The sequence below is a fragment of the Octopus bimaculoides genome, chromosome 10 (assembly GCF_046866305.1).
Source record: "Octopus bimaculoides isolate indiv1 chromosome 10, ASM4686630v1, whole genome shotgun sequence".
NCBI classification, from domain to species: domain Eukaryota; kingdom Metazoa; phylum Mollusca; class Cephalopoda; order Octopoda; family Octopodidae; genus Octopus; species Octopus bimaculoides.
The window spans coordinates 80832814-80904902 of record NC_142937.1 but is presented as its reverse complement, the minus strand read 5'-3'; the positions used below and the strand labels follow the sequence as shown (position 1 = coordinate 80904902).

General features: G+C 36.1%; 4 protein-coding genes and 3 pseudogenes across 5 annotated transcripts; 3 read left to right on the top strand and 4 right to left on the bottom strand.

Annotated features, from left to right (window-relative positions):
• The first annotated feature begins 30330 nt into the window (after positions 1 to 30330).
• On the top strand, positions 30331 to 36022 carry LOC106876610 (uncharacterized). The gene is made up of 2 exons (XM_014925221.3): positions 30331 to 30466; positions 33650 to 36022. The coding sequence occupies exon 2, from the start codon at positions 33976 to 33978 to the stop codon at positions 35470 to 35472; it is 1497 nt and encodes a 498-aa protein (XP_014780707.2). The 5' UTR covers positions 30331 to 30466; positions 33650 to 33975; the 3' UTR covers positions 35473 to 36022.
• Positions 36023 to 38985: 2963 nt separating this feature from the next.
• LOC149133792 (histone H2A-like) lies at positions 38986 to 41043 on the bottom strand (annotated as a pseudogene).
• Positions 41044 to 41168: 125 nt separating this feature from the next.
• LOC149133791 (histone H2B, gonadal pseudogene) lies at positions 41169 to 42753 on the top strand (annotated as a pseudogene).
• A 368-nt stretch (positions 42754 to 43121) lies between these two features.
• Positions 43122 to 49791, bottom strand: LOC149133790 (histone H2B, gonadal pseudogene; annotated as a pseudogene). The gene has a single exon (XR_016243467.1). The product of XR_016243467.1 is annotated as a histone H2B, gonadal pseudogene (transcript).
• Positions 49792 to 50168: 377 nt separating this feature from the next.
• LOC106876613 (histone H2A) lies at positions 50169 to 50803 on the bottom strand. Its single transcript, XM_052971327.2, has one exon. It carries the CDS (start codon positions 50753 to 50755, stop codon positions 50378 to 50380), a length of 378 nt encoding a protein of 125 aa, XP_052827287.1. The 5' UTR covers positions 50756 to 50803; the 3' UTR covers positions 50169 to 50377.
• A 7477-nt stretch (positions 50804 to 58280) lies between these two features.
• LOC106876612 (histone H3) lies at positions 58281 to 59160 on the bottom strand. Its single transcript, XM_014925223.3, has one exon. It carries the CDS (start codon positions 58934 to 58936, stop codon positions 58526 to 58528), a length of 411 nt encoding a protein of 136 aa, XP_014780709.1. The 5' UTR covers positions 58937 to 59160; the 3' UTR covers positions 58281 to 58525.
• Positions 59161 to 63643: 4483 nt separating this feature from the next.
• On the top strand, positions 63644 to 67071 carry LOC149133789 (uncharacterized). Its single transcript, XM_089358856.1, has one exon. It carries the CDS (start codon positions 64240 to 64242, stop codon positions 65617 to 65619), a length of 1380 nt encoding a protein of 459 aa, XP_089214982.1. The 5' UTR covers positions 63644 to 64239; the 3' UTR covers positions 65620 to 67071.
• Positions 67072 to 72089: the final 5018 nt, after the last annotated feature.

Genomic DNA, 72089 nt, shown 5'->3' with positions numbered 1-72089 from the left:
GACGAAAACACCTCGGCATTCTGAAGGTTGAGAAATTGAGTGTAGAACAACAATCACGTGTTGGTCCAAATGAAGAGCAAAGTATGCAGAGTAAAAGTATTACCCATTTTATTGTGCGAATCGAAAACACAGACGATATACTGTATTACCCGAACAGGTAATGATAATAATGATACAATATTGCTCATATAGATGGAATGGTACTGCTGCTACACCCACAAAAATTCTAGCTACAACAATTAGTTCACAGATACACTGTTTCCTCTCATTCACTTATATCATTTCTGCAGCGAGCTTGGCTCCTCTGAACCAGCTGTCAACACACAAATACACCGAAATACACTTGGCCAGCACCTTTTTCAGCTTCCTTTTACTCCTACTAAGACTCGCCTCTTAGATTCTCCCAATCCTTCTTTACCTTACATCGAACCTACAGATACTGAAACTGAACATCAACTCGTCGATCTAGTAATGCCATCAAACGCCGTGTGTATTGACTTTACCTTCTCTGTTTTCTGACTTATTAAAAAAGAAAATACGTACCATTCATTATTTCTAACACAAAACTGGACAAGTATAAAACACTAGTAAGTTTGCTCAAACTATTTACAAACTATTAAATAACAACCAGCTCTAAAGGAAAATAAATTGTTTTTTAAAAGCATAAAATTTTACATTCTATTATATTCAAAAAGACAAAAGCAATAAATAATCTAATTTCAATAAAATAAAAGTGTAATTTAACATTTTTATACAATGTCTGATAAGTTAGAGTAAAATAAAAGGTATAATTAAATTTCTTCGTAATTTCTTCATTATTGTGTTAACAATGAAATAATTTACAGCTAAAATGTGCCAGAGTATTAAAGGTATACATTTGTATGTAGTTCAGGAGTTTAAAGACGGTTAAACTTGTTCACAACAGAGCACTTATATAGACACCTATATATATATATATATATATATATATATATATATATATATATATATATATATATATATATATATATATATATGTATGTATATATATATATGTATATATATATATATATGTATATATATATGTATATATATATATATATATATATATATATATATATATATATATATATATATATATATATATATATATATATATATATATATGTATGTATGTACGTATATATAAATTGCATAGGCATATACATGTGTGTGTACCTTTTGTTTTACTTGCCTCAGTCATTGGACAGCAACCAAGGAAGTTTACTGCAGGGTTCTGGATTGTGTTGCTGAACCACCAGAAAAACGTGTTCAACTTCAAGAAGATGAAGCTGTTTTAAGAACTTTGTTTAACAACATTCTGCATGAGGTTATTGTTTACGTTGAACAAAAATTTAAAACAAACGGTGAGTTCAGATTTATTGAATTCGTGAATCCTAATCCTTTTCACGTTTCCGAAAATAATTTTCGATAGTAGTGTTTTCATCTTTGGATGACTATAAAAACATTGGATTTAGATGGATTGAAATGCGAACTGAAATCAGTTTATTCCGCTGATTTTGCAAATCAAGCGTCAAATATACAAGAAGTTGCAGATATAAAACGGAAAATTGAACTAAACCAAGCTCTGGCAGAAGTAACAAAATTACTACGCATGATTCTGACCATATCTGCCAAATTTGCTTCTTGTGAAAAATGTTTTCTTCATTAAAACGAGTAATTGTATGAGATGCTTTCAAAGAGAAGAGAGATTGAGTAAAGAACACTGGAATTTGAAATTTTTAATAAAATAAAAATTTTTATTTTTATTATAAACAGAAATGTTGTCGTGACTACCAACGACAAACACCGAGTTAGTTCGAAGGTTATTGTTCTTGGACTACTGGCAATAGTCGCGGTCGTGAGTTTCTTGGTGTTAGTTGCTCGTGGTGTATTGCTACCGCCGTTGTCCAATGTTTTTCCTGTTGTAACAGCAATCTTGCCTGCTGCTGGTTCTGCTACTGTCCGCTAACTGCCGTGTATAATGTCCGTCTGCTTTCAGCTGTCTGCCTGTGATGGCTAAAATGCGCTGAATATACATTGATGGTCTTGATCAGAAAAAGCGCACAAAATATGAAATCGTTATTAGATCCGGTTTCATATGAAGTCTTCAATGGTCAGAGTTTTAGATGATGTTCGTAATACTTTATCTAATCACGATCGTGTTCTTTAGTTGTTCTTCTTTGCATCGAATATAGTGATCTGCGTTCGGTTTCTTACTTTTGCAATTACTAAATATTCCTTCCACAAATCCCGAAATACAATATATATATATATATATATATATATATATATATATATATATATATATATATATATATATATATACATACACATACAAAAATATACAGCCATCCATACATGCATACATACATACAAGTGCCCACATGCTTACATGCATACTTTGGAACATATAGGGATAAACTCACCGGCATACACATCACATTCACAAACGCATACACGTGAAAGCATACTTACTTGCACACACGCATGCGCTCTTAAAGACTTGAATGAACTGGCTGGTTCAAAGGTGGCTGATAAATACACCTGTGGATGTACATCCGTCTACTACAATTCTGAGTTTCAGTTGGAACAAAAATAAAATTAACTCTGTAAATTAGTTCCCAAATAACGAATGTGTGTGTGTGTGTGTGTGTGTGTGTGTGTGTGTGTGTGTGTGTGTGTGTGTGTGTGCGTGCGTGCGTGTTTGTGTGTGTAATGTCTGTGTGCAATGTGTGTTGTGAAAATTCATGTTGACACGAAATTTACAATAAATTTGACTCTTTTCTCAGTATTGAGTCAATCCCCTCTTCCCATCAGTAAATGTTCAGTTGTTTTTAAATTAGCTTCAAAATAATAATTTCAATTTAACACACATGCACACACATACACAAACACATACATATTTATGCATATGTATGTATGTATGTATGTATGTATGTATGTATGTATGTGTCAGCGTCATCATCACCATCATCATTATCATGGTTACTCTATTTTTGAACAAAGTTACTCATTCCAAAGAAAACGTAAATATGACAATGATACGACGATGGCGACAATGCGGCGGCAGCAGCAACCACAACAACAACTAGAGTGTTTTATCAATAAACAACTTAATACCGTCAAAATAATATCCAAAGTAGAAATAGTTTTAATGTTAAGTCTACCGATTTCTGCCAACAAGAAAAGCCACTTATGGTATATTTGTTATTAATTTCAGATTATTTTAATTTCCAATATCATTTCTAAATTATTTTGTAAGAATATTTTAATATTTTGCTGTTCAGATTTTTTTAAATAGTCGGAATTAAAATTTTATTCATGAAAACTGACAAGATATGATAATTAATGAAAATAAACAACGACATCTGAGTAAACGTCATGCAATATGTATCAATCTGTGTAGTTTACCTGTATGTTAGTATGTATCTTTGATTCTCTACTGCATATTTTGTTTATATGCTAATGTGGGACTGATTTTTTTGCGTGCGCGTATGTGTATATGAGTATACAAGCGCTGCTCATTGTTGATAAATTGCAGACACATCGAGTATGTGTCTGAGGTTCTATTTCCGGCAGAGCCATTTCATTGCAGGTCCTTCATTAACCGTACAGTAGCCAAATGGCTTATGAGTTTTGAACACAGAATTCATAACCAAACTAACTTCATTAACCAATGACAAACAATGCTTACAAGTTTAAAATATAATAATATAACTTTTGTCGGTAATTCGAATAAATTATAGCCATTTGCCATTTAACCTAATACTCATCAAATTTTCTCAGTATCACACGAGACAGGAAATGACGAAACTCCATATTGTCATGTGATATTCTATCATTGGACACTCGGAGGACTAACAACCAAGTTCGAGAAATATATCGGAAAAATCGGAATTGACATGATAGTAGAGCATGCTCAAAAACACTGCTCTATTAGGAACAGCCAGGATTTTGAAATTGGTACTTGGGTGTTAGGTATCTTCCATGATACTAAACACCTGGGAACCAAGTCTTATAATCCGTGGGAAGAAACTCTGTGTGTGCGTGCGTGTGTCTGTGTGTGCGTGCGTGTGTCTGTGTGTGTGAGAGATGGAGAGATAAATGTAGCAAATAATTTTTCAAAAATCTTATCAACTGCTCTGTCCTAGTGCATTCGGTAAATAAGAACATACCCGGGCATAAACAACTTCTCAGGTGGGGGTGTATGTATATAAGCGGTTTGTGGGTATCCCGTATTTGTTTCATTATGTACGATCTTTCATAGATCTCCAAACCATCTTTTGAAGTATAATCCGACAACAAACTGTGCAGGAGAGAGATTATCTATCAAGCCCCTACCCTACATGACCTCAATCGGTTACAGCTTTCGAGCGTTACGCCTCACTACTGTTTCTACTAATAGACCGCTATTCGCCTCTGTTCAAACATCGCATATGGTACATGATGAGGTAAGCTTCCCTATTAAGACATCGTACCTTTCCGGAAGTTCTGTATCAGGTGTATAAGATTGTCAGTGATGTTTAGTACACGCCTTAGAGACTTCTGGTAAAACCTTTCAAGTATTTTGAGGTACCATCGATACATGAAAAGGGACTTAATGACGCAAGCAACAATTGATGTAAAGTTTAGCAGAACGTTTCAACTCCCCGTCGACCAGACACGATTCTATATTGTACCGAACGCACTTGTGGCCTCCTCACTCCTCAAACTGATCTCATAATCTAAGCAGCCATTCCTGGAGAAAGAGCTGCAAGAGTACACAAAAGAATCTCCTACATCAAGTTCAGTCCCTTAAACAAGTATATTTGGTTCCACATACGGTCCTCCTGGAACTGGTGTAAACATCACCTTAGTTTTCTGGAAGGTTGTTTAAGTCTCTGGAGAAGAGATTCATTATCTTTTGAATATTTTTTTCTAAATGAGCCACTAGGTCATAATCATCAACAAACCAGAGTTATAAACCTCTTTAATTTAGCTTTTTAAAACGATTCAGATTAAAGAGTTACCTTGTGTGATAGCAGACAAAAATGCTTAGATAACGGTCTTTAACTGCCCGAAAATTCACAACTGCAAAGTGTATGAAAAATAAAGATGACACTATTTTCCACGTGATTCCTACAGAGCACTATTTGATTTGAAGAGCCCTTCAAGCCAGTGTGTAGTAGGATAAACGAATTAACAAACTTAAGTCAATATCCCAAATTTTACATGATTCTCCACGGCTCATTTCTACTCACCATATCAAAAGCTTTCGTTAGATAAGTCTCTTCTCTATACATTCCTTTTGCAAATGTCTGACACAATAGATCATATCTATAGTCCCTCTGCCAGATTTGAATCCGCATTAGGAGTTTGTGATAAGATTTGACATATATGTGTCTGCATACGATTCAATAAAAACCTTATCAACTGTTACAAGGAAAGCTAATACGGCTTGTCTTGTTCGGGGAAATCAATATTGCTTCTCCAATCTTGTGAAGATGGTGAAACATTCTACATGTTGACAGTGTGATCACAAAGTAATCACTATATCTGTGAGATGCTCTATCCATTTTTTTAGAATACCTTCAACATCACTCATGATTCACTCATTATAATGAATCCAACTTTGAAACAGAAAAAAATAATATTTGATTACCTAGAACCAATCAATATTTGATTGGCTAGTTTTAACAAACTGTTTTAATAAATTGCTTTGGAATCTTTTTTGTCAAAGGTCAGTTTATGTGGATAATATCAATGCAACTTGAGACGACGCATCTGACACTGCATGCATAGTGTCTAGGAAAGGTTATGTATTGGGCCTTCCGAGATAATGATAACAGAACCATGTTGTCTAGTAGTGAATTTTTAACCATCTGGTCATGCCTGTCTTAGATGAATAAAAGTTAACGATTTTTAACTGAAGTGTCTAACTTCTAAAAGACTGCGTTTAACTCAATAAGAAAGAAAAGTTTTTTTAACGAATTACTAGAAAATTATAGCAAAATTGAAATGATTTTATTGTAGTTTTACTCTTGGAGTGACTGACATTCATTCTTTCGAGTTTATTTTATTTAATTTCATTTAATTTTATTTGCTCTTTAAATCCATCACATTTGAAATGTTCTTTAAAATATCAAAATCAAATGAATGGAAAACAAATGATAAACGAAAAGCGAAATCAACGAATAAAGAAAAAGTAAATTGAATATTAGAATGTTGAATTTTTTAACATTTTCACGTTTACTTTGTTTTGTTTTATGTATGCGTTATTTTTTATTTTTTGTGGGTTTTTTCTGAAATATGACTTTATCATACATGAAATAAAGTTTGTTTGTTTTTTAATAACGAGAGCTGTGGCTGGCACAATTGATAAAACTATATCTAAAGACTTCATATCTATTTAATTGTAAGGATTTTTTAATAAGTATGAAACCTTAAGTCTGAAAACATGGATAATTCGATGTTGTGATGTTTATGGCCTTCTTCGGTGCATTGCAAACAGTTCTGAGTCGGATTTACAAATTATCTGTTGTATAAAAAATTTTGATAGTATATGTTAAGATACTACACTAAACGTCAGTGATATACTTCAGTACTACATTATAGTACTTGTAATATAATATACTATCATAGTTATGCTCACACATAAACTACATCTCTGAATCATCCTCAAATCTGATAGTCACGTATAAGACTATACTTAGCTAGGGACTTCTAAATAAGACCGAAACATATCGCGAAGTTGTCTGCGTTCCAATCAAAGATCAAATTCACACCCCAAGAAATATCTCTATTTACTTTCTCAATTTAAATTTCAAAAGTCTCTCCACCAGCTAGAAATGTAGGTCGAATGTGGCACCGACTTGAAATTTTGATATGTGCGGGAGCGACGTGCCGAAATTACAATATATGAAACTCGTCTTTTCTGTCACATAATCACTCGTGTGTTAATACATGCTCTTACACACTAACAGAGGCACACAGCAACACATTTTGCAGAAGGATATATAGTCTTCTAAATCAACTCCAATACCTGACTGATATTTTATCGACTACGGAATGATGACAATGCTGACCCTGCGGATTTGAATTTAAAACGAGATGTAATTAATTAAATACCGTAAGACATTTTTTCTGACTCTATCATCCATTGCCCAATTGTCTCTATAATAATTGTTACTAATTTAGATACAAGATCACAAATTTTGAAGGAGTTAGTTGATTACGTAACATTGATCCCAATACTTTGCTGGTGCTTAATTTTATCGACTCTGGAGAGGTGAAATGTGAAGGTGACCTCAGCATGATTTGAACTGAGAGCATAAAAAAAACATAAATGAAAACTGCAAGGAATGAATTTTGTTCGACTCTCTAAAACTTCTACCGACCCACCGACTTTCTGTTGGTTATTAAAATTGTTTCTAAAATAGATACAAAGCCAGAAGTTTGATGAAATAGAAACAGTTGATTATTTCAATCTCAAACGGTACATAACTGAATTGTATTATCGACCACAAAGGGACAAAATATGCGGCATAATATGAACTCAGAACGTAAATAGCCAATAACTTGAAACTGCCCTTCTGTTGTCTATTAGAAGAAGAGTAAACAACAAGGATAATGAAAAATAATAATGATGTTATTAATTTTTATTTTAAAGTGAGAATTTTTTTTTAACATATCAACAAGGAACTGTGACCCTGATCTCCTCAGGTCTTCCAAAACTAAAGAAATTCATGCATTCAGAGTTCAATTTGAACGCCTGTACGTTGGTGCCTGCTAGTATGAAAAAAGTGGATGAAGAGAGAATGTCAGAGGATTGCATTTCTGGAGAAGGAGTGGAATTAAATTGTTTAGTACGGTATAAGGAAGGTGCAACTTAGTAGAGATGCCGAAAGAATGAGAGATTGATGAGTCAGGTCGATCGACCTGATTGGCAAAGAGGTATATATTTTGTTAGTTCAGAAGTACTGACGTCAATATAGTATAAATTAGAGAAACAGGAAGTAGAAAAAACGCCTCTGAAACTTGTTAATTGTAGCACATTGGCGAGTACAGCTTTAAATATCTGCTTATGTCGTCATTGTGTGTGATCGAACAATTAAATTTTTTGTTAACCAAGAGATGGAGAACCAAAAATAGACTGCGAGATTAAATTCAGTTTAATTTGAATAAAACAAGACGAAGACTTCAAATATCTCAGTGCATGGTCATCCTCAGCAGAGAGAGAACACGAGACAAGAAAGGTCCAAGCCTGAAATACCATCAGGCAAACTAGATAAGATTTGGCAGTCGTTGCTCGCAAGAAGATAAAAAATCATGTTCTTCAAAGCCACGGTTGAAAGTGTGCTACTTTATGAGTCTGAAACTTGGACCCTGACAAAATCTTTGCAGGAACGACTCGACGGATGCTACACCAGCATACTCCGACACGCACTGAATATCGAATGGCAAAAAAGGGTGACCAATACTGGGACCTCTACAGAGACCTTCTGTGTGATTACAACTGACTCTCAAGCTTATTTCTACTCTTACAGTCGTAAACCCCTAAGACCATTGTTGATAGTATCAACCAAATGTCCTTCAAACTACATCCTACAGTCTTAAAAAGCATAATTAGATAATGTAGTATCATAGCATACCCAATTCTTGAAAAAGAAAACGAAAGGTTATGACTGAAATGCTCTACCTCCAAGTTTTGATTTATCAGGGCTGACCCGACCTAAACCACAACAACTAGCCTTTTTTTGTCGGAGTTTAGAAGTAAAACGTTTTGTATAAATTTTCATAACTGAAAACATTTAGATAATTCTTAAGCGACTCATGTTTGGAAACAGATCGTTTTTGTTAGAATTAAATATTCGGTCGGTTATCAGTAATTTTAAAATAAAATGCAGTGCAATTTGCACCGAATTTAAATGTCAAAGACAATACTTGAAGTGGGAAAATGTGTGTATGGGTTAATTTTAGAGAGTCAATAGACGCTGTTATAAAGCTGAAATGTGATATAAAAAGCGAAAGCAACGAGATGCCCCCATCCGCAAAAGACTATGGGAGCCGCGTAATTAACCGAATCAAATACACGAATATGCATCGTAGAATTCGCATATTATAAAAAGTAATTATTTTGATGTCAGAAGAAATGCTATAAATCTTTCATTTTTCAATGCCACAGAACAAAGCCATTGCCGAAATGAAAAAAGAAAATTAAATAACACAAACGAGACAAACAAGCAAGAGTTGTTACGCATAATTCCAATAATTAATAAAGACTATTCAATGTATTGATATTTTTTCTCCATTTTTGCCTCTCCTTTTCTTCGGTTTCAAAGAAAATCAATTCTATATCAATAATCGATAATGTTAGTGAGACGTTTAGAAAGAAAAAAAACTGTTGACGTAATACTTTATTTTCGATAGACGGGAGCGAGATGGATAGTAAGAGAGATGGTATGATGGGTTGGTGTGTTTTTAGCCACGTGACAGATTTTGAACCAATGGTTGGTCCTGGTTATAATTACTACAAAAAGCAAGACTTCAGTGGAGGAGATTGTTAATCTCAATAGAAAGAAAAGAGGAGACTAAGGAGCTAATTTAATGTTGGAAATTGCTCTGATGAATTGTCTGTAATTCTACAACATTAGTCTTGAATGTGAACAATGAAATATTCAGTTAATAGAGATGTAAAGGTATATAATTAGGCTGGGAGTTTGAGAGATTACAAACGAGTTTCTTGAATGAATCCTTGCGATATAAAGAATTCATAATTACCCTAAACAAAAGTAAAGCGATGACTATATACTGGGTTATTAATATACCAACTTTAACAGCTAATGCCAGAAATTTCCGGTTGCCCATACGTACACACGTACACTCAGAGAGATACATTAACATACACACAACACATAGCCGGATTTATAAGGGGGAGTAAAAGGTGTAGTTGTTTCGGGTGCCCCTGACCGCGCCCTCCTACCACGGCGGGTGGGCCTCGATATCAGGGCGGGCCCCTTCGAGACACTCTTGCATGAAGAAGCCTCAACTCCAATATACAACTATATATCCATATTTAGAGGCATCAGAGGAACGGTTCATTATTTAAAAAATGTATTGGATGTTTCTTTTAGGATAAACTACCGCTATTTTTTCAACGTTAGCTTGTAAAACTCTGACTAGTGAAGAAGAGCAGACTTCTTAAAAAAAAAAAACGAAAACTAAACCAACAGAAAAATGCCAAAATGGGTTGCAACGCTGTGATGGACAGGGACCTGTCAGTTACCGAGTTGAAGTCGTCAAGGGAGGACAGGGACTACTGGAGGAATGTCTGTGCAGATCGAGGAAACTTATATATGAATTACAATGCTTATATATTACAATGAAAGATGGCAGATACGAGAGTCTTTATTGATCACTGCATTTGTTTCGACCCACCTAGCATTGATCCCTTGCGAGTGGGATACTGAACATCTGGTTTAGGTGTATCCCTCGGTGTAGATATTTGTTATGGATTTTCTATAAGAATGAAGTTGATCTTATCCGTACATAGATGTAGCTTGTTAACATGGATAGGTCACTTAATCGTGTTGAATTATCTTAAAATTACCTGATATAGTTTGAAAAGTGTATTGTTATATATATTTTGTATTCTTATATACATTTATTTATTTTATACGTTATTTTAGATAATGTATGCCTGATAGTAGCCGTCGAACACAAAATCCTAATCAAATTTATGAAATGTAAAATTTTCAAAATAATGTTAATATCAAAAACAGCTTGTGAAACTCGATCTCCTAAGTTTGTATTGGTAGAGATTCCAAGTAAGAGAGAACTTAGCGCAGGTTGTTATTAAGTGACTGTCAAAAACCTATCCGATCCTATAGTTAGTTGTTGGAATATAAGAACTTTGAATGATAATGAAATACCTTCCGAAACAAAAACTGCTTTACAGGGTGGATATTGTCGCCTTATCTGAAAACTGTTTTGCTGGTGAGGGTCGATATACCGAACTATGCTCTAGTTACTCGTTTTTTTTTTTTTATGTGAAGTGGCATTGAAAAGATATTTGATGATGGACTCTGGTGTTAGTTTGACAGTTAAAACGTTAATGCCATACCTTACTGAACTACCATCTAGTTTAAATAATAGATTTATGTCTGTGTTTCCATCCTGTATCACTCAGTGATGTTCATCAGTGTTTATACACGAACAATTAATGGTTCTCCTGAAGACAAAAGAATCTGTTTATTGTTGGACTAAAAGTTTTTATCCAGAAAATTTTAGTTGGAGACAACGTAGCAATTCTTGGGGATTTCAATATGAAAGTTGGTAAAAATTGTGAAATATGGAACTGTTTAGGACATCATGAGGAAATAAAATCAAATATGAATAGTGTATTTTTACAACGAACGTGTACAGAATTATAATACTTTCTTTGCCTGCTTATAATACTTTAGTTTCACAAACCAACTTGGATGCATTCAGGATCCAAAACATGACATAAAACTTATGTTCTAATTGGAAGTAATTATGTTAGGTGCTTTAATTTTGAGAAGCACGTTGACACAGACATATTGTATGAACTAAACTGAACTTCAAAATAAGATCCAAAATTATAAAACAAAATTTTCAACGCTTGAAATACGCTTGATGTTAAAAACTTTATGGAAAATTCTGTTAATCAAGAGTTAAAAGGACAAGGCAAAATATGATGTCTTCAAAAAGCGGTTTACCAAATTTCAAAAGAAATATTGTGGGTTACATAGTCCAAAATAAATTGCTGCTTTGACTATAATTATAAACACATACAAAATTTATCGTTGCAAAGAGACCTACATAAATAACTATCATAATGAAAATTTATTGAACCAGTATAAAACTACAGCTAATTCAAAAATTCAAAAGAAAATCAGAAGCGTGAGATATAAGTGGTAGATTGGTAGTGCCTCTGATCTTTAGAAAGTATAACGAAGAAAAGAGTATTAAGAAAACTTACTCTCTTATAAGTCAAGTTTATGGTTCTCTCTCAATCTGTTGTGTTGCCATTAGGACTAAGGATGGCGAAATACTTATTAAAGCTTAAATAATACATATCTTTCAGCTATGCTGAGAATGTTTTAGAGATTTATTAAATTACTTTTCAAGCGTTCATTCGTCTATTTTAGATTTCGTTCTCATGCGACAACCCTCCAATCCATGGGTTTGTTTGGGTAGTTGTTGCTGGTGAGGGTATTAGGCGGTCGAGAGCGCAAATCTTACCTCAATCTCTTCTAGTTGCCTTTTATGACATGCAAAGAAAGCGTTGAGTCTATTATTTGATATGCCGGTCCCCATACAGTACTAGAGCAACGTGAAATTAGATATTTTCATCAAGAAAACACCTGGCCGCACGGTCCGGGAATCCAATCCACGAACTGGCGATTATGAGTGCAACACCCTAACCAGTAGGCCACGCATGTTTTAATTAACGGAGAATGCTCAGACCCGTTTATAATTAGGGATGGTATAAAACAGGGTCATATAACTACTCCTTCTCTATTCGCCGTAATTACAAGACATTTTTCTCAACACCGCATGTATTAGGTAGCAAAGATAAATTGAAAGTAAACTACTACAGTATATAACTCATATGTGCCCATAAAAAAATGAAGTCTTAAAATTTCACTGTATTTAGATTAAACGTTATGGTAAGCTTTCACAATCTGGAGGAGAAGGACAATATGCAGCTATTAGCTACGGGTGTCGACTACCTACTGAACATTTTGTATGCTCAGTCAGACGCTTCTCGGCGAGTTCATGTCCAAACAAGTAGGAACAGATTTTGTGTTGCTTGTGTTGCGAAAACGCAACCAGGGATATATATGGGTTAAAACCATCACTGTGAAACTCTATACAGATGTAAATATACTTAGCTATTCTTTTCGTATCGAGGAAAATAAAGGAAATTGTCCTGAGTTTCACGGTTTGTGAGCCAGTCAACAAAAGACTAACATGAAAAGATCTGTCATTAATCTGGGTTTGCGGTGGGGTTGTTATTATTTTTTCTTTTTTTTTTTTTAGATATTAAGGAGTTTTGTTAACTAGGGAGAATCTAAGTTAATCCAATTCTTTCAACTCACTATGTGAGTTGAAAAACTCGGATTAGCTAAGATTATCGAAGCAATTAATAATGATTAGCAAGTAACAATGCAGGACAGAAAACTACTACGAAAGTTGCTTACACTCTACTAGTGTCCTATAATTTCAACAACTGAAATTGTTTCTTTACTACTTCTTAACTCATGAATCCAGAGATAAACACTAACTTTCCAAAAAACATACCACTAGACCTAACCAATAATCTAACCATTAACTTTCTCAGTTGAAATAAATTAATTACCAAACTCTCTGAACTCATTTCTTTTGATACTGCAACATGCGCAGGTCTGGAGACTCTCATATCTATAGAAGAGATGATCACAGTGTACATCTCCAAAAACATTGATTTCCATATTCATAGAGAACTTTAGTACAAGTGTAAGACCAGTATAGTTACATACCAGCCTGGAAAATGTTCTACGTTGAATACAGTTTCTAATATGTATATCAAGTGAATTAGTTGCACGTGTCTCGAGCCATTGTCGTATGATAAATTCTATTAAGCCTCATCAACAAGTGAGTGTTAGAACATTGTATTTTAATTAAACGATTATTTTAGTAATGCCAAACTTCATCTGACAGATCGGTTCATGGATAGTTGCATCCAATGTTAGATAATTCGTGTAAAATTCAAGGAAATTTGCTGAAAATCTCTCGCGGTATTAGCGTAATTACAATCTCTTCAGGAATGACACGACAGGTCTGTCACTGTTCAGTGAATCCACGGACATTCCTCCTAATTTGGACGACATCGTAAATAAAATTTTCTCTCTGAGACGATTTAGTTAACTTTTTGCTTGATTGTTAGTTGGAATTGAGAACGACCGTCTATGAGGTGTTTATCAAGAAGTGATTACTTGCTTTGGGGTAAATATCGTGACATTGAGTAAATGGCTGTTTCACAACATTATATCCATTAAGGTAAATATTGATTTTTGACACAAGGCCTTAAATTTAAATAAATAGTATAGTTGATTTGGTCGGTATTTAGTCGAGTTCAAAATCTCCACTGAAATATGAATTCAACTAAATACCACAATGCATTTTGTTTGTCATTGTACCTGTTCTCCTAATCTACTGTCCTTAAGGTAAATATTGCAAGAACAGAGCTTATCAGTTTTTTTATTGTTGCTATTGTATATCCTCACATCGGCCCTAATAGAGCAGGCATATGATCAAAGATTCTCTAATAGTGACTGCCTCGTCTTTTAGAGATATCAGGAGCTACATTGTCCAATGTGTCGTAATAAAACTATCATACAACTCAAAGACAATTGTAAATTAATCGCACACCAAATTAACAATGTACAATAACCACATTATATAGAAATAACTACAGAGCAAACGCACTGTACGGGGATCACTCATCACACTTTCCAGTAAGTTTCCACAGCAGATATATATAAGGGTATCTATAAAGAAAATATATAAATAGCTCTTAGATACTCGAAACTGGAATTCCCCAGGAATATATGAAATTTCAAACTGTTGCTTATCTAATCTTTTAGCTAAATCTTTTTTCATTTAATGAAAAATCCTTCCGAAGCACCCTGTTGATTAACGGAATGCATAACTTTTCTTCTTTACAAATCCGACTAGATACGTAGCCCAAGGAACAATAGGCACTGGCAAATAGGACAATACATCCAATGGAAAATCTGCAAGCACTATGGGAATGTCTAAAAATTGGTATAAACACCTTTCCAACAAATCACTAAAACTGGCCATATCATCATTTTCTGTGATTTTACAATTTATACCGATAGAACCGACAATGCAAATCGACTAGATATAACAGTAAGAAAAACCATATGGATAAATTTGTCTCCTAGAATATTATATCAGTTTATCTACCTCCGTTGTCTGGATGGTTTGAAGTGAATAATGTGTAAACATAACAGATATCAAGAAAACCTTTTCTTCAGAATTGTGTTAAATCAGTTTCGTGTTTATTTCAATGTAGTAATGATAATAAAATTCTAATTACATTATACTTACTTCGATCTTAATTGATCTCAGTGTTATATTGAATTTTAATTATTTATGAAAATCTGATTAGTTTTTATTTCGTTTCTTTTTTTCTTTTTTTTTCTCAACAGAAAGTCTTTTTCGTTCCAAGTTAAAAAGGTAGAGAAAGAGAGAGACAGACAGAGACAGACATACAGACGGAGACAGACAAACAGAGGAGGACAGAGTACAATAAATGCAAATGCAAATATTGTTTGCTGTTTCAAACCAGAAAGACAGAGAGAAGTGGTAAAAAAAAAATATAGGCAAGAAAGTGAGTGAAAGAGTCAAATGTTGAATGGATTCAATTTTAGGTTTATTTCTATAGCTTTTAGAGCTATTATTCTTTCTCGATATTCTTTTCTCAAATTCAGTTGTTCAAATTCAGTCTTTTCCATTTTTATTGGGCTTTTGTCTTTTTTTCCAGCCATATTTCACTTGTGTATACATGTTAGGCGAGTGAGATATCCACTTGGCTTTTTGCGTTCTTCTGGTTATTGCTTTCGCATTCCACCCCCTTGTGACACACATTTATGAACCCATTTTTAAATGTTATTCAGTAATGATTGAGAATCCTTTACTTTTACAAGTATCTTTTTGGATAGCCTATTTGTTTATATTTTCTTGTTTTGTTTTTTTGTTTTTTTGTCTTTTTTGCTGGGAGGGCTCTTTTATAAAGACAAAAATATATTTAAAGTTAACTTATTTCGTAGTATTAATTATAACAGTCTGTGATAAAAGCACAAAGCCTGCCACTTGCAGGCAGCAGTTAGTCGATTAATTCGACTTCGGTACTTGGCTGGTACTTTATTTCATCGATTCTGAAAGAATGGAAGGCAAATTTTACATCAAACTATTTTAACACAGAACGTAAATAACCAGAGAAAATACAGTACACTACAAATGAGAGATCTATTTCATGTTATTTTTTAATTATAACGATAATAAACTTCCAATTACATATACGTATTTCGATCTTAATTGATCTCATCATTATAAATTAAATTTTAATTATTTATGGAAATCAGATACGTTTTTTTTTTTGTTTATATATTTTTTTTTTTCAGAACAAATTACTTTTCACAAATCACAAAGAGAGAGGTGTAAGGAGAAATACAGAGTAGAGAGAAAGACGGAGAATTATGAGTGTAGGCAAGGGTATTTTTCTTTTTCAAATTAGTAAAATGGAAAAGAATTATGAATGAATTCAACTGTTTTAATATCTACAGGTGTAAGAGAGAGAGTGGGGAAGAGACAGAGATGAACTATGGACTATCCCCTCGAGATCGACATATGAATAACCATCTGTTCGAGCAATTCTAGAATTAGAGCGCGAAGTGCCAGAGTATTCTACAGAAGTGTATCTTTAACATGATTCTAAAATGGAATCAGCGCGACACACTGGTACAAAACTGAACTTAAATTATAGGTGCAGGCCATCCGATGGGCTTCTGCGATTTTCCGTATACCAAATTTCACTCACAAGGCTTCGGTCGAACTAACACTTTAGTAAAAAGCATTTACCAAAGAAGCTTTGGTAAAAGACATTTTCTTTTAAGTGATTAGTTGAGGTTTCGGGATTGAAACCGCAATTCATCCCCAAAAAGAAAACCAATCGTTAATCTTTTTTAAAATTCACAATCAACCATATTTATTTACTTTACCGTGTGTGTGTGTGTGTGTGTGTGTGTGTGTGTGTGTGTGTGTGTGTGTGTGTGTGTGTGTGTGTGTGTGTGTGTGTGTGTGTGTGTGTGTGTGTGTGTGTGTGTGTGTGTGTCATGGCTAATATGGCTCTTCCGCGATGTAATCGCTTATTCATCCATTTATCTGAAAAGGAGAAAGAATAATACTGAAATTAAAGTGTTTCCCGATGGTAGCTGGGAAAGGTGGCTTGCTGAGAGCAAGAGAAATGTATTTCGGTGATTAAACTGTGAGTTTTAAGTTAATTACGGCGATAATAGTAGTGGTAGTGGTACGTTATGATGTGCAGGTGCAACGTGATTTAGATGAGGTTTAAAAGAGCAGAAATCATAGTAGTGGTAGTAAAAGAAACAAAAGAAATATACAACCAATATACAACCTGACGCTGCCACTCCAACATGGTTTCTGATTAAGAAAAAATCTTCCTTTTATTTTTATGTGAGATACTCCGGGTTCTGAGAAAACTGGTGATGACCAACATCGCCAAAAATCAGAGTAAGAATAAGACCTACAGCGTTAGTCTTTACATTCCTCGTAGCAAAAGAACGTTGCCTGTTTTGAACCGTGTGCAGACAATTCATCGACAGACAATTCGCCGACAGACAATTCTCAGATTGGACAATTGGCTGATTGGACATTAAGTCGACATGCGGGAGTATCGATCATTGAGATCATCAAAACGAAACGAGTTCTGTATTCTGCCTGCATTTTGTTCAGTTTTGCGTGTCGGTAGAGCAGGGCTTGGAATTTTCCAGCATTAAATTGCATTCTGTCGGCCAACTGTTTGTCGACGAATTGTCCGTCTAACGTTTTGAACTCTTTTATAGCGATATGTACGCTTTAACATAGTAAATAATGAGAGTTTATGACTGAGAGAATGTGTGGAACGTGTGCTTACACCAGATTTAGAGACTGGAAGCCTCTCTATAGAGCTTATTTGTGGTTGTTCGACCTGCTAGAATGAACAGTTAATTTCCTTCAAATTTCCCACCATCTTAAACAAGGAAATAAGCATTAGATAAATATAGCCCCAGATTTTCTAGTAGGAAGTTCCTTTGAACAAAGGTCTGTTGGATCATGGTTGATCTGGAGCTAAGCAACAAGGGTAACAACTGTCATGGTTAATAACCCAAGTTTTGAGTGGTAATTGTGCAATCGGTTTTTCTTCCCTTTTATTATTTTTTTTTCTTGGAAATAATTATTGAATAAACATAATAATACTTAAATGGTTCATGCTTGAGTGAACTCTTTGGAATGCTATAGCATAAGCATAAACTGATAGCTGGATCAATCTATTGGGTAACCAATTGCCAGTTAAGTCACTGGTGTGAGTGACAGTAGATTGTTGATAAGTGTAATGATGAGATGGAGGGAAAGGATTGAGGGAGGACTGATTCTCTGACAGGTGCATAATCAAATATTAAGTAACATATTAGAGTACCTCCTAGTTATGTTTTTATAATTAAGCCATTTAATAGCTGAGTGAGTTAACAAGAGAGCTGAAAGAGTGTCTTAATAGTTTTGTGGACAAATAAACAAATAGTTTTAGAGGACATTAAAACTGAACAGTTTTATTGATGATTGATCAAATAGAGAATTCTGCTTAACTGTTGTTTTGAAACGGTTTAGTGATTTTATTGTTTTATTGATGAGCAACTTTACTACCGATCGATATTATTGCTAATCCATCACGTAGAAGAGATGATTACATATATATGGGGTGATCGCGTTTTGATACGACCGATTATTGTAAGGAACACCAACGATTGTGACAAGATAGAAGATGGTCATAATACAATATTTCTAAGAATTATAATGAAATACTAATATAAGGTTCTTTTATAATATACCACGAAATATTTATGTTGTTGTAGAGGTTTCCAGTTGATCCGATCAACAGAACAGCTTGCTCATGAAATTAACGTGCAAGTGGCTGAGCACTCCAGAGACACGTGCACCCTTACCGTAGTTCTTGGGGAGATTCAGCGTGACACAGTGTGACAAGGCTGACCCTTTGAATTACAGGCACAACAGAAACAGAAAGTAAGAGTGAGAGAAAGTTGTGGTGGAAGAGTACAGCAGGGTTCACCACCATCCCCTGCCGGAGCTTCGTGGAGCTTTAGGTGTTTTCGCTCAATAAACACTCACAATGCCCGGTCTGGGAATCGAAACCGCGATCCTATGACCACTGGGCCATTGCGCCTCCACACGAAATATTTAATAGCAATAACATATATTCTTAATAATATGACATGGTGTTTTATCTTATTTTCTGTATGTATGAATCTTACAATTCTTTAGACTATATCTACTGCCGTATTGTCGCACATTTCTTTCAGGCCTTTTATCATATTTTACACTAGAAACAGAATAACTGTCAGGAGTATTCCTTTCTGTTGAAAGCACTAAAACTCCACTTAATTATAGATCTTAAAATATTATTTCTTAATGTCTTAAGTATTAATATCTTTCTTTCTTTCCATTTCATTTTTACTCTCTAAATACTATTTTCTAAAATTGTCTCCCTGAAATTTTGGTAAATATTATTGATATGAAAATAATCGAAAAGAATTTTTTAAAACAAAGTAACAGAACAATTATTTAATCCTTTCAGCTTTCTCTTTCATAACCGCCGAATTGTCAACGGATTCCACTCAATATGGCTTCAATCAAGTCTGCATTTCTTATTGCTGTTGAAGTAAGGTCTGCTCTTTTCCACTGATCTTCAGCTGATACTATATTGTGCTGCTTTTTCTTTCAATATCCATATACGCTTCACCGTTTTGTGAAGTTATGTTACTCATGAATTTTTTTTAATGACTTGTGATTGTTAAGTCTGGTCTTAAAGGGGCCTTCTATTGTACCAACATATCTTTACTTGCGTCACCCTTTTGCGGTCCTTCGATACTACCGCTGCTTCATTATCGACGGCCTCTATGTAACATATGTAGAGCTTACCCAATCTCAACAGCAGTACGAGGTGCAAAGGGATTACCTGGATGAATTCCCTTTAGCCAGGGTCGTATCAGCACTCTAAAAGCGAAGAAGTGTCCTCTTGTCATCATCACGAGTAAGTTCTTTCCCCATTAGAAGTCCTCTTACCATAATAAAAGGAATTATTTCCACCAGGCCCAACGCTTAGACACACCTTTACACATTCTTCGATAAAGCACTTCCCCACTGCTCATCTCCAACTGTATCGCATTTCCTTTTTCTCCCTGACTCTAACTCCTTTTTTATTCCACACTCATACAAAAATTTAAGAGGGACAGTTACCATTTGGATACTGACATCCAGGATAATGACTGAAAGGACAAATCTAAGGGACAAAATTCTAATAACCTAAGGCCTAAGGTCATCCATTTTTTTTCTCTCCTGTTTCCTCAACCTTGGTTTTCATTTCGTTTTTTTTTTTAATTTTCTGAGACTTGTACACCGAACGTAATATTTTCAGATCTCCACGAATAAAAGACTTCAAGCTATACACTTCCATTCAGCCATGTCTGATGACTGTTAATTTACCTTTCCACCTTTAGGAGATTCTTTAATACGAAACCGTTCGGTAACATGAATCAGCTGCTATGAGACTAAATTCATAACACTGAATAAGAAATGTTGCCAACTATACGAGTGTCTGTTTTATTTGACTAATGAAAACATAATGAACAACTATGTTTGTGTGTGCGTGAAAGCGCGCGCAGGCGTATGTATTTATTTATATGTACAAATATGTATGTGTGTGCGTGTGTGTGTATGCCTGTCTGTCTGTATATAGTACCAAGAAACTCTCAAGCGAGCTGAACAGCAGAAGGCTTTCAGAGAAGAAACCCCGCGCATGCAAGTGTTACGGCCCTTAACGTCTTACATTCGAAGCGTGCCGGGCCGCATCAAGCTCACGATTTTCTGGGTGCCCTTCTGCTAACACTTTTTAGCCACTTGCATTTCGGTGACCTGTACAGTTAAACCGCCTGGAGAGTTAATCTAGTTGCAACTCCTCTCCGTTGACTCAGCTTTCAAACTTGCAGTTAAAGAAGAAATAGCGTTGGCTGTCGTGGTAGCGGTGAAACGTCAACGCTATCATAATGACTCACTCAGAGTTATTTCCCTTAGCTCTGAAGCAAAAAATGTCGCCTTCAATCGGTATGGAAGTTGTTTTTGTTCCTCTTCGACTAGATCCAACTAGAACAGCTGACCGCTGTCTCTGATTGCCTTTAGGGCTTTGGCTATGTTCTTCCCATATATTGCATGTTTGTATGCATGTATTGTACACACACACACACACACACACACACGCACACACACACACATACACACACACACACACACACACACACAAAGACGCGCGCGCGCGCACATACATACATCTGATCCCGAAAAGGGTACCAATTTTTGAGATACTATCATAGCTTTGTTCTAGATGAGTGTTGGTGCCATGAAAAGTTCGCCAAAGATTGTAAGGACAAGCATTTGTGGGTGTGTGAAAGTTTTAGCTATATCTTGTTCTTTTGACTGTGTAATACATTGTTTCTTGAAACCGTTAAATAAGACTAGGATGATGTAGTGCTGTAAGAGTGTTTCCTGACTATGTATAAAGATTTTCATACTGTTGCTCAACAAGTCTCAAGTGTAATGTTCACAGCAGAGTGCATGATATATTGTTTTGAAATCTCGTAGAAGTTATAATTGTCTGGCAGTTGAAAGCATCTAAATTTTGAGTATGAGATACCTGTGTACAATAGATTAAACCGAAGCTCATGGAAGTGAATATGGCTACTCAGCAGTAAGCTAGTTTGTGAATTTGCAGAAAGAATAGTTTAAGAATTTAACTGACTCATATAGCGGACTCAGTCAACAAACGCTACGACAAGTAACTTCTAATACACTTGATAAAAGGCAACTGCAACAAGATTCCCAGTGCCGAGTTTAGTTAAAGACTCATTGATCTCATTTTATAATAAACGTAATGGTGGTTACTTACGACATGCCAATAGTAAGAATGATCAATAACAAGCAGAGTTTTCGAAGTTGTCTCACTTGAAATGAGGCATACTCCCATATCTTTCCATAATTTAGAACAAAATATAGTTAGAAAGAGAGAAAAACAGAGAGAGAGTCAGAGAGACAGATAGAGAGGTAGTTGAAGAAACTGATTTACAATAGAGTACAGCTTGAGAGAATGTTATTTGCAGTTCATTGTAGGAATATCATCTGGACTTCTGTGTTGAGATTAAATTATCAAAATACGTCTGCATTCAATGTCAGTGTTCATGTGGAATATTATGATGTATTGGGGCTTGTACTGAATTGTAGTGAAAGCAAAGTAGCAGTGAATGTGGTAAGCTTATTTTGATTGGGGACAGTCTGCTGAATAATCCGACTTACAGTTATCGAATTATACTTATTATGAAAAGGGTCTACAGGGCTTTTTATTTATTTATTTATTTATTTATTTTTAAGAAATATCCCGTTCCTAATAGTACTGTCAAGCAACTGTAGTAGCACTACTGCTAATTTCTAACAGTGTTACTACCACTCAAATCGTACAACTGGCCAGGGAGGTAACGCTTTCTGTAGGTTGCAGAGTGCTTTCCCTTGATAACATGGCGACTACTATCGGTTCATCATGATAGTTTTTTTTTTGTTTAGCCAGTTTTAAGAGCGGTAGAGTGGCGGAGTCGATACACTGTTGGGCAATATGTCTTGCGGCTTTAAATTCTGTATTTTTTTTTCTTTAGTTCTTTTTTTCCAGTCTCAAAGAAAGTTCTGTGTTCGTACCTTTCGCAGATTCTCCGATACCATTGAGATTGGCCTCGTTAACTGTCAACGCAAATATAAAGTAGGTTCTACGGTGAAGAAACTATCAAACAGCGTTTCAACTCTGTGAGTATATGTAAAAGGGAGGTGTGTGTGTGTGCGCGCGTGCAATGGAAGTGGGATGGTGAACATTCAATGCTGAAAAGAAAACTCAAACAGCGTTCCAACTCTGTTTGAGTTTATGTGTGTACGTGTACAAGGGAAGTATGTGAATGATTGTATGGATCGATATTGCATCTCAAAATACAACCACTAGATAGCATTGAGAAGTATTTTACTTTGAATTACCATCCATGTTCTAACTTTTGTGCTTATTTATGTATAAAATACTACATACGGTGCGGGGCCAGCTAGTTTCTTAAATAATATTCCTTTCTACACTAGGCACAAGGCTCGAAATTCTGATGGAATAGGGGGGGGCAGTCGATTAGATCGACCCCAGTACACAACTGGTACTCAATTTATCGACCCCGAAAGTATGAAAGGCAAAGTCGACCTCGGCGGAATTTGAACTCAGAACGTAAAGACAGACAAAATACCACTAAGCATTTCGCCCGGCATGCTAACGCTTCTGCCAGCTCGCCGCCCCAGTTTCTCAAATAATATTGCTGGCATAATAACGGAACATCAGATCAGCGTTATTAGTTTTGCATTAACTTAATGTAGATCTTTTACGTTAAGCTATCACTGAAAAAGTAACTTTCGATAAAAATATGGTAGAACGTTGCTGCATACTTGTTGGGGATGAATTTTGTTTTCATATACTTCTTTATTTTCTTTATGTTCTAAGTTCATATCTCGTTAGTGTCAACTTTGCATTTCATTCTTCTGCGGTCAATAAAACCATTCCAAGTTAAGAATTAGGGGTCACGACAAGACGACTGTGCTCAAAAATGTTTCCTTTGTCATTGCTGCTTAACACCAGTTTAGCCCTCATAGATCAGATCCACGATAAAAGGCTAGGAATATGGGGTTTCTTTGGTTTTTTTGTCATTTTTGTCTTGTTTGTGCTTTTTTTTTTAAGTTGGTTTGATATATTTAAAAGAGCTTTTCTTTCTATTTCTAACTAGTAGTTAGCTCAAGTAACTGGCGTTTTCCCTCTTAGCATGGACTTTTCGAAAATTCCCTTGTAAGTTACATCACCTTACTTTAGTGATTACACAACACTTTCATAAATTAAGTACCAGGGAAACACTAGAGTCGATGTAATCGACTAGTCCCCCGCCGCCCAATTACAGGACTTGTACATATAGTAGAAAGGATTGTTGAAGATAATCATTATTACAGAAGTTTAAACTTATACCTTTACATAAAATCTTTTCGAAATATATTTGGTATTTATGAAATCAATTTAAATTAGGTTGGCTATAAAATCTACTCCGTTATCGTGCTTTCGTCAAATTATTTTGCACTTAATAGTTTAGTTTCTTAAGAGTTGTTTCCCTTAGATCACAACTTGAGATTTCTTGCCGCTAGTCACCATATTAATGTTATTTGCCACAAATCGACAATGTATACTTGTATATCTAATCTTCCTAGATATGTTAAAAATAAATATGTAAATATGCATTCCAAAAGACATTTAGTTATTGTGATATGTTTTAGTCACATAAAATTATTAAAACAGACAAACATTGCACAAAATTTGCTTCTTCTGACATATTTAATTAACAACTCATTGCAGCTATGGCTAACAAACAACAAAGTTGTGTATAATATAAGTCTGGTATTTTTTTTTTTTTTTAATGCAATCGTTGGTAGAAAATAGTAGAAAATATAATAGTCTTAATATATGATCGGTAAAAATGTGTATTTCAATCAGCTAATGGAAAATAATGAAATCGGAATCGAGTGAAAATTACATTTAATTCATTCAAAGAAAAAAATCATACATACATACATACATACATAACATAGTTGTTTTGATCTTGTTTGACAGACTTAGACCTCCATAAATTTTGGAAACTTTCAAATAAATAATCGTATTTTCGTTTAATTTTCGTAAGGAGTTACACTTTTTATGAAGAGATGTCGTATTTTTCGACAATATCAATGGTGTTGATAACTTAAAACAATAGTCTATAATAAACTTCCTACTTCTTCGCACACAGCCTGTAATTTGGGAATGAGGGGCTAGTCAATTTCATCGGCCTCAGTGCTCAAATGATCCGTACTTTATCGACCCCGAAAGAATCAAAGGCAAAATCAACCTTGATGGAATTTAAACTCAGAGTAGTCTATACTAATAACCTACTTCAAGAAATATTTATCTGTTTCAGTAATTCAGAAGAAAATGAGATGACATATTTGGGTAGGCTGTAGGAGAAGGGGAGAGAGAGAGACAGAGATAATGTATGAGGAGAGATAAGTTGGTGATCCAGTGATGGGAAGGCAAAGGATGACCAATGTGAGAGTGTAGAGAACAATATTAATTCAAGAATGGATATATTCTTTTATTTGTTTCAGCCATTTAACTGCAGCCATGTTGGAGTACTGCCTTGGAGGATTTTAGTCAAATAAATTGACTCCAGACTTATTTTTTAAGCCTAGTAGATATTCTATCGGTCTCATTTAGCAAACTGCTAAGTTATGGGGATGTAAACACTCCAACACTAGTTGTCAAGCAGTGATGGAAGAACAAATAGACACACACACACACACACACACACACACATATATATATATATATATATATATATATATATATATATATATATATATACATATGTATATATATACAAGCTTCTTTCAGTTTCCGTCTACCAAATCCTCTCACAAATCTTTGGTCGGCTCGAGGGTATAATAGAAGACACTTGCCCAAGGTGCCACACAATGGGACTGAACATGGAAACATGTGGTTGGGAAGCAAACTTCTTGCCACACATCCACACCTGCACCTATATATATATATATATATATATATATATATATATATATATATATATATATATATATATATATATATATATATATATATATATATATATATATATATGCATACATATATATATACACATACATACATATATATATATATATATATACACATACATACATATATATATATATATATATATATATATATATATATATATTTACACACATACATATATATATATATATATATATATATATATATATCGTTTAACGTCCGCTTTCCATGCTAGCATGGGTTCACTTAGCATCTGCTTTCCATGCTGGCATTGGTTAGATGGTTTGACTGAAACTGGTAAGCTGGAGAGCTGCACCAGGTTCCAGTCTGATTTAGCATGGTCTCTACAGTTAGTTGCCCTTCCTAATGCCGGCCACTCCAAGAGTGTAATGGATGCTTCTCATGTGCCACCAGCACAGTTGCCAGTTACGTGACACCAGCTTTGGCCACAACTATGATTTCACTTGGCTTGACGAGTCTTCTGAAGCACGGCATATCGCAAAAAGTCACTTGTCACTTGTCATTGCTTCCATGAGCCCCAACATTTGAAAGGTACTTTTTACGTGCCACTGGCATGGGTGCCAGTTACGTGACACCGGAATCATCCACAGCTATGATTTCACTTGGCTTGACAGGTCCTTTCAAGCATGGCATATCGCCAAAAGTCTCAGTCACTTGATATTGTCTCCATGAGGCCCAACGTTCGAAGATCATGCTTCACCACTTCGTCCCATGTCTACCTTTCCACAGGTTCCCTCCACAAAATCTCTGTTGATTCAGCAGAAGCAATAAATTACAGAACTCAGCACAAATATAGAGTATTATTTAATACATTATGACTAAAAGGTTCTGATTTCCAGTACTCAGAGTTGCTTGATTCTGATCATCAGCTGGTAATCCAAGCCTGGTTTTCTTTTGAATATTCACTGTCTGAATATTTTTGGAAATATGAAATAAAATTTAAAGAAAACACTTATCCTTGTTCTTTTGTTTCATGTGGCTAAGTATCATCATCATTATCATCATCATCATCGTTTAAGATCCGTTTTCCATGTTGACATGGGTTGGTTGGTTGGTTTGCAAGGGCGCTGTGCAGACTCCAATTGTCTGTTGTGGCATGGTTTCTATGGTTCGATGTCCTTTCTAATGCTTACCACTTTACAGAATGTGCTAGGTGCTTCTTACATGCCACTGGCATGGGTCCATTTACACCGCACCAGCACAAGTGAATTTTATGAAGCACTGGCACCTGTAAAGGACAAGCCTGTATGTATATATGTATGGTATCTTTTATGAAAATACAAACTTCCTTGAATTTCGTTTTGATTCGGGAAAAAATAGTAGTCTTTGAAATGTTTAATTAATTGTAATGTTTATTACCGTTTCAACATGGTTCTGTTTGAACATACATTAGTGTGATTTTTTAACCCCAAGAGGACATTATCTCTAGCTGGTTAAAGATGCAACCTGCATCCAATATATTGTGAGTAGGGGAGCGAACCCCTATCCCCTTCTAGTGACAGGACCAGAAGACCAGCCTGGTTTCAAGCTATTTCTGCCCTTCCTTGGTGCTGGATACTTCGTCTGCTAGAAATAGCAGTAGCTTGCTTCTGTTCACTATATATATGAATTCAAGTGACATTCAGTTGCTGATCTTGCAACAAGCAAAGAAGCTAGTAATAAAATCTCTGTAAGAGATGAATACAGTAACTGTACTGGCAAGTAATTTTTGTCACTCCAGCATGGCTATTCCATTCAAACAGTGAAAGAAAGAAATAGAAAATGAAAAAAAGGAATGCTAGATGGTAGTCAAGATATTGAGGGGGATGAGAGAGAACTATCAGGGTAAAAGGAATAGGGGGGAGGGATAGAAGGAAGAGATATGGAAACTGAAAGAAGCCTGTCATATATATGTGTATATTTGTGTGTTTGTGTTTGTGCCCCAACCATTGCTTGACAACTGATGTTGGTGTGTTTACGTACCCATAACTATGTGGTTCAGCAAAAGAGACCAATAGAATAAGTACTAGGCTTACAAAAAATAAGTCCTGGTGCTGATATGTTCGACTAAAGGCAGTGCTCCAGCATGGCCACAGTCAAATGACTGGAACTAATAAAAGAATAAAAAACTGCCATTTTAATCCTGAGCAAATCAGGTATGAAATGGATTGTGGACAGAATTGAAGATGTTTTGTCTTGCACACTATAGCCTATGTCACTATAGCACTATAGCCTTGCACACTATGCCAGCTTGTATTGTTTAATCCTCTGCAAGGTGGAAACATGGTATAACCAGGAAGGTGGATTTATAGGCTGTATTGCATCGTAGGACCATTTGTTCAGAGTGACCTGGAGTTACACATCATAATCCACATCAATCTATTCATCTCACCCTAAATCTATGATTGTCTCTCATTGAGATATGACCTTTTAATATCAATGACACAACTTTCTGCTTCAGCCTCTCTTGTTCTGGTTTAAAAATATGAATCTCTACAAATACAAAGCTTTACAGACTTCATGATCTTTCCTGCCAATTCAACATACACAACTAAAACTGTATCCTCAAGACTAGTGTTTCTCTTTCTCTCCTAACTAAACATACACATGACTAGTTGATTTGTCTTTGAGAAAATGATTTACCACAGAAATCACAATGATAGGTAACACAACAATTTATGCATCAAAGAAAAAATTTTAAAGGCATAGATTGTTAGGTTATCTTTTGAAAGAATGTTTTACTTCAGATGAATCACCAATTAAGGTGGCAGTTGAATGGGTATTGATATTTGTTTGTTGTTTCAGTTGGATACTATCCCATATAAAACCAAATGCATTGTTGTTTAAATACTATTTATTGTTTTTGAAGTAATTTAAATAATTATGTAATAGTTTGCTAATAGGTGCCGGTAGTGTATTATAATGCTAGAAGCAAAAATAGTTATAATTAAATTTTTATTAAAAGAGATTAACTTTGCATGAAAGACAGGAATAAAGCTTATTCATCTTAATTGAAGAATTCCTTTTAACTGAAGTCCGCACTGCCACCAAGGAAAACTTGTTGAAGTAAGGGCTTGTTGCTTATACTTCAAACTATACCACTCTCTCTGGCTTGCTTTTGGTGAGAGGTGAGGATATGTGTTCTCCAATGGCCATGATTCTAGCAGGGTTTTGCTTTTATAGTTACAAAAGCAAAGGAGACTCTAGAACATTCAGTAATGTTCTGTAATATGGTATAATATTTCTACAAACCAATTAGTTAATAAACAGGACACGTCGCCTGACCTGAGTATGGTCTTACACTGGTAACTGAAATAGTGAGGCTTTGATTCTAAAGCTCACTACAAAGATTTTCTATCGTATAAATATGTTTATGAGTAGTTAGGATCTTTTTTGGCAGAATATCATTTAGGTGCCTATGAAGTCACAAATAGACATAGACACTTTTTTTGGCCCCTCATCCTTAACATTCCAGAGATCAGGGTGTGATAGCTGGCTGTAGAGAGAGCAGCACCAGCACTCAGTTGACACTTATTACAGAAATGAAGTGCCTTACTCAAAGCCGCAACTCACCACTCAGTCCAGGAATTGGCCCCACGACCTTATGATTAAATACGCTAACCTCTAGGCCATGCGTCTTTGTGATGAACAAATATGGCAATATAAATTGCAAACTGGAAACAATATTGGGTCCAGATGGACTATATGTAATCTGAACCTTTCCCCCCTTATTTTTTATTTTTTTAGGCTATGGAGATTCCGATTCTGAAAAAAAAAAATTTCAAAAATCTCAATTTCAAAATTTCGATTCCCCCCCCCCCCCGGTTTTTATATAGATCCACACGGTAAACCTAACCCTAACCCTAACCCTGACCGTAACCCTGACCCTAACCCTAACCCTAACCCCTAACCCTAACCCTAAACCTAACCCTAACACTAGTTTTGTGAGATTTGGCTGTTATTTCTAGCATGTAAATAGCCTGCTTGGTGGGGGGGGGGGAATTGAAATTTTTCAATCAATTTTTTTTCAGAATCGTAATTTCCATAGCCTAAAACGTGGGATTCCGTAAAAAAAATTAATAAATAAGGGGGGGAAAGGTTCAGATTATATATAGTCCGTCTCCGCCCAATATTGTTCTCATAAAAAGGACTATGAGAATCTGAATCAAACTGATCAATATAGGAATATATAACTGGTAGCATGTGAAAACAATAATGGTAAAATTGAGAGATGATGCCAATAACGATATTAATACTACGCCGGGTGAAATGCTAAGTGGTATTTCGTCTGCCGTTACGTTCTGAGTTCAAATTCAACCGAGGTCGACTTTGCCTTTCATCCATTCGGGGTCGATTAAATAAATACCAGTTACGCACTGAGTCGATGTAATCGATTTAATCCCTTTGTCTGTCCTTGTTTGTCTCCTCTGTGTTTAGTCCCCTGTGGGCAATAAAGAAATAGATATTAATACTTCGTAAAATTTATGCAGCCTCACTGTTGATATGCCGATATTAAAATTAAACAAGATTATCAAACAAAATTCTTTCGTTCTCCATGTGGTATGTTTACATTTCAGGGAAACGTAACGATGAAGATTTTTATAACAAAACTTCAATCAATGAAATATATTACATATATTAAAATGTAGTATTTGTTTTATCATTTTCACGGTGCCTATCATACTGGTCTGTTGAAAGAATTAGTACGAAAGTGTCCGTAATAATAAATCTGTATGTACCTCTGTATTTATAGCCATATAGTGACATTTCATTGTTGAGTTATTCACTTCATAAAGACTTAACTTGATGGCATTTCAGTATTGTCCCGTTGAAATCCTTTTTATTAACCATATCTAACAATAGCGTCTAGTAAGTATTTTTTTAATACATCTATCACAAGTACTTCAATGGGATTTAAATTTTTTAAATTCCATCGCGCTTCATTGTTTTCAAAACTCAAATTTTAGAATATTTAACTATTTCAAGATTATGGGGTAGGGCTACTAGTTTTGGTGGTGTTGTTGATTCCCTAATCTAATGTATAACAAGAAAACTTTAAATTATAATTTAGCCCTGGGAAACAAAGTATGAAATTAATTGTCGAATTTATTGGCAAACAGGTTCGTGCCAAGGGAAACAACCGCGCCTTGGCTTTCTTCAGAGTGAAATTTAAGATTAAATCATTTTTTTTACTGGAAAATAGTTCGTATGTATATGATACATATATAATACAAAAACAGTAAAAATACAAATCCAAAACCGGTAGAAAAAAGAAGAATAAAGAAATATCAATTCAACACGAAGTGTCAAGGTTCAACAGACGCAAGCCAACACACACCCGTGGCATTACTACGGGAGATGGCGAGGCTAAGGTGTTGAAACAGCCAAGCATCCTCACGTGCATCACCTGAAATCTCAGTAAAGTAAAACACTAATAGCAACTATTGGATCGAGTCATAAATAATTTCGGTGGTGGGGGAATAAATTGTAACGACGCATTTCGAACTAATTAACGTTTAAACCTGAAATGGAAACTTCCGTTTTTAAAAGAGCATCATCTGTCGTTCACATTTTAATAGTAAATCTCACTCAGCTAAATTGGATGAACTGAAAAATGCATATTCGACATTTAATATGAGAGTTTAAGAATGGTAAAAAAAAAAAACTACAGAAACAGCTAAAAAAAAATATGCAGTGTTTATGGCCAAGGTGTCATTACTAACCGGCAGTGCGAAATTGGTTTTCAAAGTTTCGATCCGGAAATGTGTCTTTGGGAGATCAACTCGGATCAAGACGCTCATCAGATTTCGATCAAGATGCTTTAAGAGAATTAGTGGAATTCACTCCTCGTAAAAGTACTCGGGGATTAGCAGATGACTTCACATCCCAATCCACCATCTGCCACCACTTGGGAAAAGAGTAAAAGTCAGCAAGTTGGGTGTTTGGGTTCCCCATACTCTTAATGAGAAGAGTAGGGAAGATTTGTTAGAAATAGAGGAAATTAATTAGGCGTTTTGTCTTTTGTTTTGAGTTGAGATAATTTCTTCGTGGCGTTTCTGCATTTCTCTTACACACATCTATGTACATGTGTATGTAAACAGCTATATGGTCATCGTTTTCAATGAAATAGTGTTATTGTTTAGGCACAGCTCAGCCTGACTGAGCACATCTATGCTCGAAGGCCTTCATCTAATGTCCACCTCGTTTTTTTCTTTTTTCTTTTTTTTAATGTTCCTGACCAAAATGTTGAATGTTTCTTTTCCTGTTTTTAAAACACTTTGCCATTTTGTTTTTGTATGTGGTATGTGTAAACGTGTGTGTTGTGAAGTTTTTAAATGTTTAAAAATTTACATATAGAAATTCAAAATGACAAAGAACATCTCAAATAACCACTTCCAAAACCCTAGAAAATGAATTCAACTCAAGTTTTTTTTTTTTTAACTAACTTACATATATATAAAAGGTACGAATTTTCTCTAAGCAATCATGATGAATCCCTGAAAGGAACAGAAGTGCTGAATAAATTGTTTTTATCCACATCCTGACTACCTCCTTTTTCTTAATATATAAAATCTGTACATCACTTCAAACTATTGTAGAGAGGTTATGTGCCTACAGCCATTTGAGTCTGGCAAGTCACGTATAGGCCTAAGCACTTTGTAGGAGCGAAACCAATAGTCACACTGACCAGGCATTACAATCAACTCACCAACACCCTCCCTAAATATATATAGTCATACGTCCATTAAAATTAAAATCTATTCATAAGTGCCCTAATTGTCCATTCATATAGACATATTAACATGAGAATTTTTAAAAAGACAGTTTACTGTCAGTATTTCCTGAAAAGATAGGTCTCCCAATTTGATTTGAAAGTTAACTTAGCTGGTGCAGTTTGTGCAGACAGAAGAAAGAGGCTCTTTCTAGAGAGCTGGGCCTGACTTACAGAAAGCCTGATCACCACAGCTCTCCATTTTAGTACCTGGTAAGGTACAACGAGGAATTTATTTCAACTTTATCTCACACTGTTAACTCTTTTGCCCTGAAGTAGTTCATTAATGTATTGCAGAATAAGGTCATGTGCAACTTTGAACATCAGTAGGATCTTTTAAATGTTATTTAAACCTTTGCAGGAAGTTAGTGTAGAGCCCTTATATGTTGGGAAATATGGTCAAATTTCATTCTCCTCACAGTTACTCTAACTGCTGTATTTTGAATGAGCTGCAATCTCTTGGTATCCTTGTAGGCCACAGAGTAACACATTGTCAAACCATGATGATACAAAGGCATGCAGTAATGTCTCAGTCACCTTCTGATTTAGGTATTTTCTAATCATACTTAGATTTCTTTAAGTATGTATGCTGGCCAACTTACCGTGGTGATATACCTGTCCATTCTCATGTCGTATCCCTATGTTCCTAGCTTCATCAGTGACACATGCATCAAAGTTACCCATGTGTTCAGATGACATATATTTTCTTTCTCTGATTTCCACAACACATAGTTTATTGGGTACCTACGTATTTATCATCGTTTTGATGTCCACCTTTCCATGTTTGTGTGGATAATTTTATTGATATATATACACACACAGTGGAGGCGCAATGGCCCAGTGGTTAGGGCAGCAGACTCGCGGTTTCGATTCCCATACTGGGCGTTGTGAGTGTTTATTGAGCGAAAATACCTAAAGCTCCACGAGGCTCCAGCAAGGGATGGTGGCGAACCCTGCTGTACTCTTTCACCACAACTTTCTCTCACTCTTACTTCCTGTTTCTGTTGTGCCTGTAATTCAAAGGGTCAGCCTTGTCACACTGTGTCACGCTGAATATCCCCGAGAACTACGTTAAGGGTACACGTGTCTGTGGAGTGCTCAACCACTTGCACGTTAATTTCATGAGTAGGCTGTTCTGTTGATCGGATCAACCGGAACCCTCGACGTCGTAAGCGACGGAGTGCCAACAACAACAATATACACACACATACATGTATATACATGCATGCATTTTCTTTCTCTAACATCTGTCTCACACTATCATATCTTTTCTTTTACAGTTCTGCTGAGCATTCCATTGCAACATGAGCAGATGTACATGCTTTCACCAAAACATCTGCCACGAATCACATATGGACATATTTTTAACCTACATAGCATTCATTAACCATACCCATGTTTTTTCTTAAGTAGACAGAAACATTTTGTATACAACATGTGTACCAGTAAAGCACCAGTCATTCTTGTGATTATTTGAAAATATATCTACATTGTATATTTTCCATGCATGATAGCAGAGTTCTCATCATATACAAGACAAGAAATTGAACCATAACAAGTTATACTCTCATATTTCTCAGTTTTTAAGAATTCCTGAAGAATAAATATGGAGGATGTTAATCACTTGGACACTTCAAACACACCTATATTTAACATTATAGATACATTTACACAAACATACAGTGATGAGAAACCTTTATGCAGTGAAACATTTACTAAAGAAAGAATATTACACGAAAATATTCCTGAATATCACTGTAGCATTTGTAGGAAAACATTCTCATCAAAACATGAAGTCTCCTTGCATAAAAAAATACATAATAGGGAAAAACTCTTCCACTGTGAAATTTGTGGCAAATATTTTGTATCCAAGAGTGTCTTAACCAAGCATAAAAAAATACACACTGGAGAAAAACCATTTCACTGTGAAATATGTGGGAAATCCTTTATTACTAGTAGTCACTTAAAAAGACATGAACAAATACACACTGGAGAAAAACCATATCATTGTGAAGTATGTGGGAAGGCTTTCATTGATAATTCGCAGCTCACAATCCACAAACGTAACCATACAGGAGAAAAACCCTATCCTTGTGAAATATGTAAAAAATCTTTTATTTCTAACAGTATGTTAACAACACACAAACGAATACACACTGGAGAAAATCTGTTTCACTGTGAAATATGTGGAAAATCATTTATCTCTAATTCTAAGCTTACAATTCACATTCGTAGTCACACTGGAGAAAAACCATATCACTGTGAAATATGTGGAAAATCTTTTGTCAATAATAGCTATTTAACAAGTCACAAAAGAATACACTCTGAAGAAAAACCCTTCCGGTGTGAGACATGCGGAAAATCTTTTATTAAGAATTCTCAACTTGTTATTCACATACGTAGCCACACTGGAGAAAAACCTTTCCACTGTGAAATATGTGGGAAGTCTTTTGTCTATTACAGTGTCTTAACAAAACACAAAAGAATACACACTGGAGAAAAGCCATTTCACTGTGAAATATGTGGAAAATCTTTTATTAATAATTCAAATCTTGGTATTCACATACGTAGTCACACTGGAGAAAAACCCTTCCATTGTGAAATGTGTGGGAAATCATTTATGATAAACAGTAATTTAACAACACACAAACGAATACACACTGGAGAAAAACCATTTCATTGTGAAATATGTGGGAAATCTTTTGTCTCTACTGGTGATTTAACAAAACACAGAAGAATCCACACTGGAGAAAAACCCTTCCCCTGTGAAATATGTGGAAAATCTTTCATCAATAATTGGAATCTTGTTCTCCACATACGAAGTCACACTGGAGAAAAACCCTATCATTGTGAAATATGTGGAAAATCATTCTCTTTTAATTCTAGTCTAGTAGTTCACAAACGTAGTCACACTGGAGAGAAACCATTTCATTGTGAGATATGTGGCAAATCGTTCATTAATAATTCAAGTCTTGTTGTTCACAAACGTACTCACACAGGAGAAAAGCCATATCATTGTGGAATATGCAAGAAATCATTTATCACTAATCGTCATTTAAAAAGACATGAACAAATACACACCGAGGGGAATCCTATTAATTGAAATGTGGAATCCTTTTATGAAAGTAAACTTATATAGTCCACCAACAAGTACACATTTGAGAACATTTATCATGGTGAAATACATCAGAAATCATTCTCTTTGAATTTTCATCTTGCTTTATATTTATATGGGAAATATTTTTTTGTGAATTGTAATCATGTGGACTAGAAACTACATGTGGAGAATTATTCAGTGTGAAGTAAGGTTACACTTGTAATCCACAGTAGAATACTGATTTTAGAGAAAATTATCTTTGTGATACATGTTGGCATTTATTTTCTGCGGTCTGTTCATTGTTATTTATTTTAAATTACAGGATTGTGATATCATTATTATGCCAATATCTTATTTTTACCTGCTGATTAAAATTACCTTAGGTAGTTACTAGTTCAATGTTAAAGTTTAGCTACTCAATTTCTTTTTCAAATTTCATGATTATACAAAATAATGAAATGAATACTAATTTACAGAATAAATTGTTTATTAAATTAAATAAAAATGAATTTCTCATTCGTACATTTTCAATAAATATATTTTATCAATAACAAAATTATTGTTTAACCATTCATTCATCGTCAGATGTTATCAACAACAGCAAAATTATGTTCCTAATATTACCTTTCATATGATGGTTAACACTTAGTTCGTACATAGTAAACAAGGGAGCCAACTTCAATAAGATCAGAATTATCTCCTTTTGAGAGGATGGATAAACTGAGAGTGGTAGAAACACTGCCAAATATATTTAAAGTTGATTTTGTATTGAAGAGACAAACGATATAATGTTAAATAACTTCCATCAGGGAAAGATAATTTCTGTTCTCATTCTTGGGAAATTCAGCTACATTAGTTTTAAATGGCAATCATTAATATTAGACCCATTAACTGATGTACGAGAAATAATATATCAGGCTGAGTAAAAAGTAAGCAACATTTCAAAACCTGAAATTCGTCACAATATATTTCAACAATGCAGAAATATTATTCATCAAAGTAAGTACCATTACAATCAACACATTTTTGCCAACAAGTTACAAGTTTGTTTATTCTGGTAACATAAAAATCTGGAGTTCTGGAGCTGATGAACTCTTTGAACACACTTTCAGCATTGGTTTGATTTTTTTAACTCCTTCTCTCACAGGGGACCATCAAGGTGCTTGAAAAAGTAGTCGGTAGGAGAAAGGTCTGGGGAAGAACTTCATAGCCAAGTTCCCTAAACTTCTGGAGCATCATTAGTGAAACCTGTGGTCAAGCATTGTCATGAAGAATGAATGGCCCTCTTCTGTTGACCAGTCTGGGATGGAGAAGTTGCAGTTTTTCATTCATTTTGGCAATACGTTTCTGCAGTAATGATTTTTCCAGGTTTTAAGAAGTTATAGTGGATGAGCCCAGTTGTACATCACCAAGCAGTCACTATAACCTTCTTTTTTGAAGAACTCAGGTTTAGGAAAGGTTTTCAGTACTTCATTTTGGTTCAACCCCTGTGAAAAATGTTTTTTTATTATTGTACAGAATCCACTTTTTATCACAAGCTACAATATGGTCAAGAAATGGATCAGTCTGATTACAGAGAAGAAGCAACAAGCAAATTTCATATCTGTGCATTTTTTGATTTTCATTCAAATCATGCTGTGCCTATTTGTCGATCTTTTTTGATTTTCCAATTGCATGCAAATGGTTGCAGGCAGTTTTCTGGCTACCTTGAAGTTCTTTTGCCAGTTCTTGAGTGGTTTTACATGGATCTTTCTCAATGACAGTCTTTAATTGACCATCATCGATGACAGATGGACATCCACTATGCTCATGATCTTCAACACTTAGGACTCCACTGCAAAATCGTTTAAACCACTTTTGAGCTAACCACTCGCTAGTCATTTCCTCACCAAATGTTTTGCTGATATCGTGAGCAGTTTCAGCAGCTCTACATCCTTTTTTGAAGTTGAATAGCAAAACTTCTCAAATATTACGCTTTGACAGTTTCATTTCAGATGATTATAACAGCAATTTCTTTATTGCCCACAGGGGGCTAAACATAGAGGGACAGTACAAAGATGGACAAAAACACAAAAGTAGAAAAAAAAAAAGCAAATGAGAATGATGGTATAAAAAATGAATGGAGGCCACTCAGACTCCACAATCCAAGTGACCTCACTGAAATTTTTTAAAAACAATTGATGACTTAATAATTACTTAATATGTGCATATTAAATTCTTTTAAAAGTTCATGATAGCTTAGCATTGACTGCATCCCCCTGATATCAATTTCCTTTTGTGTGATAATGACATTTCTCCTGTAATCCTCACTTAGGTAGAGACGGACTATATGTAATCTGAACCTTTCCAACCCTTATTTATTAATTTTTTTTACGGAATCCCACGTTTTAGGCTATCGAGATTCCGATTCTGAAAAAAAATTTTTGGAAAAATTTCAATGCCCCCCCCCCCACCAAGCAGGCTATTTACATGCTAGAAATAACAGCCAAATCTCACAAAACTAGTGTTAGGTTTAGGGTTTGAGTTAGGGTTAGGTTTACCCTGTGGATCTATATAAAAAACGGGGGGGGGGGAATCGAAATTTTGAAATTGAGATTTTTGAAAATTTTTTTTCAGAATCGTAATCTCCATAGCCTAAAACGTGAGACTCCGTATAAAAAAAAAAAAATAAGGGGGAAAAGGTTCAGATTACATATAGTTCATCTGGACCCTCACTTAATCTTTGCAAGTTCTTTCTGTCCATTAATACACATTTAACTTGCGAAAGCACTCCTTCACACCCTTCAATAGCGACTTTTATCGACTCATCCAGATTGTTTATTTCCTCACACAACTCATCAAGTGCCTCATTGTAAAAAAACAATGCAACTTTTTCACAGGGTGAGGGTTGGGAAATTTGGGGCTCCTGTGTGTTTGTAGCTATAGCATCAATGTCTGGTGGACATCTCACTGGTATCTATGTTCCTGGCCACATATTTAACATTCTCTTCATATTGTTTTAGTTGTTCTGTATATATGGTGATCGATTATAATGCAACCCAAATTCCTGGGTACCACATCACAAAGATACATGTTCACCCATATTATTTTGTCCCAGCAATGAATTTCATTTATAAGCCTGGCATTTGTCTCATCATAAAAAACGATGTACTTCTCTTGTATGTGTATTTCGTGTGCAAGATTCTTGATATGGATACGTGTTGAAAGAAATACAATTAAACCTTGGGAGAGGCATTATGCCGGTAATAAACACACGCACTGGTTCAGTCCTTTATTAATTTATTGTGGATACGTGTGTACTTCTCTTTGGTACTACTAAGGCAGCGCGGACCCAAACGCGCAGTCGCGCGTCCGCGCTAGCTAGTCGTGAGTGGTCGATCCTAACCCTAACCCTAAACACGTATTCATTTGCACACGCGAGTTAGGGTTAGGATCGACCACTCAAGACTAGCTAGCGCGGACGTGCGACTGCGCGTTCGGGTCCGCGCTGCTTTAGTAGTACCCTTCTCTTTTTCCCTTCTTTCCTCACAGGGCAGGGGTTGGGAAGTTTGGGGTTCTTGTGCACATGTGCTCCATTTTTTTCTGTGTTGGGTGGGTGTAGGATGGGATTCATCACTCATAGGCTGTCTTCTTCCTTTACTTTCTTTTTCTTTTTTTCCCCATCCATCATCTTCCTTGTTCTTGCCTACCTCTGCTTCTGCTGGAGTCAAAGATGCAGCTTCCTTCCTGCTCAGGGGCTTGGCTTCTATTTCTGCAGGTGGTGGAGGACAGTCTACCCTAATATGACCCTTTTGGCCACTTTTGTAACACCGAGGGATACTACCCTCCATCTAACCCTTCAACCATCAGTTTCCGTTATTTTTTCTAGGTCCTCCAGGACGGCTTGGATCATCATATTGAGATCTTGCCCCTGCCATTTCTTATGGGCAGTACAAGTGGCTTGGATGATCACCACCTTCTCTTCCAAGCCCAGCAGGGTAGCATTCACCAGCCAGGCCACGTCTATTTCTGTGGGTGTCTTCTACCCTTACCTTGGAAGTATGCCTTCCAAAGTATATGGGTAGAAGCACTACCTCCTCCGTTTTTAAAGGGGTTGTTGAGTGTAGCCTGGCAGGCACTGCATCTTGGAACCACACCTCCACAGTTCCAAATTCAATTTTATTTGTGACAGCTATTCCGAAAGACCGCCTTTTAATGAAAATTTACATATATTTTGGAATACATATATGTAATGTTTTCGATGATGTAGAGTTACTTCGAAAACGATTATTAAAAACTTGAGCGGAATTCTGCTCGCCCGAATCTTTTTACTTAAATCCCAGCAATAAACAATTAAATGTATTTACGGGAAGAAAGTTTTTGAAAAACATTTGGTGGAGATGGAGTATATGTAATCTGGGTATACCCCCACCCTTTTAAATTTTGTTTTTTTTACGGAATCCTATGTTTCAGACCATGGAGAATCCGATTCTGGAAAAAAAATTTCAAAAATCTCAATTTCAAAATTTCGATCCTCCCCCCCGGTTTTTATATAGATCCACAGGGTAAACCTAACCCTAACCCTAACACTAGTTTTGTGAGATTTGGCTGTTATTTCTAGCATGTAAATAGCCTGCTTGGTGGGGGGGGGTAATTGAAATTTTTCAAAAAAATTTTTTTCAGAATCGGAATCTCGATAGCCTAAAAAAATTAATAAATAAGTGGGGGAAAGGTTCAGATTACATATAGTCCATCTCTACCAAACATTTTATACGTCAGAGTGACTAACAAACGAAGATTGTATGAGGTGATCGTGAAATGTGCTCAAGAGCTAAATACCCCTTGGCAGAAATCCGCCGAAAAATCTCCAGTAGATTAAACTAAAAATCGCTGCGAATGAAAGACGAGAGAAGACAAAAACGTAAGGTGTGAGAAGACCTGAAAAGGACCGCTGATACGGACACAGCAAAATGCCACCGTAAGAAATATATTTACTTGGAAGGTTTCTGAGTCTTCTTGGGAAGAACACCACCTTGAGCAATGGTTACTCCAGACAAAAGTTTGTTTAATTCTTCGTCATTGCGGATAGCTAATTGCAAATGACGGGGAATAATTCTCGATTTCTTATTGTCTCTTGTAGCATTTCCTGCCAATTCCAACACCTCGGCAGCTGAATATTCCATTACAGCGGCCAAGTAGACTGGGACTCCGGCCAACAGGAAACTGAAGTCCAGCACGGTATAAGCGGGGTCTTGCTCTTTCCCTTCACCTTACCTCCTTTACTACGTCCAGACATTTTCAAAGTTCGATAGGAATCTTCAAAAAACAGTAAATTCTTTTCTTTGTTTACCACTAATGAGAAAGAAACTAGGAAGGTACCAGGTGGTCGTGCTATGTGCTAGAAACAACAGCTAAATCACTTGCTGTACAGTTGTGATCCTTTCTGACAATTCGCGTAAGAGTCCGGGAGTTTTCAAAAAACAGTAAATTCTTTTCTTTATTTGCCACTAGGGCCCAAACACAAAAAATGACTATACAAGGGAAAAAAATCAGTAACTAAAATCGCTAACAGAGCTGTTCACCTTTAAATACCCTGTAGTAGGCTCCAGCAGTCGAGTAAGAGAGTTTTTATCACGTGACTATTAATTGTCAAATTCCACCAATGAAAATGAATGGCGCGAATTTGCAAAATGTTAATCTGCTGAGCCTACTTGACAACTATAAATAGAGTAGCTGGTATTTGGTTAGCCAGCACAACTACCATTATGCCACCAGCACCAGCTACTGCTTCGAAAGGAGCCAAGAAGGCTTCCAAGGCTAAAGCTACTCGTCCCGCGGGAGACAAGAAACGCAAGAAGAAGAGGAAGGAAAGTTATTCCATCTACATCTACAAAGTAATGAAACAAGTCCACCCCGACACTGGTATCTCCAGCAAAGCTATGTCTATCATGAACAGCTTTGTCAACGATCTGTTCGAAAGAATAGCTTCTGAGTCTAGCCGTTTGGCTCACTACAACAAACGTTCGACCATCAGTAGCCGTGAGGTTCAGACCGCTGTCCGTTTGCTTCTCCCCGGTGAGTTGGCCAAGCATGCCGTGTCCGAAGGTACCAAGGCTGTTACCAAATATACTAGCAGCAAGTAAATCTTGTCTACCGAATTTACGGTCCTTTTCAGGGCCATCCATATTCTCAAGATTGTACTTTTAATTTACTATACTGATTTGTGATTCTTTCATATAGCTTAGGCCAATTAAACTTCCTCATGGCGTATATATATGTACAGTCGTTCCCAACCACATGGTTCTGGGTTCAGTCTCACTACGTGGTACCTTGGGCGAAATGTCTTCTATAGCCTCGGGTAGACGGAAACTGAAAGATGCCCGTCGTAGATACATGTTTGTCCCCTGCTTGACCGCAGTCAAATGACTGAAACATGTAAAAGAATTTATAGAAGAAAAGTAACGAGATAAACACTCTATCGTAGCAGTACTTTTCCTAAATTAAACGGTGTTTTTGTTTTTCTCTCACCCTGATAAATATTGCAGCTGATTGTAACTAAGTATCTTGGTGTCTTTCGAGTGACGTCTAGGAAATGAAAAACCGGCAGATAAAATTCAATTTGATAGGAATTGGGTCATTAGTTCTCAACTCGCATGCAAACATCTGAATGGATAAAAAGCCATGATTCGTTCAAGTTCACCATCAACGCAAGCACCAGGTTTGAAGTGAAAAAAATTAACACGTGCGATAGGGTTTAACTGTTGTTTTTAGCAGCTCCCTTGACCATGAACGCATATTTTAATTTTGAGAGATTTTTTAGTAGTAATTTCATGTATAACAGATGACTGAAAATCAGGGGTGGGGGAAAGCAAATAAATTCGGCGGACGTCAATGATAGGTGGCCCACAAATTGTCCTCCGTTTTGGCGGATTTTTCAGATTTACTTTTTTTTTTTTTTTTTTTACGATGCCATTGTCTAGAGCACAGTATCTCAACCTTTTTCTTTCCTTGAGATACCTTTGTCAATCCTTTCAGAAATCCACAACACCCCTATTAGAAATCTAATCTGACTAGTTTTTTGTCCCTGGAATTGATAATAAATTTTCGGGGTAATGTAGAATCGCACCTTACTTTATTCGGATTCCTAGGTTTTACATGGAGATTACGAGATTACGAATATGCAAAGAAAAAAAAATTAATTTTATCCATCACTCATTTTCAGTGTATTTATTGTATATTGAAGTGTGGAAATTTCATTAAAGTAGGTATGTAAAGTGCACTTTCTGGATTCCTAAGTTTTAGCTGTCGGAGATTACGAATATGCTAATATATATATTTTTTTATTTAAACCCTCCGAACTTAAATTTTTAATTTTGTTTACTTTGAAGAGATTGTAGCGAATTGACGAACATATTTAAATCGAAATTAAATATAGACAAGAACATTAAAGTGAAAAGAATTTGTGTTTGCCTATGTTTATTCGGATTCCTAGGTTTTACATGTCGGAGTATTACGAATATAGAAAAAAAGTTTTCTGAATTTAAACTCTTGCCCCACTCCAATTTTAAATGTATTGAATATTGAAGTGTGGAAACTTTTGCGAGTGCTCTACACGCAAGAATTCACAAGATTATGAACAAAAATTGGTTATGTAAGAGCAATTTAGCTGCTATTTTTAGCACATCTCACGACCACCTGATTCACTGACGAGGTTTTTCAATATTTTTATCTCCGGAAACACATTTACCTGGAATTTTTTCGGTTCACTCCGCCTTTCCAGCGAACCTCTCACACAAAGACATTTCTGATTTTTTTTGTGCGGGTTCCTGTTTTCGACAACAGATTCCAAATATGTAAGAAACCACTTTTTGAATTCAATAAGCATAAAATGTGCATCAAGAGATGGATAGAATCCGAAAAAAATGCATTTTTCAAGGAGAGGTGCGAAACTACATTGCGAAAAGACGGATAAATTAGCTGTTCGGTTCACTCTGCCTTTCCAGCGAACCTCTCACACAAAGACATTTCTGATTTTTTTTGTGCGGGTTCCTGTTTTCGACAACAGATTCCAAATATGTAAGAAACCACTTTTTGAATTCAATAAGCATAAAATGTGCATCAAGAGATGGATAGAATCCGAAAAAAATGCATTTTTCAAGGAGAGGTGCGAAACTACATTGCGAAAAGACGGATAAATTAGCTGTTATTTTTAACACATCTCATACCTTCCTCGTATCTTTGATCTGACTACCAATGTTCTCTCCCTAAATACATTTAATGGAATGATGATACAACCAAAAGTGGAATTCCCTAAATACATTTAATAGGAATGATAATGCAGATTTTATTTTTAATCCATCATTTGGCAACCGATAGTGTATTTACGTCCACGTAATCTGGCGCGGAAGGAGACCGATAGAATAAGTACTAGGCTTCAGAAGATTGAAATCCTTCGAAGCAAGGGACTTAAGGAAGTAAAATAAGATGTGCGTGCTTGTTCCTCTGTTAACTTCGATTCAGTTTTCTGCTTGAAAATTTGCGGATTTTGCTAACACACATGAAGCAGGTAAGAACAAATATGCAAGGCTTTTTTTCTTCAAGTTTAAAATGAGACATTGCTAGCATAATTTCGTTATGTCTATGCATCGCACACACAACCCATTAGCTTTCTTCTCCCATTTCGAGTTATCAAAGAACGCCAATTAAAAAAAATTCCAAAGCGGATGCGGTCCGTGAACTTACCTTTACCTTCGCCGACAATTAAATGAATTCCGTGTAGAACAATTTTGCAAAAATGTTCCCAAATATCTATCAAAACATAGAATAACTTTATGGCTGTACTATCCCAGACCTCCGTACACGCGGTAGACGCAGTGAGGGGGATGAACGGTAAAATTAGGGAAACAAATGCCCAGAATCACTATTCCAGGTGAAAATCATATAATATACGAAGTGAAATCGATACTAATTACCTTTTGAAATTAATCGAAGAATCGCAAATCAGTATAGTAAATTAAAAGTGCAATCTTGAGAATATGGATGGCCCTGAAAAGGACCGTAAATTCGGTAGACAAGATTTACTTGCTGCTGGTATATTTGGTAACAGCCTTGGTACCTTCGGACACGGCATGCTTGGCCAACTCACCGGGGAGAAGCAAACGGACAGCGGTCTGAACCTCACGGCTACTGATGGTCGAACGTTTGTTGTAGTGAGCCAAACGGCTAGACTCAGAAGCTATTCTTTCGAACAAATCGTTGACAAAGCTGTTCATGATAGACATAGCTTTGCTGGAGATACCAGTGTCAGGGTGGACTTGTTTCATTACTTTGTAGATGTAGATGGAATAACTTTCCTTCCGCTTCTTCTTGCGTTTCTTGTCTCCCGCGGGACGAGTAGCTTTAGCCTTGGAAGCCTTCTTGGCTCCTTTCGAAGCAGTAGCTGGTGCTGGTGGCATAATGGTAGTTGTGCTGGCTAACCAAATACCAGCTACTCTATTTATAGTTGTCAAGTAGGCTCAGCAGATTAACATTTTGCAAATCCGCGCCATTCATTTTCATTGGTGGAATTTGACAATTAACAGTCACGTGATAAGAACTCTCTTACTCGACTGCTGGAGCCTACTACAGGGTATTTAAAGGTGAACAGCTCTGTTAGCGATTTTAGTTACTGATTTTTTTTCCTTTGTATAGTCATTTTTTGTGTTTGGGCCCTAGTGGCAAATAAAAAGAATTTACTGTTTTTTGAAAACTCCCGGACTCTTACGCAAATTGTCAGAAAGGATCACAACTGTACAGCAAATGATTTAGCTGTTGTTTCTAGCACATAGCACGACCACCTGGTACCTTCCTAGTTTCTTTCTCATTCTGACATTTATTGATGTTTTTCCATATTTTACTCCCCATAAACAACTTATGGATTGATGATGCAGAATTAAAACAAGAGTTTTAATTTGCCCAAAGATGGTCCATTGCAGGAAAAAGTTCCTTCCGTACCAAGCGAAGCTGTGTGAAAAAAAAAATTACTAACAGAAAATAAATTGTTACATACCTTTTGTAAATAACTGGATAAATCCCATCAATGACCTGAGGCTCTCCAATATTTTTACATTATAAACAGAAACGATGAGGGAGGGGGTGAAAAATCAAATTTTCATAACTTTAATAGCTTAAAGATGTTCATGGGTAGAAAAACATCAATACATGTCGGAGCAAGAAAGTAAAGAGGAAGGGTACTAGGTGGTCGTGATGTGTTCGAAACAGCAGCTAAATCTTCCTTAAATCACACCCTTTCGTCTGAAATTTTTTTTTTTTACCGAAAAGGCTATGATTTTTAAGTATGTAGCGCAAAAAAAATGGCCAAAATCAGTCTACAGGTGGGGTGAAAAATTTTTTTCATACAAAAACTCCCCCACCCCACCCCAAATCATTTCCAAGGGTATAGTGGAAGAGAGGAGGCGCAATGGCCCAGTGATTAGGGCAGCGGACTCGCGGTTTCGATTCCCAGACCGGGCGTTGTGAGTGTTTACTGAGCGAAAACACCTAAAGCTCCACGAGGCTCCGGCAGGGGATGGTGGCGAACCCTGCTCTACTCTTTCACCACAACTTTCTCTCACTTTTACTTCCTGTTTCTGTTGTGCCTGTAATTCAAAGGATCAGCCTTGTCACACTGTGTCACGCTGAATATCCCCGAGAACTACGTTAAGGGTACACGTGTCTGTGGAGTGCTCAGCCACTTGCACGTTAATTTCACGAGCAGGCTGTTCCGTTGATCGGATCAACCGGAACCCTCGACGTCGTAAGCGACGGAGTACCAACAACAACAGTGGAGGAGAAAACTGGGAAAATCCCGGTCAAAACGAAGAAAATGCGGGTGCCTTCTTCCGAAACTCAGCCGCAAGATCCAAATATTTAAATTTGTACTCTATCTGAAGTTTAAGAGTTATTTCCCTTAGACTTACAAGTCGAGAAATATGAAAGTAAGATTCAAGAAAACTATTAACGATCTGCGTTAGCAGTAAGGAAAATATTGGTTTTAAATTTTGCCACTCCGGACCGATTTTGCCTAATTTTTTTTTTTCAGTTAAAAACCATGGGAGGAGCCTTTCTGGTAAAAAAAAAAAAAAAAAAGATTGTAAATATTTTCAGAGGAAAGGAATTCAAGGGAGATTTGGCTGTTGTTTCTAGCACATCCCAAGACCACCCTCTCCGTTTCTTTCTCACTCTCGCGTGTGTTGATGGGAACTGGTATTAAGGAAGGACGGAAAAATATAAATAATGTATATTTATATGTATGTTATAGTTTCATTATGCAAAAAGGGGCGATATAGCTGTTGCTTTTAGCAGATCTCGACCACCTTCCGTGTTTCTTTAATATTTTTCTCCCTATAAATACATCTGAGTAATGGAAAAAGGCTTAACAAAAACAAAAAAAAATGCCATGTATCATGTTAAAGAATTCATAAATATGGATTTTGTTATATAAAGGTGTCTCCCATCGTTTTTAAATGTGTAGTGACCACAAAATCGGTCCGAAGAGGCGGAAATCATCGAGTGTCGTGCCAACAAAATTGGTCGAGGTAGTAGTGGGGTAAAAAATACCCGTCAAAACTGAGAAATTCCAAAAATAGGCCGGGGAGTTGAATAAAAAAACAATTTTCGCAATTTTTTTGCTAAAACGATCGTCCAGACCAATTTCCAAGGGCACCGTGAAAAAATATCTGAAAAATCCCCGTCGAAACGGAGAAATTCCAACTGCTGGTGCTGACTGACTTCCATGGCCACCGATATTTTTTTTTTACTCGATTTTGTGGGCACTTCACACTTAATAAATGAGCGGAGAAACCTTTAAATAAAAAAATAAATATTTCAACTATGTTCGTAAATTTCTTTGAAACCTTTTTTTCATTACTCTAATGTTAATGGGGAGAAAAATATTAAACAAGAAAAGTACTAGAAGTGATATTATGCCAAAGACAGATAAATCGCCTTTAGATTTTTCCATAGAATTCGCCGTTAAATTTTTCCATATTCATTAAATAGAAAAAAATTCCATGTATCGTGGAGAGAGAAGCAAATTCATAAAAACGGTGTTTGAATATGGTTTCATTATGGAAAAGTTAAGGACGATTTAGCACATCTCAGACCCTATAATACCTTGTTTCTTAGTTTTCTCTCCATAAATACATTCGAGAAATTCATAAATATGGGGTTGAATTTTAACGAAAAGGTTTCTCCCCCTTCGTTTTTAAGCTCCCCCAAAATCGGTCCTGGAGGGGATGGGGGTAAAAAAAAAATTTTTCGAAATTTTTACATTTGGGTTACATAGATAGTTATCAGAATTGTTAATGCAATCATTTGATTAGGAGAAATGATTGAGTTAATATAAAAACTGACTAAAAAGTCTTCGTAATCAATTTTAATTCTGAAACCTGCACGAGATAAAGCGGAGTAGATCTGGCTGTTGCTTCCTTGCGTCTAGACATTGCAAATTTGAAATAAACGATAAAAATGCTAGCCTATACATTTAATCTTCCAATGGCTTCTGCAGTCAACAAGTTCTAAGCTAAGCATAGTTGTCACCTGACATACACTTTCTGCCAATGAAATCGCAAGGCGCCAAACTCAATGTCGATCAAAGACCAACTTCAAATATAACGTTTTTTTCCTCCCCAATATGCTTTTTTTTTTTTTTTAATAAAGTGGCAAGAAAATATCCCGTGTTCTATATAACATTCTTACTACTTTATGAAAAATTGGTTCTTTAACTCTATTCTCTTCCTGTCTGGTTATAAATAATAATTAGCTGCAGCAAAGAACAGTCAGCACGTCGGACCGAGTAAATTCCGCCGAGGTCGACTTTTATCTTTCATCCTTGAGCACTGGGGTCGATGTAATTAATCCGCGAGCCTATTTCCCACAAAAGGCTTCGTGCTTGTGGTAGAAAGAAAAAAATATTCGGCGAAATTCTACTTTAAGCACCCCATACAACCAGTGATAACTTTTACAGCTTTCAGAAATTTTTGCGAATGGAATTCATACGACTGCGCAAAAACACAAAAAGTTTTTGCGTGATTTAAATGTATTATTTCTTTAGCCCTTATCGCAGATTCATTGCATTTCCAATGGGGATGTTACAGGACAAAACTTCGTATAATTATTCCAATTAACTCTTTCCACAAAGTTCACACACAGCTTTCATTAAAATCAGCTTCTGTTTTATTTTCGACTTGGAAAATAAAACTAAAGTTACGAGAAACCGGGGAATAAAATTTTGAAAATCACAGAAAAAATTTTTGTTTGGGTTTTTGCGCAGTCGTATGAATTCCCGTGTGTACACTACATTCGCAAAAATTTCTGGAAATTACAGAAGTTATATGGTGCTTAAAGTAGAATTTCGCTTATATTTAAAAACCATTACTTTAGCTATTAACATTTGCTATTACAGCGTAAGTTATTACTGCAGCTCATATTTTTCGCTGGGCGAAATGCTTAGCGGTATTTCGTCTGTTTTTACGTTCCGAGGTCGACTTTGCTTTTCATCCTTTTGGGGCCGATGAATTAAGTATCAGTTGCGTACTGATGTCGATCTAATCGACTGACCCCCTCTTCAAAAGTTTCGGGCCTTGTATCTAGATTAAACAATACGTACACCACCCCTTTTCGGCGTAACAAAAACCCTAAACACCGGGTGTCCGTATTCTTTACTTGCGCCTGAAAAGATTTCATGCTCAAAAAAATTATGTCAAATGGTGTGCTTTTTCCGAAAATTCACTGGGTGCCTACGACAGTATTTCTAGTAAAAAGGGGAAAGCAAGGAATGAGGCAGTGAAGATTGAAAAGGGGAAGAAAGAAAAAAAAATTGTGGCTGATTTGGCGAAATTCTGGTTTAAAAGTACACAATACGTCAAACTGATAAATAAGGTGGGTGTGAGAGATGGTCGAGATGTGTGCTTAAAAATAACAGCTACATAGCCTTTAAATCACGGTTTTTTTTGGGGTTTTTTGAGTGGTTTACATAATATGAATTTTCGTGTGTAGAACACATTCGCAAAAATTTTCTTTAAAAATTCAAAAAAAAATAGTTACGAGAGGCTATAATGATGTACTTGACCAGAATTCCACCGCTGGCTTTTGTTAGTTTGAGAACTGTTGATCTTAGATTCATACTTGCTTTTTGGTAAAAAAAGCATAGACGGTTGAAACGCCTCATGGTACTAAAGCAGCACGGACCCGAACGCGCAGTCGCGCGTCCACGCTAGCTAGTCTTGAGCGGTCGATCCTAACCCTAACCCGCGTGTGCAAATTGAATACGTGTTTAGGGTTAGGATCCACCACTCACGACTAGCTAGCGCGTTCGGGACCGTGCTGCTTTAGTAGTACCCGCCTCATTACTGGGATGAAAGGTTATCTCTTGAAATTTGAATACGAATTACGTATAACTGAACCGTTAGATATTGGCAGAAAATATGAATCGGACCGTCATCTCAGGAAATCCTCATATAGTCATAAATTTCTATACAGTCAATCACCAGCTACAAAATCGTAGCGAAGTCTAACGCCCTTCCATCTAACAATATCAGAAGACAAATAAGCTGGCCGCAGCATAAGCAAAAGCTCATGTTCAAATTTAAGCAAATCATTAACCAAAACATTTTAATACAAAGATGCCGTCACTTGAATATGTCCAATTGCTGAAAAGTAAAAAATTCGTGAAACAAAAGGCAATTTTTAAATCTACGAGAATTCAAACCATGTACGTAGAAACTAGAAAATTTGCACATAATGGAAAACGTGAAGACAATTTTTAAAACTATCAAAGCGAAAAACAAAAAGGTTAAACTCGAAATAAGTCTATCGCATTCAACAATCAGGAGAAAACTAAACGTAAAATGTGGTGGCCCTCATAAGGGCCGTTTGTTGAAAAGCAAGGCAATTATTTAGCTGCTTTGTGGGTCTTCTTTGGGAGAAGGACAGCCTGGATGTTAGGAAGAACACCACCCTGGGCGATGGTTACTCCAGACAGAAGTTTGTTCAATTCTTCATCGTTACGGATTGCTAACTGCAAGTGACGGGGAATAATTCTACTCTTCTTGTTGTCTCTGGCAGCATTTCCAGCCAATTCCAACACCTCAGCAGCTAAATATTCCATTACAGCAGCAAGGTAGACCGGGGCCCCTGCACCGACACGTTCGGAATAGTTTCCTTTGCGTAGAATACGGTGAATACGGCCGACGGGGAACTGAAGTCCGGCACGAGAAGAGCGAGTCTTGCTCTTTGCCTTTGCTTTGCCTCCTTTACCACGTCCAGACATAATGTGAGTTGATTACAGTTACGTAGCAGACAGCTAAAATGCGCTCTATGTTCTTATCGTCAGTTTAAATAAGCTATAGGTCTCAACAGTTAGTCAGCTAATTAGGCGGAGTTAGAGCTGTCACCTGACTGTCATCCACCAATGAACTCGTAAGGCGCTAAATTCAAAAGCAAGATTACCATTTGTTAGCCAGTGCAGATAATTTTACCTAAAACAAAAAAACTACGAGCCTATTAAAATGCAATTTGTAATCAACTATTGTCGGTATTAATAACGAAAGACTTCACCCTTCATGAGATCTATAAAATAAAATACTAATCAATTTAATCGATGTCAAAACAGACTGTTAAAATAATCAATAATAATAGTAAAACGCCGGGGAAAATACCCTTGCGGTATTTATTACGTCTCGAATTCAATCGAGTCTTTTTGAGGAGATATAATTGCTACATTTTACATACATTTTAATTAAAACGAACAACAGTTAGCAACTATAGCGATCTTCGGATTCATATGTACTTACATCGCCGAATTTTTATAAGCATATTTACTCGGTAGCGTGGTAGCTTTCGCTATTGTTTTTTGTGTTGACTTGAGGCACCTTCACGGCTTTCCCAACTAGAGGAACATCGAGGATGTTGTAACGAGAAGAGGACTTCACTAACAGCTAGTTGGTATTCGTTTTCAGCTAATAGAGTAGTTATATAGAATGAAAACCCTTACTAAAGTACTCAACTGACTGAAGAATCGAACGCTCCGACCCCCTATACATATTTGGGGCTCTAAGTACAACTCCAGAATTAATAATAAAAGCAAATCAATACGGGAACGTACAAGTATGGCCTCGGGTTTCCTGAATAAGCGAAACGAATCGTTTCGCTTGTAAAGGGTTGAAAGTCAGATTTCTGTTATTGCTGAGCAGCTTAATTTGGGATGGGCGGGTCACAACCACAGATGTATCCATGCCCACCCCTGACTTGGTTTCCTTCTAACTTCCTGAAAAATGGTTATTCTAATAAAATTTCCAGACATTTCAGATTGTAGATTATATTAGAATTTCATGTGATAGAAAAATGGTGGGACATATAAATTATTACGAAAATGTAACAAAAACGCCTGTGAAAAATTCCCAGACCCTAACCCTAACCCTCACCCGTTAACGAAAACAACAAAAAAAGTTTGCTGGGTGTTAACAACTGTGTAGAAAATCAATAGGAGAAAAAGAATTGCGCAAACAAACCTGGTGGGAGTGGACTTTCGAAAATTCACAAGATCCGATTTTTCCCTCGTAACTTTCATGAAAATGGATATAAATTTTTTTTTTTTTTACGAAATCCCACGTTTTCGGCTATGGAGAATCTGATTCTGAAAAAAATTGCAAAATTTCAATTTTTAAAAAACTACCCTCTCAATTCTACGTCCTTGGCCTTCAAGCAGGCTATCCATATGCCAGAAGTAACAGCCAAATCTCACAAAACTGCGATAACATAATGAAAGAAATACGTAATCAATCTACTCATCTTTCTGCAAAGATTTCTTTCAGAGTAATATGACAAAGTAATTCATGCGAAATTAAAATGTTCATTTTTTTTCACATTATTTACATTTGACGGATATTTGTCCTTATCTTGTTTGTTGTTAAAATTCCTAAGGTATTTTTCGATATTATTATTATTAATATTATGCAGGTCACTGCTTGGAATCGAACTCGCAATCTTGGGGTTACTAGCCCGCGCTCGATTCCAATAATAACAACATCGAAAAAGTACCTTAGGAATGAGAACCCAGGTTCGAAATATCCAAGACACCTGATGAAGGCTGGAGGGTATATTTGCCGAAACGTTGTGTTAACAACTAACAAGATGAGGATAAATATCTGCTAAAGGTAAATAATTCATCTCTTAAATATAGAACTGTTCATTTTTTCTTTCTTTTTTTTTTTTTGAAAGTTACAAAAAGTTACCGAAAGTTTTCAAAAATAGCAAACTCTTTTGAAAAAAGAAAAGTAAAAATAGCAAAGAAATACTGTGACAAAATGAAATTAAAAAGGATCGTTTGACTAGAGCAAAACATGGTGTTTGTGGAACTGAAAATGGTCTTGCTCATTTGAGATTTAGCTGTTATTTCTAGCATGTGAATAGCCTGCTTGAAGGCCAAGGCCGTAGAATTGGGAGGGGAGGGTGATGGGTTTTTTTTTTTTTTCCCCCAATATATATCCATTTTCTTGAAAGTTACGAAGGAAAAATCGCATCTTGTGAATTTTCCGAAAGTCCTCTCCTCTCACCCCACCTCCAGGTTCGTTTGCGCAAATTATGTTTTTCATATTCGTTTTCTACACAGTTGTTTAACACCAAACAGGTTGGGGGTTTTTGTTTTCTTTAACGGGTGTGGATTTTTATATTGACTGATAAACTTTGTCCAACAATTTAGTTTAAAGACAAAATATAAAGAAACAGCGGTAGAGATGGACTATATGTAATCTGAACCTTTCCCCCCCTTATTTATTAATTTTTTTACGGAATCCCACGTTTTAGGCTATGGAGATTCCGATTCTGAAAAAAAAATTTTTGAAAAATTTCAATTCCCCCCCCCCACCAAGCAGGCTATTTACATGCTAGAAATAACAGCCAAATCTCACAAAACTAGTGTTAGGGTTAGGGTTAGGTTTACCCTGTGGATCTATATAAAAACCAGGGGGGAGGAATCGAAATTTTGAAATTAGATTTTTGAAATTTTTTTTTCAGAATCGGAATCTCCATAGCCTAAAACGTGGAATTCCGTAAAAAAAAGAAAATAAAACAAGGGGGGAAATGTTCAGATTACATATAGTCCATCTGGACCGAAACAACTTCATCGCAAATCAGTAGTGAATTGAAGTTACAATCATGAAAATATGTGGTCCTGAAAAGGACCGTTATTTGTTGCACAGAAGATTTACTTGCTGGTGTATTTGGTCACAGCCTTGGTACCTTCAGAGACGGCATGCTTGACCAACTCACCAGGGACTGCGGTCTGAACCTCACGGCTACTGATGGTCGAACGTTTGTTGTAGTGAGCCAAACGGCTAGCCTCAGAAGCTATTCTTTCGAACAGATCATTGACAAAACCGTTCATGATAGACATGGCTTTTCTGGAAATACCGGTATCAGGATGCACCCCACTTCACTCTTTTTTAATTTAAAAAAAAATTAGTTTAAAATACAAACAGTCCAAATTTTTTGCTTCAGTCCAGCAATGGACCACCCTTGGGTGCATCATCATTCCATTAAATGTTTATGGAGAGAAAAATATTGAAAAATCTCAATGCAAGTTAGTGCCAAAGAAACGAGGAAGTGCTAAGAACAACTAAATCGCCCTTAAATCACACACACAAAAAAGACAAATTTCTGGTTTAAGCACACCATATAACTTTTTTTAGCTGCTAATTTTAGCACATCTCACGACCGCCTGATATTTTCCTCGTTTCTTTGGTAGATATGTAGCGATGTTTTTCAATATTTTTCTCTCAGTAAATACATTTACTGGAATAATGTACCCAAGCGGGAGTTCATTACTGGATTGAAGCAAAAATTCGGACTGTCCGTATGGCACTATCACGCTATTATATGTCAGAAGTGAAAGTAGTCGCTGTCTGTCTGCCTGTCTGCATGCATGCCTGTTGCTGGTCTGTCAGCCTGCTTGCCTGTCTGCCTGCATGCCTGCTGCTGGCCTGTCTGCCTGCTTGCCTGCTGAGCTATCTGTGTGTCCGTCTGTCTGTCTGTCTGCTGGTTTGAGTTGATACTTTGGCTTACTTACTGATATCTATCTACTATGTATCTATCTATCAATTATTAGAAAACACAAATTTAATATAAAAACATATTTCCTGAAATTGCAAATTATTTAAAATATAAAAATATAATTTTCAACAGAGAGAATTTATCAAAATAGAAAACAAATGAAGTTTGAAGTTAAGTTTAAAAATAAATGTGATACTTATGCTCCGTAGATACTTATACTCTGTAATGTTTCAAACGCATGGATATAGGTGTCGAATTTGTTCCAATAACTTCTGGAAGATCTCGTCCTTGAATTCGTAACGCCACATGAATTCTATTAGATGTGTTTGCAGCAAATTCCGGGTTGTCCCATTTTCTCTTTTGTTCTGGTTCTTGGCATGTTTCCATAGGCATTCGATGTGATTTGTTGTGGCAAATGTAACCGGATCAACAAAATTTATTGAATGGTTCACGGTTAAATGTCTATATCCTAGCGTGTTTAGTGTATTATATGAACGCCAGAGGTCAGAAATTATTGTTGTTCCTGGTAAAATCCGCTCTTGTATAATTTCTAAAAGGGTATCAGATGATCGATCTTCTACCGCAACTAAAAAACATCTTCTCGTATCTCTTTCTAACGCACCAAACACCCACTGCGTTTTAACCCGATGGCCAACATTATATTTTCTTCTAACAAACGCACTTTCATCTATCTCTACTATTCGGTTTGGTCCGCCTAACTTAATATTTTGCGCAATATAATACTCTGCACATACATCACGGCAGTAATTCCTCCAATCTGTTACAGCTACATTTGCTATACGACATTCCTGGCCTAAATTCTTAGCTAAATCTCCCTTAGCCCAATAATATAATATATCTATAATCTGCTCGCTTTTCAGTTTGCTATTATCTAGAAATGTTCCCTTTCTAATGGAAATCAGTTTTCTACAAGGCCTTCCACATGACCATATCATGCCATCGGACAAATTGTTTTTGGCCACTTCCCTCATGCTAGCTCCACAAGAGGGACATATTTTTTCAGTATTTAACAATCCGTATGTCTTGAGCCAGTGAATACTAGCTGCTGTTGTTGCGGTGGCGATGGCAATGTCGCGGTGATTAATTCCATTTGCACTGGGATATGTAGAAGTCATCGTGAAAAACCTGCAACTAATTTGTTCTCGTGTAGATTTCAATTTGAATTACGCGCGCTTTTGGGTGGGTATGATGGGTATATGTGATTTATTTTTAAAAAACAATAATGAATAATGCAAAAATACATTTATTCATAAAGTTTTAACTGAACATGGAATGAAATATATTTATTTATAAACTTTAAACTGAACTTCATTTGTTTAAATTCTCGTCCACCTTACCTTCGCTTGTTTAAATTCTACGGAATTCTACGGAATTCTACAAGAATTAAGAATTCTACAAGAATTACCCATCATACCCACCAACGAACACCCAAAAGCGCGCGTAATTCAAATTGAAATCTACACGAGAACAAATTAGTTGCAGGTTTTTCACGATGACTTCTACATATCCCAGTGCAAATGGAATTAATCACCGCGACATTGCCATCGCCACCGCAACAACAGCAGCTAGTATTCACTGGCTCAAGACATACGGATTGTTAAATACTGAAAAAATATGTCCCTCTTGTGGAGCTAGCATGAGGGAAGTGGCCAAAAACAATTTGTCCGATGGCATGATATGGTCATGTGGAAGGCCTTGTAGAAAACTGATTTCCATTAGAAAGGGAACATTTCTAGATAATAGCAAACTGAAAAGCGAGCAGATTATAGATATATTATATTATTGGGCTAAGGGAGATTTAGCTAAGAATTTAGGCCAGGAATGTCGTATAGCAAATGTAGCTGTAACAGATTGGAGGAATTACTGCCGTGATGTATGTGCAGAGTATTATATTGCGCAAAATATTAAGTTAGGCGGACCAAACCGAATAGTAGAGATAGATGAAAGTGCGTTTGTTAGAAGAAAATATAATGTTGGCCATCGGGTTAAAACGCAGTGGGTGTTTGGTGCGTTAGAAAGAGATACGAGAAGATGTTTTTTAGTTGCGGTAGAAGATCGATCATCTGATACCCTTTTAGAAATTATACAAGAGCGGATTTTACCAGGAACAACAATAATTTCTGACCTCTGGCGTTCATATAATACACTAAACACGCTAGGATATAGACATTTAACCGTGAACCATTCAATAAATTTTGTTGATCCGGTTACATTTGCCACAACAAATCACATCGAATGCCTATGGAAACATGCCAAGAACCAGAACAAAAGAGAAAATGGGACAACCCGGAATTTGCTGCAAACACATCTAATAGAATTCATGTGGCGTTACGAATTCAAGGACGAGATCTTCCAGAAGTTATTGGAACAAATTCGACACCTATATCCATGCGTTTGAAACATTACAGAGTATAAGTATCTACGGAGCATAAGTATCACATTTATTTTTAAACTTAACTTCAAACTTCATTTGTTTTCTATTTTGATAAATTCTCTCTGTTGAAAATTATATTTTTATATTTTAAATAATTTGCAATTTCAGGAAATATGTTTTTATATTAAATTTGTGTTTTCTAATAATTGATAGATAGATACATAGTAGATAGATATCAGTAAGTAAGCCAAAGTATCAACTCAAACCAGCAGACAGACAGACAGACGGACACACAGATAGCTCAGCAGGCAAGCAGGCAGACAGGCCAGCAGCAGGCATGCAGGCAGACAGGCAAGCAGGCTGACAGACCAGCAACAGGCATGCATGCAGACAGGCAGACAGACAGCGACTACTTTCACTTCTGACATCTAATAGCGTGATAGTGCCGTCCGTATTTCAAACACCGAGTAAAATAAAATTCGAAAAAGAGCTGAGCTTTTAGGATTTACGGTTGAGAGTGTAAAATAATTCCGCCAAAATGAATCCTTTCACATACCTCTTTTAAACCACTATAGATAAATCCCAATAATGATTTTTTCAGGATCTACACTATTTTAAAATTATAAACAGAAACGAGGGGCAAGTAGGGTTGAAATGAATGGTTTTCAAATTTTTAATAGCATGCTTACGGGGGAGAAAAATATTGAAAAACAATACATGACAAACGAGGAGGCGAAAAGGCTTCTCCCATGGTCTTTAAAGCGTAGTGCAGAAAGAAAAAAAAAAAATTGGCTAAAATCGGTTCGAAGGGTGAGGTGCTTAAAATATTGCCCATCATTCCAAGGCAGTCGTGAAAAAAATTGGGAAAATCAGTCAAAAACGAAACGTATGTAGGCGTCTTGATCCGAAACTCCAATAAAATTAATATCTACTGTTCAAATATAAGGTTAGGTTACTTTTAAGATGCACAGTATTTTGGGTAAACTTCTTACCTTTGGTTCATTTCCACGCTTACATAATGTTACCAACAGGTACATATATTTTCAAACGGTTAAAGGATATTGGGTTTAGTTAATGCAAAGGCTACAAATGTACGTAAGCATTATTCAAAACAACCATTTCTTGTATAGATGAGTTCAAGCTGACAGACCTTGGTCTTCTGAATTTCAATTTGTTTTTTGTCCTTAATCTCCAGTACTTTTTTTTTCAAAGCCTGGTACTTATTCTAACGGTCTCTTGCCTAACCGCTAAGTTACGGGGACGTAAATACATCTGCACCGGTAGGGGACAAACACATAAATATACATAATGAACATTGGAACACGAAAATAAACAACGACGCCAGACCGTGTCGAATATCTTACGCTTCAGATGGTTTACTCAGAAAAAGTAATCGCTGTTGTACAGTAAGAAAAATATCGAAAAAAAACTGCAGTGTAAACTGAGATATCGAAGAATAGATCACCGCAAAATTTTTACAAGATTACATATTAAAACAAATGAGTAAAAGTAAGTGGCAAACAAATAGCATACTTTCAAAATAATCTAGGGGGGGGGGCCTAAAAAGGGCCATTTTATGATGTTCACATTAGCAACCTAAGCTCTCTCACCACGGATTCGGCGAGCAAGTTGAATGTCTTTAGGCATAATGGTCACTCTCTTAGCGTGGATGGCGCACAAGTTGGTATCTTCGAATAGACCCACCAAATAAGCCTCGCTCGCTTCTTGAAGAGCCATCACAGCCGAGCTCTGAAATCGAAGATCAGTCTTGAAATCCTGAGCGATCTCACGAACAAGTCGCTGGAAAGGAAGCTTTCTGATGAGAAGTTCAGTGGACTTTTGGTAACGTCTGATTTCACGGAGAGCGACGGTACCAGGCCTATAACGATGAGGTTTCTTAACGCCTCCAGTTGCTGGGGCACTTTTCCTGGCTGCCTTGGTAGCTAGTTGCTTACGTGGAGCTTTTCCACCGGTAGATTTACGAGCTGTTTGCTTAGTACGAGCCATGACAATGTATCACTTTAAGAATAAGTTGCGTTGTAGTGTCACACTTTATATAAGGAACGTTAGACAAAGAAAGATAAAACGGGAAGATAGATTTCTTACATTTAAATTTGACAGCTGCCCGCCAAGCTACTGCTGCTGGGATAAAGCTGGCCATTGGCTGTTCAAAATCACGTGATCTTTGTATTAAGGTGTTCTCTGCTACGTCTGTTAACAGTTAACTATATACAGGGTGCGACTGACAAATTGTCGCTATTTTAATTTTTTTTTAATTTTGCGCATGCGCATTATATTTTGATTTTGTCGACTACACAGTTTAGTAGGGTCAGTTGGGCACCATGACGCAATTAACTGTGCCAGAAATATGGAAACGACATGCTGTACTGCTTGGCATTCGCGCTGGAAGCTCCAATATGAACATATCAGAGTGTTTGGGTGTCAACCTGAGGACAGTGCAGAGGATTCGGAAAGAGTTGGATGAATCTAATGGTGATTACGAGGGTACGGCAGCTCGGAAAACTCACTCTGATCGTTCTGATAAGAAAAGAACTCCTGAATTTGTTTGTAAGATCCAAGCCATTATTGACAATGATCCCTCCAAGTCAAACAGGTCCATAGCCAGGGACATTGGAGTATCTGAGCGCCTTATCAGGCAGGTAGTGCACGAAGACATTCGGTATTCCTCTTACAAAATGAGAAAGGGCCAATTTTTATCCCAAGCCATCAAGGACAAGAGAAAAGACAGCGCTACGAAGCTTTTGAATAAACTCAAGCATCCCCTCCAACCGGACGTGCTTTGGTTTTTCTCAGACGAGAAAGATTTCTGCCAGGATCAGACGAACACACAGAGCAACCGTTGGCTTGCAGTGTCCCCAAAGGGTGTACCGATAGATAAACCTCCAGTCAACATCATGGTGTTTGGAGTGATTACTAGTGATGGTGACGTTATGCCTCCAGTCATCTTCCCACACGACCTCACACTCAACACGGAAGTCTACATCAAGTATCTGGAGGAGGTGGTGCTACCCTGGGTCAAGAGGGTGGCTGCTGGAAGACCCTATATCTGGCAACAGGACTCTGCACCATGTCATACAAGCAAGAAAACCCAGTCATGGCTGTCAGACAATTTCTGCGACCACATCACCCCTGACATCTGGCCACCTAACTCCCCAGACTGCAACCCCCTTGATTATTATGTGTGGGGCGCAGTTGAGCGAGAGACCAATAAAACTCCTTGTAACAACAAAGATGAACTGAGGGCAAGGATTATGGTAGCATTCGCCAACTTAAACAAAGAGGCTGTCCGGAAGTGTTGCAGGAAATTCCAAAGTCGTCTGGAGGCTGTGGTTGAAGCCAATGGCGATTTTATTGAATAGTAATTTTGGTAAATGTCTGTTATGTTCATTTTTACATAATTTATACAATTTATTCACCGCACCACTGTACATATTTTCTAGTGACACACCTTAGTCTATCTTGAAATTTGATCGTAAGAAATATTTTATCATGAATGGCCGTGAAAGATTGCCGGAGGCGCTAGGCGTTACAGGAAGGTGTTGAGAGAGATAACATCCATGGTATCACCATGCCCACTATCCGTCGTCGAGGTAGTGTCAAACGTATCTCTGGTTTGATCTACGAAGAAATACGCGGTGTGTTGATGGTATTTCTTCAGAATGTTATGGCAGAACTCTGTATGGATTTAAAGGTTAAACTAAAATTAAATTTTTCAGACATACCGGCCCTTTTCAGGGCCATTAATATCTTCATTTAAGTCGCCTCTTCCAACATTGCTATACTGATATTGTTTATATATTTTTTTTTTTAACGTGCAAAAGCTCCGTGTTCAGAAACATTTGCAATTCGCATTCTTTGAAATCATTCTTACTCCCAGCTAATCGAAGCTTTCACAATTTAACTCGAAAAATATCAAAAGTATCTATAAAACAATTTCAGCGCCTTATCCTAAATGAATCGATATATTTGTGGTTCGCGAGCGCGCTTTTTTTTTTTTTTTTTTTTCATATTCGTTCGCAGGAAGTTGTTTTACACCTATTACACTATTTTTTGTTTTTGTGCTCGAGTCAAACGCTTTAGTTAAACCATAGGTATTTTAAAGGTCTGAAAGAAACACGAACGAACAAAGAAATAAAATCGTCGTCGTGGTACATGGAATTAAAAAAATCCTAGCGGGTACTAAGGAAATCCAGCTTAATGTATTAGCTATTGTGTCATTTCACTTACCTCAAACAGGATGCCTATTAGTGAGATAAGAGAATAGATCTCCGGTGGAGTTGTTTCTGTGGAAGGTGTACAGATGGTCACTGAAGGGAGATTCAAGATATTGGTAAAAATTGGCGTCTTTATTACCCTAGAGATGTTAGAAGTGAGTGCAATGTTATAATATTTGACAGGGTCAAAGATGTTGCCTGCTTTGGGGTGGGACACACTATATCATGCTTCTGAAAGTCAAGAATCATCCCTGTAAAGGAAGAGTTAGAAGGGTTTGGAAAAGCAACTGGAAGTCTGGTGGCACGGAAAGGTGTAGATTTGTGGGGAAATTAGAATAGATATGTAGTGTAGAGCTGATTGCAAAGCGAGTAACAAATGCGATGGCCTTCACCAGGAGGATACAGTACACGAAGCGACTATTATTGAAATGGACTGAATTTCATTCGTAAACATGAAAAGGTTGTGGTGTATGCGTGCGAGTAGATGTAATCGCCTGACCTCGGTTTTCCTTTCGTCGACTGCGAGTCTGTCTTGCGGTATCCAATCCTTGAAGCTTGCCCCGACCCAGAGAACACCAGGAATAGCAGCTGCTTCTCCCAAACCTAGACCGTCACTTAGCACGTCCTCTCCTGACCACGACTCCGTTCGAAAAAGGCACGAATCCTGATCGAGGCCTCCTCTTCCGGTCAGCCTCCCCAATCACTGACGACATATCACAAAGATTAAGGAAAAACTTGGGTAAAGCAACCTTGAAACCCAAGCTGTTGCAGTACTGGGTCCTTATCCGAGATGAAGAAGACGGGATCTTTGGGATTATACGGTGCCATCTAGTTCAATGGTTGGTATAGCTTTTAATTCCAAAGTTGGGAGCTAGACCTTCCAGGATCTTCCATATGTATATCACTGCATAGATTCCTCGCCTTCTCTCCAGAGAGTAGAGCTTCAGTTGTAGTCTCTCCCAGCATCTCATCTGTTTCACCGAATCAATCTTCTTTGTGTAGTGATGCTGGATTGCTTCAAGGTCCGCCACCGATTTGACGCTCTGCGGCGACTAGTTGCAAAGTATTCTTGTTTCTGATTCTGATATGTGTGTGTAAGCTGTTCGTTATAAATATTTAATGGGTTAGTATAGTACAAGCAATCATGTTAAGATTTATATCCAACAAAATTATTATAGCAGACATAAATAAAAGAAATCAGAATACAGTGATGTTCCACAAAGTAACCTCAAGTGATAACAACCTTTAAAAGCAGTCATTTCCTTTGAGTTATCTCCCCTGTACTGTTATCTGGATTATCTGTCACGATTTAGTAGTCAGGCTTTGTAATTGAAACATTTTGAATTACCAACGTTAGAAGTGAAAGTGGGTTATAGAAAGGAAGTTAGGAATAGGGAATAACCAAAGGTATTCTTGCTATGATCTTCCCATTAAAAAAAAAAAACAGACTACACCCCAGACTATTACCTATTTTCCTTCTTTGAAGACGTCTTCAAAAGATGTGGTTTTGAGGGAGATTTGATTGCTATTTCATAGAATGGTTTTTCATTAAGTAGTTTACTGGAGATCAAATAATAGAATTACTCGCGAACTACGCATTGAAAGGTTAAAAAAAAATTTCAAATTTAATTTTGCATTCCCAAAATTTTTAGATGTGATTGCACTTCATGTTGACCTAATGCTATTAACCATATGTATAACAAGATAAAATGCAACATGTTTTTCAATATTTTCAAGCATTAGAATTTATTTTCAAAAATGTTAAGTTATGTGTCTTAAAATCCACAGCACATCGTTTGAGAACCACTACCGATAGTGGTGTTAGCGAACTTCCCTGTATTCGATGATCGGTAATAAAGTCACAGGAAAAAAAAAGTCACAATTAATTTGAGACCCGGACAAAACCCCCGTGACTTTTTTTTTACCTGCATTCATCTCACAACAATATTTCTCTGAAGATTTCAAGAAGGAGGCTAGTCCAACCCTGAAATATTGAAATACAAAGTAATGGTATTGACCATCGATCGGTACTTTTCTTATAAGTTGCATTGCTTTGCCATTTTTTAAAGTAATAATTAATTAAAAACATTTATATGCATCAGATAATACTTCATACAAACATCACTACTCCCATATACATATATATACACACACAGTGAGCTTCCATACAGTTTCCGTCTACCAAATTTATTCACAAGGTTCTGTGAGGAGGAACTAACGATATATTGACAAGTCTCGACAGATGACAGTGTTGTTATAACACAAATAATAATTTTAACAAATTGATGTCCGTATAGCACTGTAAATGCACAAAGTACATTACATCGTTTCAGTTTTACATGTTTATCTGTGAATATCATGAATGACAACTTCTTGGTAACTTCAATTAACGTTAGCTTATGTTACGGGTATCTTTTCGGAAGGAGGAAAAATTGACAGCGACACCGGTAACTTTTTATCTTAGTGTTGTCTCATTGCGTTATATTCTGTAATATCAAGCCTTGTGCCTTTTGTAGTGAGGAATTTATCGTGTAATGATTATCTCGTATTAATCACCAAAATTAGCTTTTCTTACATTTCCAACAGGCTTCCAAATCACATATTTGGATAACCATCACAACATGCAGCAAACACTACTTTTCTATTTCCCGTGATGGAACGAACATGATTATTTACTAATCACGCGCGATATATATATATTATATATATATATATATATATATACACGCGCACATACAGTTGTGTTGTCTGAACATTGTGTTATAACTTGTAGAACGCCGGTTTCACCCACATGTCCCATACGAGCTATTTATGTAAAGTATATATTGTTTTAGCATGTATGATATTTATTAAACATACCTATATTTCCTAGATTAGAAACAGAAGTCTTCTTGTCTCCAGAAATATGGAGAAGACCTAATTAGCAACAAGCAATATAATGGTAAGTTGAAAATATATCTATATTGCATATTTACTACACATGTAAACAACATCCAATGATATCCAAGACCTTAAACTGAGCTACAATAGATTATATTCACGGACATTCGCCAGCTTTTAACAATTCCTCGAGATATGGAAGACATTGATCACCTGCACGCATTTAATGCAAATGTTTTTAATATACATACGGATACACAGACATACAGTGGTGAAACAATTACTGAACAAAAATCTTTTCAGTGTGAAGTGTGCGGAAAATATTTTGTGAAGAATTGTAATTTAGCAAGTCACAAAAGAATACACACTGGAGAAAAAATGTTTCACTGTGAAATATGTGGAAAATCTTACATTAAGAGTTTTCATCTTGTCGTCCATAAACGTAGCCACACTGGAGAACAGCCTTATCATTGTGAAGTGTGTGGAAAATCTTTTGTCTCTAGCAGTATTTTAAACAGACACGAAAGAATACACACTGCTGAAAAGCCTTTCAACTGTGATGTATGTGGTAAAACATTTGCTGATAATTCTAATCTAATAAGTCACAAAAGAACACACACTGGAGAAAAACCATATCATTGTGAAATATGTGGAAAATCCTTCTCTGTTAATTCAAGACTTGTTATTCATAAACGTAGTCACACTGGAGAAAAACCTTTCCACTGTGAAATATGTGGAAAATCTTTTGCTCAGAATTCCAATCTTGTAGTTCACAAGACTGTACACACTGGAGAAAAACCATATCAATGTGAAATATGTGGAAAATCCTTTGTTTCTAACAGTGATTTAACAACACACAACAGACTACACACGGGAGAAAAACCGTTTCACTGTGAGGTATGTGGGAAATCGTTTGTCTATAATAGTAATTTAACAACACACAAGAAAATACACACTGGAGAAAAACCTTTCCATTGTGAAATATGTGGAAAGTTTTTTGTCTCTAATGGTAATTTAACAAAACACAAAAGAATCCACACTGGAGAAAAGCCCTTTCACTGTGAAATATGTGGGAAATCGTTTACCACTAATTTTCTGTTAAAAACGCATCAAAAAATACACACTGGAGAAAAACTGTTCTACTGTGAAATGTGTGGAAAATCTTGCAGTAATAATTCTCAACTTGTAGTTCACGTACGAAGTCACACTGGAGAAAAACCTTATCCTTGTGAAATATGTGGAAAATCTTTTTCTGTTAATTCTAGTCTAGTAGTTCACAAACGTAGTCACACAGGAGAAAAACCATTTCATTGTGAGATATGTGGAGAATCTTTCACTGATAATTCACGTCTTGTAGTTCACAAACGTAGTCACACTGGAGAGAAACCATATCATTGCAAAATGTGTGGGAAATCTTTCTCTAATAATTCCAATCTTGTAATCCACAAACGCAGTCACACTGGAGAAAAACCATATCACTGTGAAATATGTGGGAAATCTTTTGTCTCTAATAGAGTTTTAAAAAGACACAAAGAAATGCACATTGCAAGGAAACAATCAAACTTGAAAGTGTGAGATGTTTCACTTGCAAATGTAAACTCATTGTGGTTTGATAGTAAACTTCTCAAGAAACACTCACTTAACATTTCAACAGCTTAACTGAAAGTTAGCCCACGTAACAGGAACTGAGAGGAATATCGTGGAACAGGGAAACTGTGGGTGATACAGATAATTTGACATTATTTTTGAATTTTGCATGCAAAAAGGTATAAGATACAGGTATTCTCTTCTTTGGGACAAATTCTTTGTTGTCCAGTGTTATTTTTATCGTAGTTTACAAATTCAAGTATGAAAACGTTACTCAACTTTTCACACACACATGCACTTATAAATGATGTGCACAAATACATGACAGGTATACATAATACCGAAATACGCATAAAGTAAACACATGCAGACAAATATATTAATATAACGAATTAAAAAATACAATCAATGAAAAGACAAGCACAGTAAGATGATAAATGTTGATTTTATTAGGTATTTCTGTTTTAGAAACCTACGATGAACAGGTCAGACACTAAGCTATAAATTTCACAGGGTACAACCTTAAAGTTGACACTGCTAAATGCAGAAAATTTCTGTCTCACTATTGACTAAAAATACACAGTTTTTTCAATTTTTAAATCTCTGTAACTTTTTTCTCCACAACCTTCAAAGCAATGAAACTGGAACGCTATATTATTATAGCTGATTTTCAGATTTTTTACTTCCTTTTAAAAAAATGCATATTTTGCAAATAAATAAAACTAGATCCCAGAGAATACATACTGAGGAAAAGCCCCATAATTGTGAAATATATAGAAAATCTTTTGTGTCTAACAGTGATTTAACAAAACATAATACACACTGGAGAAAAGCTGTTTCACTGTGAAATATGTGGGAAATCTCTTATTGAAAATTCAAAACTTGTGATCCATAACCATAGTCACACTGGAGAAAAGCTTTATCATCTTTAGTAATAAATGCCAAAACAAATTCCAGTGTGTCACACTTCAGCCTTCTCTCTCACTATTCAATGACACTTCTGCTATTCCTCTTGCTGGGGTGAGGGCAGTTGTGATGGTAATGGGGTGATAGTATGAGCTGTAGTTGTGATAGAGGTGGAGGTGATGGTGGTGGTAGCCGAGGCAGTCAGGGATGATGGTGATAGTAAGCGATGTGAAAGAGTGGTGATGGTGGTGGAGAGGAAGGCGGCGAAGTCAAAGGTATTGATGGTGGTGTCAAAGGTATGAATGGTGTGTGTATGGCAGTTATGGTGGTGATGGTGATGGTTGAAAACAATAGAAAGAGGTTAGACAGAAAAAAAAATACTGACCCTCAAATGGAAAGACAACAATCGTTTATCATGCAGCTTTGCAATGAGTTCCAGGTCAACAAATTATGGCATTGTTTTGATGGAAATTGTTCATTGCTTGAAAAGTATTGGTCAAGTTTAATAAAATTTAATATGTACTCAATGCATGAAGTGTCATTGTATTAGATTTTTTAGAAAAAATGTGAAAATAAACTTTATTTCCTAATTATCTTGAAATTTAATGGTAAACTTACGGATCTATTTTAAAACGGGGGCACCAGTATTTTCTTAACGAAACACTAACTTGGGACACTGGTAGAATGTGTCATATAAAACATCTTTTACTCTTAGTCTTCTTAACAAAAAAAAGGAATTCGCAAGTTATTCCATGTTAAAGTTGTCGTATTTCTGTAATTTCAACCAATCACTGACGTCTATTCAGCTGAATAGAGTTACTGCTGGGCGGTCATAAAAATGTTATTCTCTGTGACATATTTCATCCGGTTTAATCGTAATTTATACGCATATATTGTTTATATAATAAATTATGCTGTGCGTATCTATGTGTGTAACAATTTTAGAGTTCGGATTCTAGAGTTAGGGTTACGGTTACGGTTAACAGTCTAGTTAGGGTTAGGGTTAGGGGATTAATACGATATACACCGTTACAGCGCTGTTTTCAACTGAATAGACGTCAGTGATTAGTAGAAATTATCAAAATAAGACAATTTTTTACATGAAATAAATTCGAATACAAGAATTTTTTTGAGTTCTATAACACAAAATAGATAAGTATACGAAGTTTGGAAGTCTTTCGGTACCAAAAACACTACATAAAACATAAATGAAAACTGGTGCCCCCGTTTTAAAATAGATCCAAACTTACTGTCATTGTTTCATTTTACAACTGCAGCAGAAAGACTCTTTCCTTTGGTAGACAATGTAAAGGTTTAAAACAAAAATTGTTCCCCCCTAGGTAACTGAAAAATTGTTAAAAAGAAATTAAGAAAACTAAATTGTTTATAAATAAAGAGGAAAAATATTTATTTTTAACAAGGTTAGTCATATTCTTTGATGAAATTTAAGAGTTTTTGGTAAATTTTAGAAAACTATTTGACAGAATTCAATAAAAATTATCAAGTACCCATGGCGATTTATACTTGATATTGACTGAGAAAACATGAGAGGTAAATGGGTAGATATCAAATAAGATAGCTAACAAGGAATTTCAAGGTGAACTCTATTAGTAACTATAACTAAACACCCTCTCATCAATGAGCAACCATTATTCTTAATGTCCCAAGACTTCAATTGCAAGTTCTTTGTTTGTCAAACCCCTTCCTAACATAGAACAATGTCTGGGAGAGCAGAGAACTGGAATAAAAATTGTGCAATGTCGATAGAATTCCTTCAGTACTTTCAGGGACAATCTAGTGCCAGTGACTATATTTTTCACTCAGTCAAAGTGGTTCCCCAAACATTGTCACAGTCTAATGGCTGAAAGAAGTAAAAGATAAAAGTTTTTGTTAAACACTGTTATATTATTAAAATGCAATTATCGTAAGTAGAATGAATTTGCTTATATATAAATGAATGCCTGGAGTATCATATTTAGAATAGTAAAAAGGTAAAGATTTCACAGGCATTACATAATTCATTTATATATACTTGTAAGAACGACCATGCGAACCAAAAGGAGAAATGGTGACGAATGGAAAACAGGCTCCTTTTTTAAACGCGTCACACGGTCGAACACAAAAATATAAAATGATAAATATGTTATAATACTATAATATAGAGAATTCGTAAATGCCAGTAGGATAAAAGATAGGAATGACTCAACCGATAGAGATGAATAACAGTAGAATTTATTGTAGCATTAAATCGTATGTCTGAGTGTGTCAACGCAACATAATAAAACACAATATAAGACTGGCCATCATGTAAACAAAAGAGTGTGTGCGAGTAATACATGTATGTGAATGTAAGAGATACAGAGTATAGGCAAGAGTCAGTAACACGTATAAGGAACTATACCAGTTCTTAGAGTACACAGTGGTTAGTGTCTGTATATAAGAAGTTAAGGTTAAGGCAGAGCGGTCACTCGTCGTGATGTTAGGGCTTCTATGCCGGGCCGGGTTCTTGAATACAGATGTTCTTCACAGGCTGAATTCTGGCTGTTGGTTTCGTGGTGAAGAAATCACACAAACAGGGCTGAAAAGCTGCGGTTAGCGGTTGGTAGTTTGTGTACGTGTAGAGTCATGTTGAAGACGTTGGCGGCGATGCTGGTAGTACGTAGAGTCGTGTTGCTGCTGGCGATGTCGGGGGCGATGCTTGTAGTTCGTAGTTGAATGATGGTGTTGTTGATGTCGTCGCTGGAACTGGCTGGCTGGTTGGTGCTGTGTTACGCGTGTGTGGTCAGAACGACCAGATCTAAGATTTGAGCCGTGACGAATTGGCGGGTATAATTTAGGCTATTTATAGGAAAATAGGGGCTCCAGGAAAGCATTAGAAGAAACACTCTCACGTGACCTTATTAGGGGCTACGGTTGGTCAGTTTGCGTCCTGACGGGAACAGAGTGGAGTCAATTGCCGCATAAATAATAGTCAGTCAGGTGATGACACAGCAGGCTGCTCTCTGCTACGCCCGCACTTGTTAATATTTATAGTGAGAGAAGTGTTCACTACATACTTATACATACATACACACACATTTATATATACATATTATATATATATATGTAAAAGAGGTGAGGATCGAAATCCTTCAAAGGGATGTCAAACATCCAAGTCCACTGGTTCAATCCAAGCAAAATCAATAAATTAAGCATAAGCAAAGGAAAAAAATATACAGGTGTAGATGATCTTTAATTCAAATCCAAGTTGGTACAAACCAAAATATATTCTACAAATTGTTTCAGAGTCTAATTAATTCCAAAAACAAAAAACACTTTTTGTGCATATATACTCTTTACTCTTTTACTTGTTTCAGTCATTTGACTGCGGCCATGCTGGAGCACCACCTTTAGTTGAGCAAATCGACCCCAGGACTTACTCTTTGTAAACCTAGTACTTATTCTATTGGCCTCTTTTGCTGAACCGCTAAGTTACGGGGACGTAAACACACCAGCATCAGTTGTCAAGCGATGTTGGGGGGGGACAAACACGGACACATAAACACACATATATATATATACGACAGGCTTCTTTCAGTTTCCGTCTACCAAATCCACTCACAAGGCTTTGGTCGGCCCGAGGCTATAGTAGAAGACACTTGCCCAAGGTGCCACGCAGTGGGACTGAACCAAGAACCATGTGGTTGGTAAGCAAGCTACTTACCACACACAGAAATATATAATCATACATACATATGTATACACATACCCATACATATATGATCATCTCTTTTTAAAATTCACTTTTCCACGCTTGCATAGGTCAAACAGAATTAGTTGAGACAACATTTCTATAGCAGGATGCCCTTCCTATTATCAACCCTCACCTGTTTCCAAGCTGGGTAATATTTTCCCATGGCTAGATGTGTTTTCATGGGAGATTGGAAATGAAGAACATTGTTTGTACAATGGTGATGATCAAGTGTCAGACAATAAGGCAAACATTAACAGTTCAAATTTACAGCAAACAAAAGATGAAAACAGGTGTAGGAACAACAAGCAGGTGTATTAGTTTAACACTTGGGAAGAATGGAAAAGTCTTTTATGTTTCGAGCCTATACTCTTCAACAATGGATTAAGAGAGGGAAAAATGCAGAGTTCAGTGGTCCAACATGGTGAGATGTACATGTGTATGTATATATATATGTGTGTGTATATATATATATATATATATATATATATATATATATATATAGTCCACTCTGCTGGGTGGTTGGTGTTAGGAAGGGCATCCAGCCATAGAAACCCTGCCAAAATAGACACAGAAGTCTTGTGCAGGCTTCTGACTAGCCAGCTCCTGTCAAACTGTCCCACAGCATGGAAGGTGGACGTTAAAAGATGTTGATAAACCAACAGAATATCAAAATGTTTACCTATGTGCTAAAATCTGTCCAATCAGGGAAGCAATGTCCACTGTCACTAAAATCAAGACACTGAAATACTCTACATTATGTATATCAAGATACAAGAACCATGATCTGTCGGTTTGTATAAGTTATGTATGAATAATTTTATTAAATAAAATTTTGTTATAAGCACTGTTTCTTATGGTAAATCAATTTTTAAAAAGATAATTTCAACAGTTCATAAAATACCATCCAACAAATATTATAGTCATAATATTTTCATTTGAAATTTAATGATTTTTATAAAATACAATTTTAACTTAAAAATACAATTGTGTATATTATTTTGTCAGAAATTTAAGTGATAAATTGCTAGAAGTATTTCTCCATGATTTCTACTTTTTAATTCTATTATAATGTTTTCAACAAATCATCTCAATATTTTTCTCTTGTATATACTTGCACATTTTAATGAACATGGCTGTTTAAATGAGAATAATTTTCTATAAATTTCATATATATCATCAGGTGGTGCTATTAAGTTAGACATGGCCTGGACCAATCTTTGGTTGAAACATATCTAAGTTTTATATAAAGTTTTATCTTTGTATGTCTCTGCAATAACAATGGGTTAATCCTATTCCAGAGTGTATTTAGTAGATTACTAAACTAGAATTCAGACAGTAATTTTCAACATATTTACAGTGTCATGTTCTTCTCTACTCTGTAATTTACACATGGATTACAAGTGTAGAATTTAATTCAAACAGATTTCCTACAAATTCCACACTGATGCAGTTTTTTGTCCAATGTATGTTCATTTGTCAACTTGACAAATAAGGATTTCACAAATACTGTATAAATTTTAAAATGCGAATTCAAAGATGATTTCCATTATATGTTACAATAAAAAGGCTATCTTTCGTTTTGATTACATTTTACGTCATTTCTAATCCACGTGCATTTGTCTATGTTTCCGTAAAAGGGTTTTAGGGTTACGGTTACGGTTGGGGTTAGGGACGGAATTCTCTAACCCTAACCCTAAAACCCTTTTACGGAAAGCGATGATCTTGTTCAGAAACTTACGTGAATTAGAAATGACGTAAAATGTAATCAAAACGAAAGATCGACCAATAAAGAAATAAAAACAAAGGCTCTGCAATGTGT

What these genes read in the sequence shown, in the direction of transcription:
- LOC106876610 (XM_014925221.3), top strand. Translation starts at nt 33,976, where the DNA reads ATGGAGGATGTTAATCACTTGGACACTTCAAACACACCTATATTTAAC.
- LOC106876612 (XM_014925223.3), bottom strand. Translation starts at nt 58,936, where the DNA reads ATGGCTCGTACTAAGCAAACAGCTCGTAAATCTACCGGTGGAAAAGCT.
- LOC106876613 (XM_052971327.2), bottom strand. Translation starts at nt 50,755, where the DNA reads ATGTCTGGACGTGGTAAAGGAGGCAAAGCAAAGGCAAAGAGCAAGACT.
- LOC149133789 (XM_089358856.1), top strand. Translation starts at nt 64,240, where the DNA reads ATGGAAGACATTGATCACCTGCACGCATTTAATGCAAATGTTTTTAAT.